The 64,240-nt window shown below is 38.2% G+C and overlaps 3 protein-coding genes and 1 pseudogene across 3 annotated transcripts; 3 read left to right on the top strand and 1 right to left on the bottom strand.

The window, feature by feature from the left end:
• The first annotated feature begins 11,317 nt into the window (after positions 1–11,317).
• LOC117631049 (non-structural maintenance of chromosomes element 1 homolog) lies at positions 11,318–15,558 on the top strand. The gene is made up of 6 exons (XM_034363977.1): positions 11,318–11,813; positions 12,199–12,395; positions 13,733–13,813; positions 14,355–14,594; positions 14,913–14,990; positions 15,065–15,558. The coding sequence occupies exons 1-6, from the start codon at positions 11,699–11,701 to the stop codon at positions 15,302–15,304; spliced, it is 951 nt and encodes a 316-aa protein (XP_034219868.1). The 5' UTR covers positions 11,318–11,698; the 3' UTR covers positions 15,305–15,558.
• A 577-nt stretch (positions 15,559–16,135) lies between these two features.
• On the top strand, positions 16,136–18,965 carry LOC117631048 (probable disease resistance RPP8-like protein 2). Its single transcript, XM_034363976.1, has one exon. The coding sequence runs from the start codon at positions 16,217–16,219 to the stop codon at positions 18,899–18,901; it is 2,685 nt and encodes an 894-aa protein (XP_034219867.1). The 5' UTR covers positions 16,136–16,216; the 3' UTR covers positions 18,902–18,965.
• A 12,945-nt stretch (positions 18,966–31,910) lies between these two features.
• On the top strand, positions 31,911–34,252 carry LOC117630312 (annotated as a pseudogene).
• Positions 34,253–34,686: 434 nt separating this feature from the next.
• Positions 34,687–43,933, bottom strand: LOC117632593 (probable apyrase 6). Its single transcript, XM_034366120.1, has 8 exons — positions 42,795–43,933; positions 42,592–42,704; positions 42,359–42,472; positions 41,434–41,488; positions 40,030–40,188; positions 37,632–37,729; positions 35,468–35,664; positions 34,687–35,101 (listed from the first exon to the last, which is right to left on the bottom strand). The coding sequence occupies exons 1-8, from the start codon at positions 43,342–43,344 to the stop codon at positions 34,831–34,833; spliced, it is 1,557 nt and encodes a 518-aa protein (XP_034222011.1). The 5' UTR covers positions 43,345–43,933; the 3' UTR covers positions 34,687–34,830.
• Between the last annotated feature and the right edge of the window lie 20,307 nt (positions 43,934–64,240).

Genomic DNA, 64,240 nt, shown 5'->3' with positions numbered 1-64,240 from the left:
TTATCAATGCCTAATAGAGAATATAATGATGTTATTGGTGATGAAGTCTTAGGTGATGTGATAATTGAGTGTGAGCCATTTACTAGAGGGATGCCAAATGTTGACACATTTGATGGACTGGTGGGTGAGTTAGGTGGTCAAAATATTCGAGGTGGGTGTGAAGATATATGGATTGAATGATGCTTATGTAATTGGCAGTGTATGACATTAATTTTGTAATATATTGTAATGTGATTTCTTCACTTTCATTATACAGGTTTTGGCCACAAAACAATCAGTGCAAAAAATACTGGTTCAGATTACATCATTATATTCTGCATAAAAAACGACGTCTGTTCAAATAAAACACGACGTTGTTGTGAACCAGTTATTCAGCATATTTACCGACGTCTTAAAGCAACGTAACAATGAAGAACCACGGCGCTATTGTGAAGCAATTATTCAGGATATCACGTCGGGGAAGGATTAAGAACCGCCATGTAATTCAAAATAACACGACTCCAATCCCATAATACCGACGTCTAAAAAACGAGATATATAATCTGAACGTTAAAAAATACGGCGTCATCATACATTTTCCACGTCGCAAGTTCTTTTATAAACGAAGAGGAACGAAATGAATTCCGACGGTAATTCATTATAACCGCCGTCTAATATCAATGAAACGACGTTATTTGTAATACGGCTCTCATCATAATCAACGCCGTCTATATGTTCTGTAATACGGCTCTCATTTATTTGGAACCGGCGTTGTTTAGAAGTTCAACGTCGTCTACATTAATAAGTGCGTCGTGAGTAATGAATACATATAAATACAACGTCGACTATATAAATGCCACCGGCGTTGTTTCGCATTTCAACGTCAACTATAAATACATACGTCGTAAATAATGACACTGACACCTATTTCCACGTCATCTTTTTTAGAAAAATCGAAGTGGAAAATTTATTTCACGACGGTTGTTTGTAAATAAGAGACGTAGTATATTTCAATAACGTCGTCTTCTCATGTATTTAAAGATGTCATATTTTTTCTTGTCGTGAAAATTATATTTAACGGCGTTGTGTTTTAGTTTTCGTCGTTGTATGTCTATCTTGCGGCCTTGTTCTTTTAATATGTGTCATATTTTTCCCTTTTAACGACGGTGATTTGTTTGAGTTGGTCGTCTATTCTCATCCTCGACTATTTTTTAAAATTTTAGCAGACTAAACACGTCTGTTTTTATTTTTTTTCGACGTTGTTTTATTTAACAACGTCTAATATTTATCGTCGTTGTTTGTTTCTGAAAATAGGACGTATAAATTTTGTAATACGACTCTCATATATTTGTAACCGGCGTTGTTTCGTTGTTCAACGTCTACTCTATAAATACATACGTCGTAAATAATGACACTGACAACTATTTCCACGTCATCTTTTATAAAAAAATCGAAGTGGAAAATTTATTTTACGACGGCTGTTTTTATATAGGCGACGTAGTAGGAATCAATAACGTCGTCTTCTAATGTATTTAAAGGCGTCATATTTTTTATTGTCGTGAAAATGATATTTAACGGCGTCTTATTTTAATTTTCGTCGTTGTATGTCTATCTTGCGACCTTGTTCTGTTAATATGTGTCATATTTTTCCTTTTTAACGACGGTTTTTTTAGAGAGTTGGTCGTCTATTCTCATCCTCGACTGCTTTTTTAGATCTTTTTGCAGTACAAAGGCGTCGTTTTGTATTTGTTGATGACGTTGTATATTTTAACAACGACGGTGATTTAGCGTCGTGGTTTATGAGAGAAAAGATGACGGTGGATTCCACGACCATTGAAAAACCGAATACACGACGGTGATTTACCGTCATCTTTTTGCTTTTTTGTAGTAGTGTTTAAATCCTACAATTGGTATCAAAGTCATAGGTCATGAACTTGATATATGTTTCAGGGGTTTAGAGATATATATGGGTTGTAAATTCATTTAAAAATATAATGGTAAAAGTACCTGCCAACGACTTTACCATGATGTAAGGACTATTTAGCTATACAACATCCAGTACTTGCAATATGCAAAACCAAATAGCATCCACCAAAAGGTGCAAATAACCATGACACAAAAAGCCCTAGTAGAATCAAATTCACTGATCACAAAGAAAATTTTCTTTTTTTTCAAAAGCTCTTTTTTTCTTCTTTTTTTTTTTCCCCCAACTTTTCCATAATTTGTTGGGCTTATGATTTTGTTTCAGAAAACCCCCCAAAAAAAAAGGGTTGCTATTGTTTGATATTGTTGGATTGATGGGAAGTTTGTATGTAGGTATTGTATTTGTGGATAGGCTATGATTTTGAATATCAAAGTGTGACACTCGGAGAACTTGGAAGCAAAGATCTCTCCTTTATTTTGTTGTTGAGAGAGAGACGATATTTTTTATTGCTCTATATCAATGTCTTCTACTCTCAGAACTAGGGGTGGGCACAGTTCGGGTTGGACCAGTTTTTGCCCCAAATTAGAACCGATCCAGTACTATTCATCTGGTTTGTTTTGGTTCGGTTTTAATTAAAAAAATTTCAAAAACTGTTCGGTTTGGGTTGAACCAATTTCGGTCCGGTTCGATTTTGAACCGGATTATAAAAATTAATTTTTAATACAATTCTCAACTGAAATATTATTATTATTACTTGAAAATTAACAATTTATTCAATTTCATATAAAAATAAATATTAAAGTTAGAAAAGAGATATATTTTGAAATTGAACTTGGAAAAATATTAGTTTTTTTTTTTTTGTGAAATTACAAATATAGCATTAAATATAAATAAATATTGAAAAAATATATTTTTCAATTTGACCGGTTCGGTTCGGCCCGGTTTGATTTTTGAAGACATGGAACCGGATCCAAAACTGGTCCAAATTGGTCTGGTTCAGTTTTTGATCGGTTGTTGACTTTTTGGTCAACTCGGTATTTTTCGGTTTGGTTCGGTGAGGTTCGGCTCGGATTTTCGGTTAGCCGGTTTAAGTGCCCACCCCTACCTAGAACTGAGAAGGATATTGCAAACTGAGAAAAAAAAGAGAAAAAAAGAAAAGGAAGACATCATGATTTGAAGGAAGAAGTACCTTGTTCATGAAGAGCTCAATGCATGTATGTTCATCTTTAGCAAAAAAAAAAAAAAAAAAAAATTCTCACGTGAAAAGTCTGATAGATGAAGGTGAGATTTGAGATAGGGTTTGGTGTTTATACCTCCCACAAAAAAGTCTCACACAATCCACATATAAAAAAATCCTTCGAAATTAGCAAGTTTTTTAATACCATAAGACTTTTTTGTTACTTGTTTAAAGTCTTGATTGAATATCACTAGATTTGGACACTTTCTTTAAAAAATCCTAATAGTCTTAATGGAATACCACAAGACTTGTTTAGATTATTTAAAAGTCTTATTGAATACGAAAAGAATTGTTTATCACAAAATAGTCTTTTAAAATCCCAATTGAATACACCCCTCTTAAACCATAATATTTAAGTATCTTAAGCATGTGGGCTTGATATCCAACCATTTGGACTTCCTGTTAATTGTTATCGTGGGCCAAACACTTTTTTACACGTAGTAAATTAATCAAATTGATTTCCTCATTCTCATTTGATTTAACTTAACTTATTTGAGGTGTGCGATCCATTAGGTTCTAATTAGTAAGGCAGTGAGAAAACATTAGAACTCTTTCTAATCAACTAGAATTAAAACTCCTTTTAATTCTTCCTTTATATGGATTGATCATTATCAATCCTAGGACTTCCACGAGCCAAGAGTGACATATAGCAATATGTCAAGGCTACCCAAGCTAACCAGAATAGATGAAGAACTATTCAGTTGGAATTGCAATGTAATACGATCCTTCTCTTATCAATGGTTCAAATCGTATTATAAGGGTATGGATTGATTATGTCAAACCCATAATATGATTTATAACCTCATGTGATTCAAAAGAATATGATTAAGAACCACTTTCTAAATCATGCTCAAGTACTTCGGCTGAAGATTCACTAAATCTCATCTCGAAATATTCTACTTCTTTATTGAAGGTAGAGATTCTTTATTGTTCATTCACATGTTATATTATGAATTAAGAGACCCCAATAACACATTAATGTAAATCTTTTACGAATTGCCTTTGTGAACTATCAAAGATCAATAACGCATCACAGGGCAACCATGATACCTCAAGTCCAAGAACTAATTTGCATTATTGAAACTATGAGTTCTCTCATTTGACATGTAGATAAAACTCCATATGAAACTATGGTTGATCACGTTCAATGTACTTAGTCACTATTGAGCACCCACATACCTATTTTAGTGTCACTATACAAATGGTTTGTGACAGGATCCGCTCCGAATTCCTCGGAACCCGAGACGAATCCTGTGGAAATTTCAACATCACACAAAAGCCGGGCTCACTTCAAGTACTATATCCTATTTTCTAAAGTTAAGGAAAAGGGCACCAGATTTTTTGCCGAAATTTCGGCAGAGTCTTCCTTGAAAAATAGACATTTTCCAAAACTTCTCAACTTGTTAAAACACATTTAATATCACCAACCAGTAGCATACACAAGATAACTTCATGCAATTCACATAATCGGCCTCCGGCCTTCAAATAATCCAAAGCAAAACCACCTACAAAGCTCTTAAGTCAAATAATGAAACTAAACCATGCATTTAATGAACTCAAACTAATTTATGCATACCCACCATAATTAATACCAAACCATTTCCCAAAATCCATCACGCGGAATTTAATAAACAAACACAATCGAAAGTAGATTATGGACTCGCCCCAAGTCGTACGACAATCCAATACGGATTTCAAACCTAACTTGACCACAACCACAAACTAACAACACTCACTTAATCCAACGGAAAAATAATTATTTATTCAAGCAAGCCTCATTTTCGATCGAGCCTTAAAATCACCGACAAGGTCGACACCAAACTCATCCAACGACCAAAATAACTTTAGTTCGCGGCTGCGCCCGGGTGGGACCCCAGGCTACCTACGTACCCTTACTGAGAGATCAAGTCATACGTAGTTCTTCTAACAAGAATCCCGATTCCCTTAACGTACAAACAATTAGAGCAATACAAAGTAATAAACTATAGCATTTCCCTTTTTCATTTTTCTTAAAATCACCTCATACCAAACATAATCATAATTCTTTTCATCTCCTTGCTATTTTACTACACGCAGGAAGATCCAACACCACGTGTAGTAAAATAACCATACCCAAGTATACGGATCTTTTATCACACGCTGGATAATCCAACGCCACGTGTGATGAACTAATAACGTAATCATGATGTTTCACATGCCGGAATATTCCAACGCCACGTGTGAGATCCAATTGCCACATTTTCTTCCCATACGCCGGAAAATTTCCAACGCCACATATGGGAAGGTTCTCACACGCCAGAATATTCCAATACCACGTGTGAGACCATATAATCACATATTCTTCCCATACGCCAGAAAATTTCCAATGCCACGTATGGGAAGTGTCTCACACGCCGGAATATTCCAACACCACATGTGAAATCACATAAGCACATATTCTTCCCATACGCGATATCGGATAGATGATCAAACGATCCGATAATACCTAGATTAACATATAATAAAATGGAGTCGATCCAACGGTTTGAACATATAATATGCGATATTCGATAGATGATCAAATGATAACCAAATTCCTATTTGAGCATACCGTCGTGCTCGGGACGACATGAGGATTATTTTAGGACTCAAGGACTGGCCAAGATTTGGCCCACGCGCTGCCACACGCGCTGGCAGCGAGTGAGTGTCCAAACCAATTCCGACGATTGGAAAATCTCCAAACTGCCAGTCAAGACTTATACCTACATTATCAGCACATAGAATGAAGCAACTTTTGTTCTTGGACCTACCTTAAAAGGTCATCGGAACTGGCCGGAATCGGAGGCCGAAACGGGCCAAAACTTCCGTCGCTTATTTAACTACCAAAATGCAAAAATTGATCCTAAATAGCACAACGAGCAGCTAGAACACATCAAAAGGATGAGAAAGCATACATAGATCGCAAGATTTGGTAGTCGGAATCGCCTAAATGAGCACCGAAAAATTTGGGTAAAAATCGCCGCGTTTCTACAATTTTCGGCTATCGTGGTGCCTGTCGGTGTCGGGGATGGAGCGGGATGGAAGGAGGAGGAGCTGGCGGTCCTTTTGGGACCGGTGCCACCCCAAGGAGGAAGCGGTGGCATGGGTAATACTGTTCAGATGAACAGTAACATGGGAGGGGGAGGTCGCGTAGAGAGAGAGGAGAGAGAGAGAAGAAGAAGAAGAAGATTTCTGATATGTTGACCAAAAAGAGAAGGGAAAAACCAAACCAAACCGGTCCGACTGGTTTGGTTCGGCCGGTTTTCGGTCTCATATGCCCAGCTCTAAACGAAATGTGCCCATTTGCTATTGATTTTGGTGAGTGGGTTGCTGAAAAGAAAGAAAACCAAACATATTTCTTTAGGTGTGGCTCCCTAAGTAATTCAAAATATCTTCCAAACAACACATTTTTTCCCTTCATTATCATACTTATTTTATTGTTATTTTATGAATCAACCCAAGCCTCCATGCCGGCTCATGTTTTTGATTGGTAGAACAAAGGTTGGTTAGGAGACCATTTAGCTTATTCTCTGAACATTCTTTGATGGGTGACAATCTGAGAAGGCTACATTAATCCAAATGCTATAAAATTTGGATATGTTGTTCAACACATATGGTAGAACAACATTCATGAAGAACACAACTTCATTTGAGCAATGGGAAGTCATATCAGGTATGATTCAAACTGACTGACCGTCACAAACGCTTTTTTCGAACATCGTTCAGGTTTTGACACTGTGAGAATGCTGATCCAAAAGCTCCCAAATTTGGATATCTTGTAGTAGACGTCTAAATGAACAACTAATATGAAGACTTATATATTTGCAGAAATTTGGGGTTGTCTAGTTTCTTAATATCAGAATTCAGAAGGAGAAACGATTGTTACCTTCTTGAACCCTTCTCTCTAAGCTCCAGCCATCAGTCTACCCCCAAAAAATATTTTTTCCCTTTCTGGAACTCTCTCTCTCCTCTTTGGAGGTTTTTTTCCCTGTAACCAACAAAGCTAAACCCTAAAGTTTGTTTTTAATTGTGTGACCTAATGGGTCATCCCTAATCCTAGTGCTAAAATCCTAGCTGGCCTTTTAAAACATATCGGAGGGCCAACCTGCTCACACTAATTTTCTTGGGCTTTCGTAAATTAAAGTATCTTGGGTCTTTATTCACAAATGTATCATAATTGAACATAAATTATAAGGAGGAAATTGGATTAAACATGTCTGGCCTTACACATATGGCAAAACAACATTCATGAAGAACAAAACTTCATTTGAGCAATGGGAAGTTAGATCAAGCATGATTCAAATTGACAGTCTGAGAATACTATGCTGATCGAAAAGCTTCCAAAATTGGATACCTTGTAGTAGACATCTAAATGAACAACTATTGTGAAGAAAGAAAGTTTATTTGAGTATTAGAAGCTGCTCATTTGGGCAAATTGGGCAACATATTGGGCATGTCATGCTTCAATATTTGATGCCCTGAGAAAGCTACACTTGTCCAAATTCTCTCAATTTGGACATAATGTAGTAGACATTCAAATGAACAATTTTCATGAAGAAAGAAGGTTCATTTGAGCATTTCAAGTTGCTTATTTGACTACCTCTGACAGGACCCGAATCAAATTCCGCTTTGGAATTCGAGTCGAACCATGTGCGTGTCCGACACTTGGCAAATGTCGGGCACAAATGACCTATTTGCCCTTTTTCTTAAAATCTTGACCTTGACTTCTACCGAAATTTCGGCAGAGTCTCCCCTGTAATTTGCTCAATCCCAAAATTTTCACCTGTCAAAATGAGCAAAATATCTACACAACCAATTGCCAGCACTTCAATAAACATGCTAAAAGTTCCATTTTCACTCTAGGGCAATGTATCAGAGCAATTTTGATAGTGTACGGATTACTTAATTATTTTACATACCAACACTTTTGAACCAGAAGACGCAGAAGTCACGATGGCCCGGTGGTGGATGTCTTGTGCACGCTACAGCCTGGGGGCGCAAAACAGTTGAAAGTGTGAGTGGACCGAAAAGAAAGGTTCATAATATCTAAGAATATACTAACCCCCATTGTAAAAATAGTGAAATAAATCTAAATACATATTCTGCATTTAAAACATACTAAACTCAAGGCATTCTATGTAAATCATATTCGAACTCGATAATTCCCGCATAAAAACAATGAAATCAAATACGGTTGAGTAAAACTGAATATCTAAACTAGTTTTGAAACATATTAAAATCAACGCAATTACATATATATAAAAATATATGCTATCGCTTTCAAGAGCAATAAAACTTGCATGAAAGCATTGAAATCCAAATTCGCATAAAAGCACTGAAATCAAACCTGCATAAAAGCAATGTACTCAAAACTTGAATCAAAGCACTGAAATCAATCAAATCTACCACTCGGATGTACCCCTGTAATTCCGTCAATTCCCCTGGCAGGTCTCGGCGACACAAAGTCTATCCGAGCCGCAAACTGGCAGGATACAGGGGACTATAGTCAGCCTGATCCGCTGGCAGGTCTCGATGACACAAAGTCGACTCGAGCCGCTCTGGCTGGATTCAGGGGACCGTAGTCAGCCTGATCCGCAATCCTGGCAGGTCTCGGGGACACGAAGTCAGCCGAGCCGCAAATCCTGGCAGGTCTCGGGACACCAAGTCTGCCGAGCCGCAAATCCTGGCACTCACGGTCCGAGCGTCCCCGAAACTCGTGAGGCAATGTCAAATGCACTGACAGAACTGTAAATAGACTAGATGTCCGTAGACATCGGTCCATCTGAGGGTAATCACCAAAAACGGGTACATGGTGGTTTTAAAATAAAATATTTTTGAAAAACCTGAGAAATAACTGAGTTTTGTTAAATATAAAGCTGTGCTGCTTAATTTATCTGATACAAGTCTCAAACTCTGCTTTCTATCACACTTTAGCATGCTCAACTAAGCAGCATAGGAATAAAGGTATTTTACTGCATAAATCATGCTCGGAAAACATTCCATAAAACTTATTCAAGTTCAAATAATGAAATTCATTCATATAAACTTATTTATATAAAATCAATATAAAATCATTTATATAAACTCATTTATATAAAATTATTTATGGAAGAAAGTCCATTCACTCCTGGTCCGAGCTCGCTAGACCTCCTGACGAACTCTCCTGCGGGCCTGTCTGGTCCCGGATGCCTGGGTAAACCATCATGAATATTTAATTAATAAAACTGCTCGGGATAACCTTTTAAGTAAAACCCTGACCCCAGACTTCTAGAAGTGCGTGCACTAACTTTAAAGTCATTTTCCTGCCCACTTAGGCATTTTAAATATTTAAAATCGTCTGAAAAGACTCGAGACTTTACTAAGCGATAAACTTCCACCTTGGTCGATACGGAACCCTGTGGGGTTCACGACCTCCAATGACCAATCTAAGAGTTCTTTTAAGTTCCTCACCTTTAAGGAACCATATCATGCAAGTTTGGTCTGAAACTGACGATCGGATTGACCACGATCGTGCAATCATACAATTTCCAAACCCTAGCACCAGGGTTCGCGATTTCGGAGTATCCGGGCCTCCGATTCACGATCCGTCGACTCCTACATGATTATGAAATTATCTGGAATAACATATCCGAAATTGAGCGCGATCCAATGGTTCGGTAATATTGAACCCGGAAATCGCACAATATGGAAAATCCGTTCGGGGCTCAAACGGAATCCAAATTGAGATCCGCGAAATCCTACATGCTCGTGACAACATAAGGATCGCAACAAGATACAGTGCCACTGCACCACCCTCACCCACGTGCCCCAGCACGCGCCCGCAGCGATGAGTGTCTAAAGCAATTTTGACTCGCCGGAAAAACTTCAAACCACGGCTCCAAACTCCTACCCTAGGTAAAACACCATATTTGGAGCCACTTTTGTTCTTGGACTTACCCCAAAAAGTGACTGGAAGGGGCAGAAAACAGAGGCCGAAAATCGGCTGAAATTCAAGTTCAAAAATCCGATGGCTACACTACAAATCGATCTAATCCGACCCAATAGGCAGCTAGAACAGCTCGAGATGTTCAAGATCCATACCTGGGTCGACTAAAATGGTGGCCGGAGGAGGGAGATCGGAGGCCTTGAAGTTTCGGTGAGTTCCCGTCCTTCTTTCGCAGTTTTCGGCCAGCACAGGTCGTCGGAGGGCGGGGGATCGGTCGGCAAAGGTAGAGGACTCGACGACTGTTCCAACGCCACCGGTCCCGTGGCCGGTGGTGCCCTGAGGCGGCGCCAGCAAGCTCTAGAAGGCGGCGGCCCGTTTTAGCGCGAGAGAGAGAGCTGGCTGGGTTTTTATAGATCCAACTTCAAAATATTTACGGTTATGCCACTGAGACTCTTTTGACCATAACTCTTTCGTTACAACTCCGATTTGGGCCCACTACGTGTCTATGAACTCGTTTCGCCGTGCTCTACGCAATGGCGCAAGCAGAATTGTCAAATTCCTTCTCGATAAAAAAGTCACCTTTTTCTTAATAAAATATTACGAGGGCAAAATTGTCTTTTCGCAAAATAAAATATTCCTTCATTATGAATTTTTGGTTTGGGATATTACAACTTCGATCTGACTAAAAGTCTGGGCTATCAAATTTAACCATATAATATTGGATGAACCATAATTCCTTCATTCATTCTGAGCATATTTTCAATTTTGGCTCAAACACTTCTTGGAGGAAGCCAAAAATTTAACTTTGAATTTATTGATAGATTGGAACAATTGTTAAAATGATATAGATAATAAAAATACATAACGAGCACTTCTATTGATGTCCAAAAATAGATTCAATTCAATGGGTCTTGTATTCGGCCTCATGAGTCCTTCGAATGTCCTGATAGTGTATTTGTAAGATAAGAAAAGAACAATGAATACATAGGCACTACTATAATACCGATATGAAACTCCCAGATGATATAAATTAAGAATTGTCCTTAAAATACATGTAATCCAAACTGCATAGACAAAATTGATCAAAGTGAAATTATAAGGACGTTAATGGTAAAGTGCGGAGACTAAAAGTCATATTTTACCTCTAAAACTAAGCTGATTTTAAATTTTGAAATCTAGAGTTGTTTTTTGTTTTGTTTTTTGTTTTGTTTTTTGTTGTCAATGAAATCGAGAGTTTCAGTCGTCAGTTATCTTTAAACAATAGCAGAAAACCCAACAATCCGGATTGTCGGGGTGTAAAATTCCGAGCTCTAATATCTGATTTGTTTTTGGTCGGAAAGCTGTAATATCTGATTGGTTCCTAATCTTAAAAATAATTTAGCCCAACCATATTATCCCACGAAATCTCTCCATCTCCCGCCATCTCAAATAGCCCAAAACCCTAAATATTTCCCGCCTTCGAGAAACTCAATTAGCCAAACCCCAAACCCATTTTCCAGGGAAAGTTCACATTTTCTTCAGAGCCAAACACCCATCTTCCTCTGTCTTGTTAGGGTTTCGCGAACCAATTTAGTGCACCACCTCTAGAAAATTAGAATTTGGAAGGGCATTGGAGATGACGGAACTAAACTGGAGACACCAGACGGTCATTCAAGCTCTGCTTTCACGCGGCCCACTCAAGGAGGACCAGTTCCACCGCATCTTCACGGGCCTCACCGGAAAAACCCCAGGTCTTCCTTTCATAATTTCCCTAAAATTCCCTCTTTTCTTTATTAATTTTTGAAATTCAATGGTTCAGTAATTTTAGGGATAAACTGATACTTTCCTTTGGATCGATGTGCTTGTGTCAATACGTTCAAAATTTAAAGAAAAAAAAGAAGATCAATTTTGCTAGAAATGGTATATTTTTGTGTGAAATTCTTCGTGCTGTTAAGGTTAAAGTTTCTGGAAAAATCTAAGAAAACAATCATTTAAAAAAAAAAAAAAAAATTGTGTTTTTAATGTTAGAATTATTCTATAGCAATGATGGTGACTTCTTGGTTGTAGGCAGTGATTAGGAGGATTAACATGAATTATTTGAACACTTAACTTATGACGATATCTTATTTGAAACAGGTAGTGACCGGCAGCGATTTGATGATTTTCTTCTGAAGATAAACAAGGCACTTTCTTATGTTCAGTTTGAGTTGCGGGGATGCAGATTTCAATATGATGGCCAAGTTTATTATGGAGTTGTCAATAATGTCTCTGACGAAGAATCGAAGCTGGGAACAAAATATTCAGTTGCTCAGATTGCTTTCTATAAGGCTATTGTAAGTCTCAAAACTCTTTTAGATTTCCAGCATTTATATAGTTTGAAAGCTTTGATTACTTCTTTTCCATGGTCAATTGATTTTATGAATGGAAGAGATATAGCATTACTTATCAGCTAAACCCTACAAGCATTTTGTCTTGCAGTGGGTTTCAGAAAGTTCAGGGTCCCTTGTCAGCCCTTAACTACCCATTAAGAATGACTAATTGTTAATTTCAGTCAGTCAGAGTTAACATTGTAGCACATTGAGAATGAGGATTAAGACGGCTTTATAGAATGAAATCCAGTTAAAGAAGTAATCAAATATTGCTTGCCATTGATCCTCCAATATATAAACTGCAAAGCTTAGGTTTAGCTTGTCGTAGTTAAACTGACAAACCAATGATCATACAAAGCTCTGTTGAATTCAAGCATTTGTACCACTAGAGGAACTCTTTTGAGTCAATGATTAATGTCTTTAATATGCCAACTTATGGGTTCCTCCTTAATTCCTGTATACCTTATGTTTTTCTTGTCCTCCTGTAATATTCTTTGAAGGCAATCATGCTATTTATCAATTTGCAAATCTCCTTTACAAGAATCTCCATCCTCCAAAAATACCTTGGAAAATGATTTATCAGCTGAATCAATAAATTCTCTGTTCGTTTGTGTTTCTGAAGCAAAATAAAGTCGTGTGACTCTCCTTCATGCGACTGAGAGAGACATCCAAACCATAATACAAACAAAAAGGTTAACAACCTTTTGAATCTCCATGCACTTTTCTTATAGATTGCTGCAGTTGGTTGAAAATGGGGTTCCTCCATAAGCTGTCTCTCTCTCATTCTGACAGACAGAAAGAATTCTGAGCTTATGTTCTTTAGTTTTTATCTAAGTTGTGTGCTTAAAATTGTATGCAAGTATGTTGTTCAAGCAAGCGTATGCACATGTACATGTGTATATGTGAAGAATACTTCCTAGAAAGTTATATAATTCGTCTAAAAAAATGAAAATTCATTTCATTGTGCTGTCCTGTGCTGCTCATAATAGAGGAAAATACAGACATTCAAAAAGCACAAGAGTTTGTTCATTATGGATGAACAAGAAGCTGCTCCAGTCGTATTGTCATATGTGTTGTATAAATGGTTGAACTCCAGTTTAGATGCTTGATGATAAGCCTCCGTCTAAGTATTGGCCCTTATATGAGACTTTTAAGAAAAAGTAGATAAGCTACATATCTACAACTACATGCAGATTTCTTCTGAAGTTGTATATTGACTAGTGTTTCCGTTGTATCATATTCTGTTATTTACATAACTCCATTCAAATTATCTTAGTATGTTAGTTGATATCAAATATCAGATAGAAGCAATCGTGCAAGATGGTGCAGCTCAAGGAACCATATCTAACATTGATGCTCTTAATCTACGATTAGAGAATCAGGTTTGGCAATTTTTGCTTTACAATAAAAGCTCTTTTTCGTGCAATATATAATCTTTTCTTTCCATCAATATTCTGTATACAACCACTGTTATCCAGCGACCTACTGGCATAGTTAAATTTAATAACATTTTCGTCTTCTTTTAAACCTTAGAATGAAACAGATTCATAATTATTTGCCAGCAGACTTACTATGATAAGGTCTTATTTTATTTTCTTCAAACATCAAGCTTTTGTGGTGGCAGAGTTCTCTCGATGATTAACGAGATAAAAGTAAACTTTTTTTATTTATATTTGTTTTGCCTGTTTTCAGAAAACAAAATCAAAAATAAAAACTAGAGTTCTCCAGGCATATGTACGTTGTTAACACTTAAGTGATGTGGGCATGTTATTAATACCCCAGCTTAGCAATTTAAGGAATGGACAGAAATAAATCTGCCTCATCAGATGAGACCAGATACAAAGAACTTTGAGGAAACTCGCAAATGTTATTAAACCTGCTCATGCCTTTGTTTGCTTGATAACTCTTGTGTTCTATCTTTAGGTTCTAATGAGTACAACGTCGCAATCACATGGAGGTCTACCTCATGTCCCTCCTGCATTAAAGAATTTCTCAATATCTATGAAGGAAAAAACTCTTGATGAACTCGTACAGGACCAGTGGCTTAGTGTTACTCCAGATAATTATATTGGACTTGGTGTCAGATCCTTCCTCGATCTACGAAGTTGGTTTCGCAGTAATGATGTTCCAGCGTGTGAAGTGTGCAATGAAGCTGGGGTGAAGGTTGTCTGAATGTTGCTTTGCCTTGCTAGTGTTAATTTTTATTTCCTTCTACATCCCTAAATATTCAAAAGCTTCATCACTTGTTTACTATTGTCAAATTATTCAGCCCACTGCCTTGCTCCTATGCTTTCTTTCTTTTATTATCTTTGTTTTATTTCTTGCTGGAGGATGCCTATATTTAATCATGTGCATTGCTTCTGTGAATGCTTGTAAATTATGGAACCTGAGAATCTTGTACTAAACAAGTTGGCGCCTGTAATTTGCCAATAGTTTTCTGATGCCGTTGTATCTGACAACTTTTGGGGTTATGTTTGACAGGCAGCATTGTGCCAAAAAGAAGGTTGTACAGCTCGAATCCATGAGTACTGTCTTAAGAAATTGTTTTCAGAAAGGAAGGTAATGATCAACTTATTTTTTAGTAAAACTGAAAAGAGTTTTTGGTCTAAGTTAATCTGCTTGATGTATTTCAGGGGGAAAGAGTTTGTCCAAGTTGCGGTACTCAGTGGCAATATACGGTAACCAAAGCAGAAGCTGTAGAAGATGATGAACCAAATTACCCTACTCAAAGCCAGCCACCTGTAGGACCCAAGAAAAAGAGGCCGAGAAGAAATGAAGTTGGTGATGGAGATATATCTGGTTCCTCTCAAGCTTCTTTACCTGGTGGTCCTAATCTAAGAAGATCAACTCGAAGCTCTATCCGTCTTCAATAATTCGATTTCTTGTAGCCTCTTACAAGTAGCATGGAGTATATTGTATATTCTTCTCCAAACAATCTTGCATTTGCTGAAAACGTCATGCAAGTATGAAAGTAGTGTTTTTGTAAGACAATGCCGTAGAAATCTGAAGTGATTGTAGGATTTTTATGAGGGAAGGTTGTAGAATTCTGGTGCATTACCCCATTATATTTTTGTTATGACCAGGAACTTGCTTTTAAAGATGAACATGAAAGATATCTAATTCCGGAGTGGACAGGAGTGAAACTCTGCTGTTTCGATGCGTCAGTGAAATTGTAATTATTATTATTGATTTGATAATGTTCTTGCTGTTAGTTCCTAGCTAAATCCATAGCAGAGTAGTCATTTTTGCCACTGAAGCCAAGCCCTGCTTACTTTTCTTGCCAAGAGAATATTGACAAAGAGATTTATTTGTTCTCTTAACTCTTTCCCGCTCATTTCTTCTAGTTTCTGTCAGTATTAAACAATTTTATTCCTACCGTATATAGAAATAGAACCAAAAATACATTATTTTAGCTAAAATCAAGGGACCCACAAATGAATTGCATGGGCCGCTATTAAGAAAAAAGAAAAGAAAAGAACCCGACCCCAAAATGAACAAGATGCCCGTTTGAACTCTAAATTAGACTTTGGACTGATAAGGGAAGGAAGGGACCTTCCTGGCTGGTAATGGAGGCCCACGCGGAAACAAGGAACCCACCAATGAATTAGAATGTGGAAAATAATTGGAAGTTGACTGGAAGGTTCATTAAAAAAGAAAAAGAAAAAGAAAAGAACAGTGGGACTTGCAGAAGGCTTTAACAAGAGCAGAGCAGACCAACAAGGGGAGCTGTAGTAGCAGAGTTGAGAGAAAAAAGAAAAAAGAAAAACCAATCAAAGAGAGAAAATATGGCAGAGCTTGCTGTTGCAACTGCCGTGGCAAAGCTCACAAACTTGATCATTCAAGAAGCGATTCTGTTGAACGGGGTCACTGAAAAAGTTGAGCAAATCAGAAACGAATTGAGGTGGATGCAAAGCTTTCTCAAGGATGCAGATCATGCAGCAGAACAAGACAGAAACGAAAGATTTCGCAATTGGGTGTCTCAAATCAGAGAAGTAGCCTTCGATGCCGAAGATGTAGTAGAAACTTACCTCAGAGGGGCAGCAGCAGCATCACAAAGTTTATGGAAAAAAATTGTAATGCCAATCCATCTTCACAAAGTCAAGAGGGGGGTTGAAAAAATCCAAACAAGGATTGACCACATTTCTAAGCAAAAGGACAGTTTCGGCATTGCCAGCATGATCGCTTCGTCGCGAGAGGGAGGTGAAGGGAGCATTTCAACAAATGAGAGACTGCGATGGTGGAGACAGCCATTACCCCATATTGAGGAAGATGATTTGATTGATCTTGTACAAGACACTGAGGCCTTGCTAACACAACTATCTAGCATGGAGCCGAGGCGTCGAGTGGTTTCTATTGTAGGTATGGGGGGTCTGGGCAAAACTACTCTTGCAAAAAAATTATACAATCACATTGAACTAAGGCACCAATTTAATTGTAAAGCGTTCGTTTATGTGTCTCAAGAGTATAGAAGAAGAGAGACTCTGCGAAGAATCATCAAAGATGTAAATGTTCCATATATAGGTGATTTGGAGGAAGTTGATGAAGAGGAGATGGTAAAGAAGTTGTACGAATTCTTGAGAGGGAGGAAGTATCTTGTGGTTCTTGATGATGTATGGGAAAAGGAGGTTTGGGATAGTTTGGAAGCTGCATTTCCTACTAGTGGAATGGCAGGAAGTAAGGTGATGCTGACAACCCGAAACAGGGAGGTTGCCTTACATGCAGATGCAAGGAGCACTCCCCATGAGCCGCGAATGCTGACAGAGGATGAAAGCCTGGAATTGTTTCGCAAGAAAGCACTCCCGGGAATGGATCATTTTCCCTCCGACTTGGAGAATCTAGGAAGAGAGATGGTGACGAAATGCGGTGGTCTACCCTTGGCATTGGTGGTGCTTGGGGGATTAGTATCCAGGAAAATGAAGACTAGAGAGGAATGGGAACATGTCCTTCAAAACATCAGTTGGCACCTGATTGATCAAGATCGTGTTTCTGCAATTTTAGCCCTGAGCTATAAAGACTTGCCTTTCTACTTAAAATCATGTTTTCTCCATTTGGGTCTTTTTCCTGAGGATTTCTCCATACCAAAAACGCAATTGATGCGCTTGTGGGTAGCAGAAGGATTCTTACCCCAACAAGGGGAAGATACAGCAGAAGGTGTAGCTGAAAATTGCTTGAACGAGTTGATTAATAGGTGCATGATCCAAGTGGGAACTCTAACCTCACTTGGGAGGGTTAAGACCATCAGCATCCATGATCTTCTTAGAGACTTCTCTCTCTCCGTGTCGAGGGATGAAAATTTTCTAGGAATTTATACTGGTGGTGAAGTTGAATCATCAGTTTCTCCATCAACCAAATCTCGAAGAATTGCCTTACATTCTAACCCTACGCAGCATGGTTTCCTACACTCACCTTTCCTAAATCCATATGCTCCCCATTTACGATCCCTTCATTTTTTCAACCGCTTTGAACATCCAGAACTCTATTTTATTAAAAAGGATTTCAAGTTGCTGAAGGTCTTGGATCTAAAGCATACAATAGGATACACACACACACCTAGTGCTATAGGGATCCTAATTCAGTTGAGGTATCTTGGAGTAAGCCAGATTCTTAAAAATTGCTACATCCCACCATCGATTGGAAACTTGAAGAACCTAGAGACACTGGATTTGGGATCTTCTTATTCACCCATCCCCAATGTAATTTGGAAGATGAAACGTTTGAGGCATTTGCTCCTTTGTGATAAGTCCGAACCAAATTGTGTCAACCTTAGATTGGACACCTTGAGCCATTTACAGACCCTAAAAACTATAAGGGCTGGAAGATGGATAGAAGACGGCGGCTTAGCCAACATGATCAGTCTACGACGACTGGGAATAGAAAGATTATCACAAGAAAGGGTAAACTTGGTGATTTCGATACTAAGGAGAATGTGCTACCTGCAATCATTGTCGCTGGAGGTGATGAACAATGAAACATTCCCAACATCCATGGGCCTCTCTCGTTTCCAACATCTCCACAAGCTGTGTTTGAAGGGGAAAATAGAGAAGTTACCTCATGTATGTGAATTTCCGCCAAACCTCGTCAAGCTAAGTTTGATTGGTTCTGAGCTCCAGAAAGATTCGATAGTTCAACTAGAAAGGTTGCCATACCTGAAGATGCTTGTCTTGGGGAACCAATCATACAAATGGAGGGAACTGGTTTCCTCTTCAGAAGGGTTTCCACAGCTGCAAGTTCTACACCTTGTTTCTTTAATGGAGTTGGAGGAATGGACAGTGGAAGAAAATGCAATGATGAAGCTCAAGCATCTAAAGATAGAAGATTGCCCCAGACTGAAGATTCCAGAAAGATTGAAGTTGTCGAATACTGTTAAGATATTAGAGGTAAAGTACAACCCGTTCAAAAGATGGCGTTCGCCTGAATGGACAAAAGCTTCAAAAAACAGATTAGATTGTTTCAAATGTTTCCAAGATTAATGTAAATTTGTCTTTCTTAACAAGTAGATTGACCTTAATTATAAGGCATAATATTTGTTATCAAGTTTGATTACTCCTTTCTATATAAATACCATGCAGGCTACTCTGTTAGGCTCATATTCATAGTGGTTTTTTGAACAGGCCATTTCTAAGACCCCCTTCAAAGACCATTCATGCCAAAAATCAACCAAATTCGAAATTGATATGAACATTACTCAATTGCTAACTTAGTGACAACCTAAATATTCCTTTACGTTTTTGGCACGAAGATGCTTTCAATTCTGGTGTTTCGGTTCAGGATGCAGGGAACAATACTATGCTAGAAAATGAATATTTATTTTACCGTGTTGATTATACGACATTGAGGTAGGAAGAAATGCTTTAAGAAGTAGACGCAGAGTTGGCAATACAAAGAATACAACAAATTGTAATAATTATTATTAAGATAATATTCTTGTTAGTTTCTTGCCACAATAGTAATCATTTTTGCCATTGATGACTTAAGTAGACGAAGCCAAGCCCTGCAACTTCTCTTAACTCTATTTCCTACTCATTTTCTTCTAGTTTCCGTCTATATTCACGGCTTGGCCCCACTGCTTTTTTCCCTCTCCAATATCGCTTGTGTAAAGGTAAAATAAACAAAAATAAAAATACCACTGAGTTCTACTGTGTTATTAAACAATTTATTCCTTTTCGAATTTTGATTTCCGTATATGGAACAGAACCAAAAATACATTATTTTAGCTAAATCAAGGGACCCTGCATGGGCCACTATCTGCAAAAAAGAAAAGAAAAGAGAAAGGCAAAATGAACATGGGGTATGGAATAAGGTTCTCTCCCTTTTGACTGATGAGGGAAGGGCCGGAGGTGCACGCGGAAGCAAGGAAACCACCCATGAATTACACTTTGGAAAGTAATTGGAAGTTGACTGGAAGGTTCATGGAAAAATAAAAAAAGAAAAGTGGACTGGCATGGAACGCTTTAACAAGACACCAACATCAGAGGGGGGGGAGCTGCAGTAGAAGTTGAGAAAATAAAAACAAAACAAAACAAAAAAAAAAAAATCCAATCAAAGATATAAAAGATGGCGGAGCTTGCGGTTGCAACAGCCGTGGAAGAGCTCACAAACTTGATAATCCAATCAGGAGTCACAGTAGTTGAAAATGATAATGGAGAAATGGTACCAACTAGGTCACTACTGGATGGAGAATGTGTATTGATTACCGCAAATTGAACTCAGTCACAAGAAAGAATCATTTTCTTTTATCATTTCTTGTCCAAATTTTGGAAAGAGTTGCATGGCATATGTATTATTGTTTTTTAGATGGTTATTCCGGATATTATCAAATTGAGATTTCATTGGAAGATCAAGAAAAAACAACTTTTACTAGCCCATTTGGAACTTTCGATTTCAGAAAAATGTCTTTTGGTCTTTGCAATGCACCAGCTAGATTCCAACGTCGCATGATAAGCATTTTTAGTGACATGGTAGAAAAATATTTAGAAGTTTTCATGGATAATATTACTGCGTTTGGTGATTCATTTTTTGATTGTTTATCTAATTTGAAGAATGTTCTTATCAGGTGTAAGGAGAAAAATTGGGTGCTTAACTGGGAGAAATGCCCATTCATGGTCACTTCTGGTATAGTGCTTGGACACATTGTTTCTCACAAAGGAATTGAAGTGGATAAGTCAAAAATTGATTTAATTGCTAATTTGCCTGTTCCTAAAACTGTTAAAGATATTAAATCTTTTTTGGGACATGCAAATTTCGGAGATTCATACAAAATTTTAGTGCAATTGCAAGGCCATTGAATAATCTCTTGGAAAAAGATGCTAAATTTGATTGGACTTATGCATGTCAAGAAGCATTTGAGAAATTAATTAAAATACTAACATCAACCCCCATAATGCAGCCCCTAGATTGGTCCATGCCCTTTGAAATAATGTGTGATGCTAGTGATGGTGCTATTGGGGCAGTGCTAGGCTGAAGAAAAGACAAGAAGCCTATTGTTATCTCCTACGCAAGCAGAACTATGAATAGTGTACAGAAAAATTACACTACAATTGAAAAAGAATTGTTTGTTGTAGTTTTTGCATTGGAAAAGTTTAGATCATACATTTTGGGCTCACAAAATGTTGTTTTTACAGATCAGTCAGCCTTGAAGTATTTGTTGACAAAGAAGAAACCCAAAGCACGATTGATTAGATGAATTTTGCTTCTCCAAGAATTTGATCTTAGAATCAAAGACAAGAAAGGAGTGGAGAATGTTGTTGCATACCCTTGAGGAACCTTCTGCACATTTGCCTATAAAAGACTCATTTCCTGATGAACAATTGTTTGGTATTTCTAAATTACCATGGTTTGCTAATATTGTGAATTTTCTTGCTACATGCCTTATCCCACCTCACAAGAGAAAAAGAAATTTGTGGTTGAGTTGAGAAAATTCTTTTGGGATGACCCGTATCTCACCAGGTAATTTGCAGATGTGTTCATGATGATGAAATATTTAGTGTCATAGCCTTTTGTCATTTTGAGGCTTGTGGAGGTCACTTTTCTTCCAAAAAGACTTCGACCAAAATTCTTCAATGTGATTTTTATTGGCCTAGACTTTTCAAAGATGTGTATGAATTTTGCAAGACTTGTCCAAATTGTCAAAAGCTGGGAAAAGTTACTCGACTTAATATGATGTCTCTTAACCCAATTTTAATCATTGAAATTTTTGACTGTTGGGGCATTGCTTTTATGAAAGGACCCGCTCCGAATTTCCCAAAACCTAAGGCGAATCCTGTGGAAATTCCCGACATCACCCCGATGCTGGGCCCACTTCTAAAGTTATACCCTTTTTCCCAAAATGGAATAAGGGTACGAGACTTTCTGCCGAAATTTCGGCAGAGTCTCTCTTGTAAATTGAACATTTCCCAAAATTACAACATGCATAAAAACACATTTAATATTCCCAACTGACAGCATGCACAATATAATTTCATGCAATTCACATAAACGGCCTTTGGCCTTCCAAATTCTCAACTACCAAGCACGCCAGCAAATCAATTCATGCCTTAAACAAGGCAAACGATAAATTCAAATATAAATTACGACTACTAAATTTCAACATACGAGGTTTTAACCTCCTAACACAATCACATCTATGTCCGCGGCTGCACCTAATAACCTTAGACTGCCTACGTACCCTCACTGAGGGATCAAGCCACACGTAGTTCTTCCCTAACACCCAATTCCACACATAGGTAATACCTTTATTCATTTCTCTATATTTCACATTATCTCCCCATACGCCGGTACTACCAACGCCACGTATGGGGTCTATCAACATGCCGGATAACCTACGCCATGTGCGACCATACCATACTATCACAATATCTCCCCATACGCAGGTACAACCAATGCCATGTATAGGGCCTGTGAACATGCCGGATAACCTACGCCACGTGCGATCATACCATACTATCACAATATCTCCCATACGCCTGTACAACCAATGCCACCTATGGGGCATGTCTCAACGCCGGATAACCTACGCCACGCGAGACCTACACATCATATCACAATATCTCCCTATACGCCGGTACAACCAATGCCACGTATGGGGTCTGTCGACACTCCGAATAACCTACACCATTCATCGACCTCAACATATTATCACATATCTCCCCGTACGCCGATTCAACCAACGCCACGTATGGGGTATGTCTCAACGCCGGATAACCTACGCCATGCGAGACCTGCACATCATATCACAATATCTCCCCATACGCCGGTACAACCAACGCCACGTATGGGGCCTGTCGGCACGCTGGATAACCTACGCCACGTGCGACCATACCATACTATCACAATATCTCCCCATACGCCGGTACAACCAACTCCACGTATGGGGCCTATCAACACGCCGAATAACCTATGCCACGTGCGACCATATCATACTATCACAATATCTCCCCATACGCCAATACAACCAACGCCACGTATGGGGCCTGTCTCAACACCGGATAACCTACGCCACGCAAGACCTGCACATCATATTACAATATCTCCCCATACGCCGGTACAACCAACGTCACGTATGGGGTCTGTCGACACGTCGGATAACCTACGCCACGTGCGACCTCAACATATTATCACATATCTCCCTATACGCCGGTACAACCAACCTCACGTATGGGGTCTGTCTCAACACCAGATAACCTATGCCACTGGAGACCTGCACATCATATCACAATATCTCCCCATATGCCGGTACAACCAACACCACGTATGGGGTCTGTCGACAGACCGGATAACCTACGCCACGCGCAACCTCAACATATTATCACAAGATCTCCCCATACGCCGGTACAACCAACGCCACGTATGGGGTCTGTCCGCACGCCGGATAACCTACGCCACCTGGGACCTAACTTTCACAGGGTGGTACGTGTAGTGTAACCAAAATCCAGGGATGTGCCTAAGGTAGTGCGTATAGCGTTTCAAACTAACATTCTAGATTCTCTTTTATACCTTTACAAACATATATAAATATATATATATTAATTCTAATGTTGTGTAAGCCTCAACAATAGTCTAGCACCCGATAATCCCCCCGGGAAGGTGAGATTACTCCGGGAGACTGACGATCAACCAAGGGTCAAACTACCCTAACCTGGTCAAATGGGCCTACGGGGCCCAGGACCTCCAAATTCTGATCCGAAAGTTCCTATGGGTTCTACAAGGTATAGGACACTCGTCTTGCAAGTTTGGTCCAGATCGGACAGTCGGATAGCTCACGATCGCACGATCTGACGGTTATTATAAAACATAAACTTTAAATTATTAAATCGGAACATCCGGGGCTCCGATTCACGATCCGTGAATTCCTACACGTTCCTAGAAATACCTAGATTAACATATATTAAATTTGAGACCATCCAACGGTCCTAACCTATCGAACCCGGATAACGCGCAATAGGCGATATCCGTTCGATAGTCAAACGACGTCTGAATTGAGATCAGCGAAATCCTACGCACTCGTGACAACCCAAGGATCTCATCGAGACATAGTGCAACTTCACTATCCTCGCCCACGCGCCTCCACACACGTCGGCAGCGCTGGGTGCCCAAAGCAATTACGCATCGCCGGAAAATCTCAAAACCACGGCTCCAAACTCCTACCCTAGGTATAACGCCCTATTTGGAGCCACTTTTGTTCTTGGACCTACCCCAAAAACTGACCGAAAGTGGCCGGAATTGAGATCCCAAAATCGGCCGAATTTCAATTCGTAAATCGAATTACCTATGCTAAGAATCGATCCAATCCTACCCAACAGGCAGCTAGAGCATGAAAAGTAGGTGAGAAACCATACCTCGCTCGTAGGAATCGGTGGCCGGAGGAGGGAGATCGACCGCTGAGAAGTTCTGACGATACCCGCCGCTTCTTCTCCATTTTCAGGCGAAACCACGGCGGCTGGAGGTGGGAGCCGGCTGGAGTTGGAATAGGACGACTGCCCGATCATTTTGGTACCAGGCCCATCGTCATCGGTGGCCGGAGGAGCGCACGACCGTCCAAAATGTGGCCGGCTGTCGTAGTGCGAGAGAGAGAGAGAGAGAGAGAGAGAGAAATCTGATTTTTTATAAAAATCCCATTTCGAAATAATTACGGTTGTGCCACTAGGTTTCTTTTGACCATATCTTTCTCGTTACAACTCCGATTTGAGCCCACTACGTGTCTACGAACTCATCTCAATACGACCTATCCAAAAATACTAGTCACTGCCCCAAAATCTCTCTGGCTAAGAAAATGACCAAAATGCCCTTATCTCAAGGGTAAATTTGTAATTTCCCTGAAATAATTTAAATAACTTAAATAAGGGGTTTAATTTGGAGTCGGGGTGTTACATTTTGTGGGTCCTTTTCCCCCATCCTTTGCTTACTTATATATTGTTGCTGTGGATTATGTTTCAAAATGGATTGAGGCCATACCATGTTGGAAAAATGATCATAAGACTGTTTTGAAAATTTTAAAAGAAAATGTATTGTCCAGGTTTGGTACTTCTAGAGCGATCATTAGTGATGGAGGATCACGTTTTTGCAACCCGACCATGTGAAGCTTTGATGAAAAAATATGGGATAACCCATAAGATTTTCACTCCATACCACCCATAGACAAGTGGCCAAGCCGAACTTGCAAATAGGGAAACAAGCAAATTTTGGAAAAGATTGTGAATCCAACCACGAAGGATTGGTCATTGAGAGTAACTGATGCTTTGTGGGCATACCGTACTGCATACAAATCACCTTTTAGTATGTCCCCATATAAGCAAGTTTATGGTAAACCTTGTCATTTCAATTAGAACGTAAAGAATATTGGGCTATCAAATTGTTTAACTTTAGCCTTGGAGATGCAGGTACCTTGAGAAAACTCCAATTGAATGAACTTGAGGAAGTCAAGAATGATGCATACGAGAACTCACAAATTTACAAAGAACGTATTAAAGTTTTTCATGATAAAAATATTTTGAGGAAAAATTTTGAGCCTTCTCAACTTGTTCTTTTGAATAATTCCAGACTTGATTTGTTTACTCGAAAATTAAGAACTAAATGGACAGGGCTTTTCATTGTTAAAAGAGTTTTCCCATATGGGACTGTTGAGGTTGAGGATCCCAAGAATTGAAATATTTTTGAGGTTAATGACCAACGATTTAAATCTTACTTGGGGAGATATGTTCTAGAAGATGAGATAGTTTCTTTGAACAATCCTGTTTACCAGGATTGATTGGACTTCCCTTAGTCCATCTGTTGTATATTATTATTTTAGAAATTTATGTTCACTTAAAAAAAAATTATATATATTCAAAGTTTCTATTTTTAAGTACACTAACAAGTTGCATGCTTTCACTTTGGATGTCAATTCGCAGGTAACGCTACCCTCTTCTTTTTCTTATGCTTATAGTCTTTGGTTGGGAGTAGAGAAGATATGTTTATTATATTATTTTCTTGTTGCAACATGTAGTTTTCCTTTTGGTTTTTTTATTTATTATTTATTATTGTTTATTTTAGTCATTTATTTTGAAAAAAAAAAACTGAAAAGCGTGAAGAAAAAAAACATTTATGAGGTTAATGTACTGTGTTGTTTTTTTTTCATAGTCTGTCTATGAGAAAAGTGCATTGCACTTATGGCATGTTTACTAATCTGTAATTGGATTAGGAGGAATTGAATTGAGGAGGAGTTGGATTGAGGAGAATTAAATTTTGAATTTCTATTGAAGTTGTTTACTAAACCATATAGATTGAGGGGAGTTAGATTCCGAATTCCTATTGAACTTTACTAAACTATACGGAATTGAGGTAGGAGCGGTACTAATTAGTAAAATGTCCTCGTTGTTGGGTTAAAGTAGATGACATATTTGAAAATTTAAAAATTGTGTGAGGATATAATGGGTAAAAAAGATGATATCATAATGGGTTAGTTCTCCAAGAATTAGAATACCACCTCCCACACAAGAATTGAATTCCTCCAAAATCAGGAATTCAATTCCTAATTTTGCCTGGGCCCTACTTACTTTTCAATTCCTTGATGTGTAGTAAACGCATGAATCCTCCATATGTGGAATTCAATTCCTGATGAGAATCCAAATTCCTGATTAATAAACACCCCATTAGATTTATTTGTTATTCATGAATGATTTTAAGATTGAGAACATATGAAAGATATGATAATTATCCCACTTTTGTGTCTTTTTCATTTATTTCTAGATAGTGGATGATTCATGAGTTATACTTTGACAATTTACACAAGCACACTAACACTTTTTGTGGGGTATAAAGTTAAAAACCAATGTGTTTAATCTTTTATTTTTGGTAAACTGGGACGACTTTGCTTTTGACTCATCTTGGTTTTAAAAAAAAAAAAGTTCGTGAAATAATAGTGTTCCATTCAAGCTTCTACTTAGTAACCAGGCCTCTTGCCTAATTAGCAGTAAGTGTTCGCGTCAAACGGTGACATTCTGGGTGTGAATAATTTTGTGTGGCTAGTATAGTTTCGTAGCCCTTTTAACATGAGTTAGTATGCTCTTAGGGGTATCTCTACACCTAGTGCCTTAAAGCCTTTTTGGTTTGAGAGTCACTGGCCTAATACTCACTATATGGGTTAATTAGAAAGTTTAATGGAGCTAGGCATTGCACAGCCCACATTTTGAAGGGAAAAAAAATAGTATTAAAAAAAAAAACCTTGGTTTGTTTCTTACAAGGGAGTTTGACAACTCTTGAGATCAAAAGGTTGGTGTGATTGGAATTTAGCTAATGCCACTCAATTGTGTTGGTTCACTTTACACTAAAAGAAATATGTGAAAAGTTTACTGGCTAATTATAAACGATTTGGACTTCATGGTGAGATTAACTTGAAATGTTAAATAAGTGTTCTCTCTTTTAATGTTGTTCATGAATTGAAAATTCGGACTTTGTGTTTTTGTCCTTTTTGTTAGTGACAAGTGTTGAAATAATTTTTCAAAGCTTATTTTATTTCATGTTTCTGAATACTTGTGCTAGCCTGATACTTCATGTTTGTGGGTGTCACCCCTGGAAATCCTCACGAAACTATAACTCGTCCTTTAGGGTTAACCTAAGGGTTTAAAGACTTGTTGCATATGCTAAATGCAATCGTTTCCCTTAAAAGTGACTTAGTTGTTTTTATTTATTTTATTTTTCATTTTTGCTTAAATTTGAGTTTCTTTTAGTCGCTTGGATTGCTAGGGAATAGCAATAAGTTGGTTGGGAGTTGCGATGAGAGTCTCAAATTGCATATTTTTAATATTATTTTGGAGACTTTATGATATAAATTTGGCCTATTAAAGATAATTTCACTTGATGTTACATTTCATACTCACCAATTGGATTTATGAATTTTCTGTATTTAATTTGGTGAACTTATTAGGTGAATTTATCTTTTGTAGGAAGTTGGAAAGCCAAAAGATGATAATATATATTTGTCCAAGTTCAAGCCAGGTGTGAAGAGAATTGCTGTAAGAACCCAAAACAAAATATCAAAAAGAAAGAAAATATCTAAAAAGGTAAGGAAAATATCTTTTAGCGAAATGACCAAATTGCCCTCGCATATTTTAATGGGGGAAAATTTGACTTTTTAATCGGAAAGAATTTGGGAATTTCGCCTACGCCATTGCGTAGAGCGCGGCGAAAGGAGTTCGTAGACACGGAGTAGACCCGAATCGGAGCCGTAACGAGAAGTTATGGTCTAAAAAACGCGAGGGGCAAAATGGTAATTTGGTCAAAAAGTCAGATATTTATATCACTCTCTCTCCTCTCCCCCGTCAGCTCTCTCTCTCCTCCCGCAGCTGCCCTCGCCCGCGACCTTCCTCCCTTCCCGACGTCGCACCGGCCGCCTCGCTTGGAGTTGATCTCCGAGACCGGTGCCAAACAAACCAGCACACGACGGCCGACGTTTCCTTACCCACCTCCGCCGCTGCCGTGGTCGGAATCGGCCGGAATCTGCCATGGAAGTCGACGGTTCGTCCGAATGCCATCCGAACTTCCAGCCGCTCGATCTCCTCCGTTTCTCAACCAAATCAGTCGAGTGAGGTATGGATTTTCATCTATTTTTCGTGCTCTATCTGCTGGTTGGCTGGGTTTAGATCAATTCGATCTCTAGATCACTCGATTTTCGACTTGAAGTTTGGCCGAAACTTTGGCCGCTCGAAACTAGCATTTCCAGTCACTTTTTGGGGGTAGTCCAAGAACAAAAGTGACTCCAAATGGGGTGTTTTACCTAGGGTAGGAGTTTGGAGTCTCGGTTCCACGATTTTTCGGCACACCCGAATCGCTTTAGACACCCGATCTGCCCTGCGCGTGTGGCGGCGCGTGGGCCAGGGTGGTGGTACGGCTCTGGCCAGTTTTGAGGTCCTCGTGTCGCCACGAGCGCGTGAGATTTCGCGGATCTCGATTCGGAGTCCGTTTGAGCCCCGAACGGATTTTCCATATCGCGCGATCCGTGGGTACAGTATCGTGTAGTTGTTGGATCGCGCTGAATTTTGGATATGTCGGTCTACGTGATTTCAGGATCGCGTAGGATTCGACGGAATGCGAATCGGAGTCCCGGATACTCCGGAATCGCGAACCCTGGGGCTAGGGTTAGGGTTTTAAGCGATAACGCGATTTTGGCCAATCCGACCGTCCGATTCGGACCAATTTCGCAGAACTTGGTTCCCGCCCCATGAGAAACCCTCCGGGAAGCTCAGATTGGCCATTAGAGACCGTGGACCCATGGGGTCCCGGATCGGCCGATCGGGCAGCTCATCGCTTATCAAGGTTCTGGGTCTCTTGAGGCCAGCCTAACTAATTAAAAAGCTGAGGCGGGCATAGGAATAACTGGAATAAGTTTTGTATTTCTAGGAGCCGGGGGCAGGATGTTTAGTTGAATTTCGTTTTATTCAGCAGTTTATTAATTTAATTTTTCGGGGTAATCAGGTATCAGGAGCCCGACCGAATTTTAAAAGGAGACCTCCGAGGGATCGAAGTAGCTCGGACCATCTGTGAGTGGACCTTCTTTCATAATTCAGATTTCATAAATGAATTGATGTGCTTTTATATGAATTGATGTGCTTTTATATAAAATAGATTTTATAAATGATTTTATATAAATGAGTTTTATAAATGAGTTTATTTGAGTAAGTTTCTTCATTCAGTCTTTGAGTAAGTTTTAATACGATTTTGAATATGATCAGTACAGTAATAATTCTATAAGTCGGTGCTGCTTATTTACCAGTTACAGAAACAGAGTTTGAGTTTTGAATCAGTTGAGACCGCAGCACGACTTGAGTTTTTTAGTTGTGATTCAGATTTTTCTAAAGGACTTTATTTTTAAACCACCTCGTACCCGTTTTTCTTTATGGTGATTACCCAGAGTCGGACCGATGTCTACGGACATCCAGTCTGATTATAGTTCAGTCAGTGCACTTGACTTGCCTCACGAGTTTCGGGGACGCTCGGACCGTGAGTGCCAGGATTTGCGGCTCGGCAGATTTGGTATCCCGAGACCTGCCAGGATTGCGGCTCGGCTGACTCTGTGTCCCCGAGACCTGCCAGGATTGCGGATCAGGCTGACTACGGTCCCCTGTATCCTGCCAGAGCGACTCGAGTTGACTTGGTGTCACCGAGGAATCTGCCGGCGGGACAGGCTGATCATAGTCCCCTGATTTCGCCAGTTTGCGGCTCGGGTAGCCTGTGTGACGCCCGAGACCTGCCAGGGAATTGACGGAAATGACAGGGGTACAAACTGGTGGTATTTCAAAGGATTTTGAGTTTCTTTTATTTAACTATGGTTTTCAGTTATTTTAAGTCAGTTTTTCTGATTTTTCAAGTATAGATACCTTTATATTCGTTCAGTTATGAAAGATCTGAGTACAGAGTTTTTATACGCGTTGGATTTCAGTACTTTTATGAAAGCTTTGAATTCAGTGGTTTGTATGAAACTTTCAAGTTTGAATATGACTGATATAGAATGCCTTGAATTGACTACGCGTGATATAATAAGTAAGTATTCAGTTTTATTTAGCTAAATTTATTTTACCATGGGGGATATTATGTTTATGAGAATTGTTTTGAAGAACATTATTGTTGCTTTGGTCCACTCACATTTTCAACCTGTTTTTCGCCCCAGGCCGTAGAAGTACGCGGGATCCACCACCGGGCCAATCATAGTTTCTGCGCCAAGGTAAAGTTTTGCAGAAGATCCTTGCAACCTTGAAAACCCTAGAAAATGCTCTGATATCATGTTGAACATAAGGAATTGAGGTTGGAATCTGTTTGTTGACTTAGTCTGGCTGTTGGTAGGGTTTCTGAGATTATTTGACAGGTGAAAATTTTGGGATAAATCAAAAATACAGGGGAGGTTCTGCCGAATTTTCGGCAGAAATCTAAGGAAATTTAAAGAGAAATTGAAGTCAGAAGGGTAAGAAGGTCATTTGTGCCCGACATTTGTCAGGTGTCGGACACGCACAGGACTTGGCTCGAATTCCAAAGTGGAAATTGGGTCGGGTCCTGTCAATTGCTGGCATATCAAAAACGTTGAAGCTAAGGATCCTATTTCATGTCATTCATAGCCATGTAACGCCCACTACCTCACCATTATTTCTTTTCCACTAGCTCTCCACCATCAACACATGTTTAATCCAATTAATCTCTCACTTAAACCCTTCATTACCCACCATGAATGTATTAGCTTTCCACTCACCTCATTGACAACTATAAATCACCCATCAACTTATTTGGCAAGGAGACCACTAAGACAAATTTCTTTATCCATTTCATTCAAAATTTAGTTATGTTTTTCTTTGTAATAAGTTGCCAGAACTCTAGCTAAGGCTAAAGGGAATGTCCCTTGAGTAAGTTTGTGCATTGTTCTTTAATTCAATATACGGTATGAATTGCTGACTTCTTTTATTTTTGGTTGTTCAATATGTTCATATCTTTTTATTTTGATTGATATTAAGTCCTGCTATCTTTTCATGAGTTCAATTATATTTTTCTCATTGTTAAGAATTGACTTAGTATGCTTTTAAATTAAAAGATTAGATATTAAGCAATTCTATTTTTTGAACAATCATTAATAAAAAATAAGATTGAAAAATTAAATTGATTTTAATTTCTTTATCTTTTGGTCAAAGTTTCTCAATGATAATTTTAATCGAGTTATAATTTGGATTAAAGAGCATGAAACATATTTTGCTTTAGGAATTGAACCTTGATGCCTTAGCATTTCCATTATTGATATTCATTTTTAAACTCAATCTCTACAACACTCAAATCAAATTACTTTTCCATTTTGCTTGTCACTTTTATTTTGGTACGTTTAATTATTTCTTTGTCTGCAGACATTTGCCTATATGCTCTTTGAGGATACGATACTTGGACTTCCAAGATTATTACTATGTGTGACTACTTGCACTTGGGTAGACGCAACAAGCAGCGACATCACAAAGTTTATGGGAAAAAGTTGTAATGCCAATCCATGATCACAAAGTCAAGAGGAAAATTGAAAATATCCAATCCACGATCGACCACATTTCTAAGCAAAAGGACAGTTTTGGCATTGCCAGCATCGCTTCACCGAAGGGAGGTCAAGGTATCATTTCTATGAATGAGAGGCTGCGATGGTGGAGGCGGCCATTAACCCATACTGAGGAAGATGATTTGGTTGATCTTGTAGAAGACACTGAGGCATTGCTAACACAGCTATCTAGGACCGAGGTGCCGAGTGGTTTCTATTGTACGTATGGGTGGTTTGGGCAAAACTACTCTTGCGAAAAATTTGTACAATCACATTGATCTAAGGGACCAATTTGATTGTAAGGCGTTCGTTTATGTATCTCAAGAGTACAGAAGAAGACTCTGCGAAGAATCATCAAAGATGTAAATGCTCAAAATATAGGTGATTTGGAGGAAGTAGAGGAAGAGATGGTAAAGCAGCTGTACGAATTCTTGAGAGGGAGGAAGTATCTTGTGGTTCTTGATGATGTATGGGAAATGGAAGTTTGGGATAGTTTGGAAGCTGCATTTCCTACCAGTGGAATGACAGGAAGTAAGGTGATGCTGACAACCCGAAACAGGGAGGTTGCCTTACATGCAGATGCAAGGAGCACTCCCCATGAGCTGCGAATGCTGACAGAGGATGAAAGCCTGGAATTGTTTCGCAAGAAAGCACTCCCGGGAATGGATCATTTTCCCTCGACTTGAAGAATCTGGGAAGAGAGATGGTGACGAAATGCGGAGGTCTACCCTTGGCAGTGGTGGTGCTTGGAGGATTACTATCCAGGAAAATGAAGACTAGAGAGGAATGGGAACATGTCCTTCAAAACCTCAGTTGGCACCTGATTGATCAAGATCGTATTTCTGCAATTTTAGCCCTGAGCTATAAAGACTTGCCTTTCTACTTAAAATCACGTTTTCTTCATTTGGGTCTTTTCCCTAAGGATTTCTCCGTACCAAAAACGCAATTGATGCGCTTGTGGGTAGCAGAAGGATTCTTACCCCCAACAAGGGGAAGATAAAGCAGAAGGTGTTACTGAAAATTGCGCGAACGAGTTGATTAATAGGTGCATGATCCAAGTGGGAACTCTAACCTCACTTGGGAGGGTTAAGACCATCTGCATCCATGATCTTCTTAGAGACTTCTCTCTCTCTCTCTGTGTATCGAGGGAAGAAAATTTTATTGGAATTTATACTGTTTGTGAAGTTGAATCATCAGTTTCCCCATCAACCAAATCTCGAAGAATTGCCTTACATTCTAACCCTACGCGACATGGTTTCCTACACTCAAACCTTTCCTAAATCCATATGCTCCCCATTTACGATCCCTTCATTTTTTCAATGACTTTCAAAATCCAAATTACTATTTTATTGAAAAGGATTTCAAGTTGCTGAAGGTCTTATATCTAAAGCATACAATGGGATCCACGCACACACCTAGTGCTATAGGGATCCTAATTCAGTTGAGGTATCTTGGAGTGAGCCAGATTCTTAAAAATTGCTACATCCCATCATCGATTGGAAACTTGAAGCACCTAGAGACACTGGATTTGGGATCTTCTATTCACCCATCCCCAAAGTAATTTGGAAGATGAAACGTTTGGGGCATTTGCTCCTTTGTGATAAGTCCCAACCAAATCGTGTCAAGCTTAGATTGGACACCTTGAGCCATTTACAGACCCTAAAAACTACATGGGCTGGAAGATGGATAGAAGACGGTGGCTTAGCCAACATGATCAGTCTACGACGACTGGGAATAGAAAGATTATCACAAGAAAGGATAAACTTGGTGATTTCAATCCTAAAGAGAATGTGCTACCTGCAATCATTGTCGCTGGAGGTGATGAACAATGAAACATTACCAACATCCATGGGCCTCTCATTTCCAACATCTCCACAAGCTGTGTTTGAAGGGGAAAATAGAGAAGTTACCTGATGTATGTGAATTACAGCCAAACCTCGTCAAGCTAAGTTTGATTGGTTCTGAGCTCCAGAAAGATTCGATAGTTCAACTAGAAAGGTTGCCATACCTGAAGATGCTTGTCTTGGGGAACCAATCATACAACTGGAGGGAACTCGTTTGCTCTTCAGAAGGGTTTCCACAGCTGCAAGTTCTACACCTTGTTTCTTTAATTGGAGGAATGGGCAGTGGAAGACAATGCAATGATGAAGCTCAAGCATCTAAAGATAGAAAGTTACCTAAAACTGAAAAAGATTCCAGAAAGATTGAAGTTGTTTACTACTACTCTAGAGAAATTAGAGATTGTTGCAATGGACACAGGTTTCGAACAGCAGATTTGATTGAATCAATATAAAGCCTCAACCAAATGTTTCCAACATTAATGTAAGTTTGTTTTTTATTAAGTAAATCAACTTTAATTATAAGGCACAACATTTGTTTTTAAGTTTGATTACTCCGTTCTAATTTATTGAGAAATTTTTATATACACTACTATATAAATACCATACAGGCTACTTTGTTAGGCTCGCATTCATAGTGGTTTTATGAACCGTCTCTAAGACCCCCTACAAAGACCATTCATGCCAGAAATCAACCAAATCGGACATCAAAATAAACATTAATCAATTGCAAACTTTGTGACAACCTAAACTGTTCCTTTACATCTTTGGCACAGTATGAAAATGAAGATGCGTTGAATCCAGATTTTGGTTCAGTATGCACGAAACAATACCACGCTACAAAATGGATATTTTATTTTCCCATGTTGATTATAAGGAAGAAATACTCTTAAGAAGTAGACACAGAGTTGGTAAGGTGCTCTCATTAATTGTTGAATACAATTGCTTCAAAAAATACAGATTTCAGATTCCTATTGAATGAACTTTTAAAAAACAAATTAAAAAAGAAATAAAACAAAATAAAGATGTATAATTACCTAGGTACACGGGTGATGATATACCGTCCCTTCTCTAAATCGTATATAGTCTTTAATTGTGGTTTCCGCGATTGCAATACAAAGAATACAGCGAATAGAGCAATTAAAAGAAACGCAAAGAAAGAGAGGTAAGTGACTGACTCATTTCCAACAATCTGGCCCATATTGTCAAGTTCCCATTCAAGGGGCTCCAGCATTGTTTCAACGAGGAAGGCACCAAGTGTCCAATCAAGGAGGATGTTTCCAGTCTTGTTGGCAAATCCAACCCTGAAAAGAGTAATAACATTAACTTGATCGTATACAAAAAGGTTTCCATCTTACAACAAATATCGGTTCAAGGGAAGCTAGATCACGATATTAAGTGTTGTATAGGGTTGAAAGAAAGATGCAATAAGGACAGCTCCACAAAATGCAGTAAAATGAAGTTTGAAGACATGCAGAGTGCATACAAAGCCTTCTACATTGCAGAAATGCATTCTTTGTTATTACGCATGCATCAATACCAAAAATATCAGTTTTATAGCTCATAGGATTTCTGGCAGCTTTTTAATTAACTCACCTTATCCAATAGATACATAAAGAATATAGATGAAGATTACCAGTTACTACCAAGCCTGCAAGTGTACAACATACCTTTTCTCATTCATGGGGATTCCTAGACTGTCATGCAACAGTGCCACCATATATGCAGATGAGAAACAATATTTCAATAAATCTGAGTCAACGATGCTGTGATGTTGATTTTTCTGTTTATCCCAATCATCTTCACAGTAACGTTGACCTGCTGCCTCCAATTCAAACAAAGAAGCCGTGGGAACCAGCCCAAAAAGCTGTACACGGTTGAAAACAGGCAAAAGTACCAAATTAATGACTGAAACAAATAAGAAATAAGGCAAAAGGTATTCAGGTTAAACAAAAAGTAGCCTAGAACTAAAACGTGAAAATTTGTAATTATCTTTGGCATGTCCTTACACTCCCTTTATAGTAGATTCAAGCGAAATTGAGTTTACAACACCCTTCGAACTTAAATATATCCTTCAAATTTTTTGCAAATAGACACTTTATAAAAGGCATTCCCTTATGGCACATGCTCCTATAAATTGTCAATTCATTTATAGTGACATTCAGTGATCAGGGTAAGCTAAGTTGCAAATGTACTTAGGCTGAAGTGAACCATTGATATATTCTAATGATTGCACATTCATACCTAGGTGGATACGAATTTCTAATTTCTGGGCAATACTTAAGAAGGTGAGTGCTATCACGTCACTACTTTCCTAGAACCTAGAACAGCACTCAAGCACATGTTAGAAAACCAAATTTGTTGGAAATCCCTAATATTTTATAGTTCTTAGTGTATTTTATTTCTAAACTTGTATAGAATGTTTGAGGCCTTGATTGCTTGATAAGCCCCCTAGAGATTAAGACAAACTTTTTGGTATTTTGTGTTGGAATAAAACTTCTTGACAACTTTAGACAATCAAGAAAGCTGTGCAGCTTTTCCAGTGGAGTTCAGAAATCAATGGACCAGATATTTCTGGCAGTAGGAAACGGGAATATATGATTATGCAATAAAGGCCTCGAATCCAAATTCAAGTAAATCGGTTTTGCTAGCAAGTTTAGAACTCATGGAAATGATTAACTTACATAAGAGAACAGGTCTCAAGGGCATTGTAAACCTTACAAGTGCCTATTATTCTGATCATATTCTGAAGCACTGCTCATAAACTTTAAAAGTTTTGTTGGTTTATTTTTTCTTCCTACACCTACTTTGAGTCAATTGACTAACTCCTGAGCAAGTGCAGTCCCTTTGTGCCATACCATGTAATTAATGAGATAAATCCCTCGATTCCCAGGGTTGCACACAATGAGCTATGCTGCTTGCAAAGGCCACACTTAGACCCGAGTAAATTGGACTTGTTCTTAAAACAGTGAGCTTGTGTAGGCTTTGCTTAGCGGAGGGTGCCTTGCAAGCCTATGTATAATACAAAAAAGTAAAAACCTTCTTAAGTTAACAGTATAATTTATAAATATGTACTTTAAAATTCATTCATTTTTCTTTTTCAAGTTTCAGACTCGAGCTCGAGCTCAGCCGGTTTTATAGCTTCTGAATTTGTAATGAACCAGGTTTAAACCTGAAGGTTGAGCTCAACTTAGCAAGCATAGCTTAAATGAACCGTAGCCCAGCTTGATGTGGCCTGCTTGCATACCTACATAAAGCAGCAACAGAGAATTTGAAGACAGGCGCAAACTCAGGCCAGTGCTTCCTAAACCATCTTGAACCTAAACCAAAGAAGCACTCACCTGTCTGGTTGAATATGAGCCCAATGTTGACTGACAACACTTTAGTGTGTGTAGTTGCAGTTTGAACTATTATACCCTTATAGGTTAGTAAGGTTTGCAATTGGGTCCAAAATTACATTTCTGTCAAATAAATTGACAGAAATGAGATGCGTTGGTCATACATGAGAGGATAAAAGTGCGATTTGACAATGGGTTTTATCTCTCTCCCCCATTTTAAACATTTAAAAAAAATACCTTCAATCCCTAAAATACATTTCAGAAAGTTTCAATTTCTAAAATGACAATCCTAATGCCCCTTCTAAATGATTTTACTTTAGAAAGGGAATTAGGAAATAATCTCATTATACTTCTTAATGAAATTATGGTGTAAAATACAAAGTAGTTTATTGTGACCAGTAACAATTAATAGCCTAATTATAATTTGTAACAAACCTGAAACTCATGCCAGCTAAACTTTAACAAAGAAAATGAAATAACCTGTTTATTTACCAACCTCAGAAGTAAATAAGAAGTTCTTGGTAGAAACTGGTTTGCCTCGTAACTCAAAAGGAAAGGATGAGACAATTTTGCAAGGTGCGTGCATGCATTTGTCTGCATTTTTAAATAACAGCTATTAATGAATCTTTTTTTTATACAAGTGACCTAGAATCTCATAAACCAATGAGTTATAACTTCACAATTTATCTAACAGATATCTTCTCAAAAAGAATGCTTCTATAAACAAGATAATTTATAGGAGAGTAAAATTGGTAAAATAGCATAAAATCAAAGTGTATTTCCATGGATGTATAGGTAGATATTATTTATAAAATTTATTAATAAGCAGGCAGTGTGATTTTTTTTTAAAGCTTGATTAGTCATGCTGTCAATTGACGATACAGTTACATAATCATTTACTATGTCATTTCCAACTGAACTCTGCATCAATCACAAATGGCTTTCAACATGCAAGTTGACCTTGTAATTCTCTTTACTTTTATTCTAGCTATATGGTGAATAGGTCAGTTATCTAATGAGATCTTAGAGCATCCACAATGGACTCCCTAAACAACCTCCTTAGATAAAATTTAGGAAGGAAGTGAGAAAACCCACCTCCAACCATGCTCCCTATCCAACTCCTAAAATTGGGAGACCTCTAGGAGCTCCTAAATCTGAGGAGAGAGAAAGGACTCCTAGTGGCTCCCTATAATTAAATGCTTCTTTACTTTAATGCTATTTTAAGTATTTATTTAATGCCAATTATTTATTATTATTATTTTATATGAAGAGAGAGCATTTATGCTAAATTAAAAACAAAAAAATAAATCATTTATGATTCCCTAAACTAGGGAGCATGGTTGGAGTTGAAATTTTTTTAAGGAGCTCCTAAAATAGCTTTCTAATGTTTTTAGCTAAATTTTAACTAAAAAAATAAGGAGCATGATTGTGGATGCTCTTAGTTCTCAAAAGTTGGATCAAATATGGATGCACAATAGGTGAAATGTTTCTCAGGAAATCTCTCACCCCTTCACATGTGAACTAATAGGAAAAGACGAAGAAAGAACCTGACTTAAAGACCTTAGGAAAGAGCGCTTCATGGATAGATTTAGCGATCCAAGGGAAAAATGCTATTTTTCATCCTTTCTCTACTAATTGACAACCCCTTTACTGACTGCACCTCACTTGCTCTATCCACTTAACTTCATCCATCCATTGGCACCACTTAACTTACTTCATCCATCCACTGCCAATGTACTTTTAAAAGGTGAAAGAGGGTCACCTGCCTCAATCTTAAGGGCAATACCTGTGAGATAACCTTGTACAAACTTGAAACAAATCTGTTGGTTTGAAGTCCACAACATTTACTGCATCTCATTTATTGGGATAAGGCAAGTGTGGGTGATGCAAAATAATGAATTAGGGTTGTTCTAATTTCGTTTCCTATTTTATTTTGTTATTTTCCTGTTTTGGTTACTTTCCTGTTTGTAGTAGGATTAAGATTACTTTCCTATTTCTAGTAGGGTAACTTAGGATCACTTTCCTATTATAAATATGTGGTTGGTAATTCAATAGAGACGACTTCATGGATGAATGAAATTATCTGTTCTTGTGTTCTCTCTTGTTTCTCTGCCTTCTAAACCCTAATATCTCTTTTCTCTTCTAGATCTCTCTTCAGTCTATCTATTTCTCTCTGATCAGCTCTTCTATCATTATAATTCTGTTTCTAATCCTCAGTTTTCTTCTCCTAATCTTTTTGTTCGGTATTTCTATTATCTTGAATCCTAACTCCTCTTCTTTTCTAAATCCCTTTCTAATTTCTAAATTTCTTGTTACTTGTTCTAAATTGGTAAGTTTCACCAGTTATGCTGCATTTATTACTTCATAGTATGAAACTCCTCAAAGACTGATGTTTTGCACATGTGCGGGGGTGTGCTTTAATTCAAAATTATCCCAGCACAAAACCATAAAATAGCATCGAGGATTTTCTTGCCCCTTACAAAAACTTCCAAGAACAGAGCTCTTTCCTAGATCCATTGTTATGGCGCTTAAAATTCAATTTGGTCTTCCATCTTACTCCCTTCTAGGGAGACACATTATAACCAAAAGTTCTATTGTTGCCACTAATGACATATGCAATAGTGACACTGAGAAATAGGCTAATTAGTAGTTCTTTTTTCAGGAAAGGGCAACTTTATTGCTAATATACAATAAAACAACTTTTTATAGACAGGTTATTTTATGGTTATATAAGGGGCAGCTAACACGAAAAGATATAAAGAAATAATTCCACTTAACTGTCCAACTGAAGCACGAAGTCAACTAAAAATTGGTACCAGCACAAGATAATTGAATTTCAAATGAAAAGGAAGATCAGAAACTCATGACACTGAAGGAGCAAAAGATGATGCTACCTTGCCTTCTCTTTAATAATGCCAAAGCTTCAGATTTGCAAGAAGAAAAGTTTCCACCCATTGAGGACACCAGAAGTTGTGTATCACTTGCATTCACTGTCAGCTTATATCCTCTAGGAATACAAGGGTTACCAAGACTTCTCTCCTTAGAATTCGAAACTGCATTACAAGTGATTTTTTTGCCACAATCAGAAGCAGATTCAAAAAAAAAAAAAGGCTGAACGTGCAACAAATTTATACTTGAGGCTTAATGTTAACACGCCCATATATGCAACAGATTAAACCACTAAAATGCTGCATGCTAAGATTTGTTTCATATCCAGATATAGTTCCAAATATAGTTTTGTATAGTATTGCGTGTTTGAATACCAAACTATTAACTATCTGAAACAAACAACAATGCATAAGTAGGTATAGCCATGAAGAGCAACAATGGTCCAAGAACAACAAAGCCATGTATGCAAGGTAGTCAAACCTACTAAGGAATATGGATACGAGACGACATCAACATGCTGGTTAGAGAGTTCTCAAACTTTAAGAATATGGATACGATAATAATCATAGTTCTGTAAAGTCTTAACAAATTTTTTTTAGCATTGCTAATCTAATAATGGTCAATCTATGACCTAAAATTCCGTTGTTTTTTTCTCCCAAGTAACAACTGTGTTCATTCATTTTCATGCTTCATTGGTTATATTCGAGCATCAAGAGCACTTTATCATGCTAAGGTTCAGTCTAATGTGCTAAAGTGTCTTTATATTTTTTAGTCCGTCTTTATGTGAGTTGTGCATTTAATTTTCGATTCTCATTTATCAAAATCTCAAAGTTTCAGACCCATAACTTTATATACTATCACGAAATATGAATTAAAAAAATCCAGGAAAATGCAATTGAGATATATGTTTCCGCCTTTTGACTCACCCAGGCATTCCGGAACCCTCAATGAGCTCAAGCAATTAAAACTAGTTATATTATAGTGCTTGAAACCTCTGACTACTTTATAATGATTGTATTGAGCTTTAAAATAATGAAAATATTAGAATGTGCCACTGATGCCTTAGTAACACTAAACTAAAGTTAATCTTCATCCCTTTCCTTTTTCTTCTTTTATTTTTATTTTTTATATAATAAGAAACTTGATTTTTTATTAGAAATTAAACAGTACAACAAAAGTGCACAACAAGTCCACTTCTAAAAGAAAACTAAATGTGCAAACTGCATCAGCACCTCAATGATGTGAATGGAACCAAAAAGGCACAAATCAATGGTGTGAATGGAGCCAAAGTCCAGATGCAACTGAAGGTTGTGCAATATATATTTCAATGTATAATTATAGTAGTTCAAAGCCACGAAATCAACTTTTATCCCATGGTTCCGAAAAAGAGAAAGGTCAACAAATCTTACAAGGTGTCAATTCTCTAGACTTCTGCAGCTCATACAGTGATTCCCAAGCTGCATCCTGTACAAAAAAAAACACAAAACAAAAGAAAAAAAGAATTTGTCACAATATTTGGTTGAGGATCTTCCACTGTATCATCAAAACATTTCGAACGTGGTCAAGTAGCCTAAAGTTTAAGCTAATTCATAAAGCACTAGAAAAATTAAATACAAGTGGTACTTTAACTGTGAAAATCATTGATATTAAGAAGAAATTAAAGTTAGAATCCATTAGCCATCGATACGTACTTATGGTGAAAAAAATTAATAATACATACAAGTAATCCGATTAAATTGAGTCCAAACTAAAGATTTTATATCCACAAGCAATTTCATTTCTGTATGCTGCAGACAAGGGTATGTTAATTAATAGATAAAAGTGACCAATGAAGGAGAATCTTTATAAGAAATACCACGTTTCCAAGTGCTGCGCTCACACAAACTTGTACTAGCACATGTGCTAGTTACTAATTAAACACAGATTTAGATTAAGAACACAAGCTCTATAAATTTACAAACAGCATAGAGTGAGCTAATTACGTAGATATCAGAGGTTGTTAATTAATAGAACCACATAACCAATGAATTAATATCTAGTTAGTCATACACATGCCAATTTATAACATACACAGAGTTTCCAATTTATAACTATGTTATCCTATCGAATTCCAATATATACACATATGTAGTTGCTCAAACACATTTGAATTGGCACATGTACTGGTCAGACATAGGTATAGATTAAGCATACAGAGTGTATAAAATCACAATATCCAGGCAACACAGTTGTCCATGTTTGGAGTTTCCTCCACAATCTTTCATGACCAACCAACTCCATCAACAGTCTTATAATTCAAAAATAAATTTACAAACGGAATTCAGATGCAAACACCTGGCCAAATAGCGGCAAGCCTTGACTGTAAAGGTGGTAAGTAACTCCAAACAATTTGATAATTCGAGACGGAGAAGAATTCACTCCTAGTGATTCTTTTGCAGCATAAGTGACCTGCAAGTGATTTGCATTTTCAAGCATTATTATTAACACAAAAAAACACAGCTAGAAATGCTATTGTTTGTTTAGAACGATAAACTAAAGCCAGTAGTAGTTGGTAAATGAAAATAAACCTGCAAAGAAGTCCCACCAAGTTCAACAATCCCAGTAGTTTCCTGGGGCTCACTCTGCAATGTTCCAAGAGCATAGTTGGCACTCACCCAAGCATAAACACCTTGTTCCTCACCTGCGCGGCAAAATCGCAAATTCCAATTCACAATGTGACCAATTCACTCAAGCAAACCCTAACTACTGTACAGGACATGAAGATTTTAACCTGGAATGACCCGGGCCCACTCGTCCTTGAACCAAAACCCCGACGACCTCAGCACCTTCCTACACGATTCCAGAAGCTTCTCAGCGACCTCAGGCCCCAACGCATCCAGCTCGGCGCCGGCAAAGAAGAGGAGCTTGGTGTTGCCTCGCTCCTTCTTGGGCACCTGCAGCTTGGCGAAGCGGAGGAGAGGGACGAGGGACCCGCCGGCGCGATCGGGGTTGTCGGCGAAGGCGGAGAGGCCATGGGGGGAGGAGGTGGAGCTGGAGGGCGCGGTGCCGTCGAGAAAGTGGAAGACGCGGAGGCGGACGGCGGCGGGGCGCGCGGAGACGACGACGCCGAAGAGGGTGGATTCGGAATGGGCGAATTTGGGGGAGAGGTGGAGCTTGTGGGCGGTGGAGAGGAGGTAGAAGAGGAAGGGAAGGGTGAGGAGAGAGAGGGAGGGGATGAGGCATTTGGAGGGAAGGCGGTTGACGTTGCGGGAGGAGGAGCTGCCACTGGGAGGCGGTGGTCTCTTTGATTGGATTTGGAGTTGGAGGGTTGACAAATCCATTGGAGTTGGTGGCTTTGGCTACATTTGGTTTGGTTTTGGTTGGGAGATTTGAGATTTGGGCACTGAGCACTGGCCACTGGGCAGGCAGGGAAGCATGCAAATTCCAACGGAACTGCAGATTGTTCCCCAAAAAAATTGTATCGGGTTTCTGCAACACCTTTCTTTTTTTAGTTTAAAATTTGGATTATTTTTGGACATACCCCTCAAAGTGCATTTGACTCTAACTTTGCCCCCTAAACCTCATTTTGTCTCACTTTACCCCATTGTTCACTCATACTTGTCTCACTTTACCTCATTTTTGACAAAATATTAATGGATAGTTGGGAAGACACAGAGAGAGAGAGAATTGGAGAGGGAGGAAGATGAGGGAGAGAGAGGGGCAGAGTGTGGATCGGGGAGGAGGGCTAAGGTTTGGGTAACATGGGTAGTTAGTTAGGGAGACAAACAGAGATAGAGAATTGGAGAGGGAGGAAGATGAGGGGGAGAGTGAGAGAGACAGTGTGTGGGTCGGGGAGGAGGGCTAAGGTTTGGGTCGTGGTGGGTTGAGAGAGAGAGAGAGAGAAGGATGGGGGCAGATGGAGGGGGAAGGGAAGAGCAGGGTACTACTACTGATGTGGTTTTTTTTAGAGATATTTAGTGATATACCCATTTCTAGCACTAATATTATAAATAAACCCTACACAATTGAATTCCTATAAACAAACCCAAAAAAAACCCAAAAAATGATAGCTAGCCTTATTGAATTTTATATTGATTATTAAATTACTTTGATGCCCTATTGAGTGCTTTGGGTATTTTTATGAGATTTTGGGGTTGGGCTTGTTTTAAGAAATTGATGGCAGTTTTGTAATTTATAAAAAGTTAAAAGCTTTTTTGTTATGTTGTAAATGGGCTTTGGGTGTGTTTCTAAAGTCCATTTTATATAGGGTATTTTTATAATTTGGGCCCCCATATTGGGTATAATAGTGAATCTCCCTTTTTTTTAATCTTCTTTTTATAAAAAAAAAAAAATTTAATTTATGGATTTTAAGTTACTGAATTTAGGTTTTAACCACAAAAAAACTTTCACTTATAAAAAAAGCTAAAGCTTTTAATAAAAACAAAAAAACCTATCAACTTTCAAATAAAAAACATGCAAATGTAAAGGATTACTTAGGAAATCCAAAAATAAATAAGGGCAATTTTGTCCATTTTAGCTTTTTTAAAAATTTTTGTCTCTCCTTTGGCCTTTTCCAAAGTCTCCCAACTCAAATACACTTTCAATGATAAGCTTTAAATTTTCATTTTTTTTTTCTTTTATGAAGTAGAAAGGATAAACCCCAAGAATTTTTTTTAAAATAACTCAGTACACCCTACTACCAAATTATTTATGACATGTTTACTAATGTGTAATTGGATGAGAAGGAATTGAATTGAGGATGAGTTGATGGAGAGGAGTTATATTCTGAATTCCTATTGAAGTTGTTTAATAAACTATATGAAATTGGGGTAGGAGTGGTGGTAATCACTAAAATGTCATCGTTATTGGGTTAAAGTATATGACAAATTTGGAATTTTAAAATTGTGTGAGGATATAATAGGTAAAAAAGATGAATTCATAATGGGTTAGTTCTCCAGGAATTAGAATACCACCTCCCATCGAATAATTGAATTCCCCCAAAATTAGGAATTCAATCCTATGAATTCCTAATTTTGTGTGGATCCTACTTACATTTTAATTCCTTAATGTGAAGTAAACGCACGAATCCTTCATATGTGGAATTTAATGCCTGATGAGAATTCCAATTCCTAATTAGTAAACACACCATTATTGAATTACTCATTTACCTTTATATAAAATGACCAAAAAAGATATATTGAATTGTGAGATAAATTTAATTTTAATAAGTACACTTGACTCACCATATTCAACTTTGTTCAAACGTAAGTGAAAAACTCTACTTCCAAAAACCTTAACTCCAAACAATTTGTTTCATCGTTATTTAGTAATTTATTAATGCAAACAAATCTTATGGATGCTTCAGACATGTCGAGGGAGTCATCAAAAGAGGTATTAACTTTGGTTTTTTTTTAAATTTAGGTTGAAAATCTAACCAACCCTATTGGCACATAAAATTACTCATTATAGTGGAGGCAATTACACAAGTAGCAACAATCTCTATTTTAAATGTATAATCATATTTACAAACTTTATAATTGCTATTTGCTCCTAAACATAATAGAACCGTGAAAGCATTAATGTCCCAAGGTTATCCAATGGATGTTGCGGCACTCGGGCAATAACTATCAACTTATGTAAATTTCATGGCATTTGCATCCGGGTCTCGTGTACAAATCGCTAGCCTCCCAGACTTGCTAAGCATGTAGGGAATACCTGCAGTAGCATATAGTACTATAAGCTGCCCATACTCCTTTTGAAAATCAACATATGTTTGAGATATAATCATTAGATGAAAAAACATCAAAACCTCAATCTAACCTAATTCATAACCCAAATACTACCCAATGCCAAGACTACAAAGTAAAATTGAGTATAATATTTGACAACTTGGAAAGAATTAAAAAAAAATCAGTTACATCAGTGACTTTAGTGGACAAGCAACAAGTTCGGCAATAAGGTGGGTTTGGTGGTCTGATGGTTTAGTGGTCCCATAGTGTTCGGCAGCCAGCACTCAAATGCGTTTGGTGTTGTGTGATAGTACATTAAGATGTACCAGTGATATTTTTGGTAGTTAAATAGAGTGTACTTATTTAATTTTATATTTTGATTTAAATATTATGGAGTACTTAGATCATAGGGTATACTCAGTTAATTTTAGGGTTCATTTAATAACACCCATCAGAAAGAACAACTAAAGAAAGAGAAGTTGCCTCTAGCAAGTCACCTTCTTTGGGATTGTTGAAGCCAACTGTGGGAGCAAATATTTGCCCTCTAATCATCAGAAGGTACTTGGACATAAACAAGTTTAAAAGGACAAAATTACCTTCAAATAGGAAAAAAAGATCGGTACATAATCAACCATTAATTAGGTGCAGGTAATGTTGAGTCACATAGTTGACAAAGGACGCATCCTCTAATATGGTTCAAAAAAAGGCTTATGCACTAGGGGTGGTGATAGGATTTTTAGTACCTGTGCAAACAGGGTTAAAATCACATAAAAGACTTGCAAGAATACAAGGCTATTGTAGTATAGATGCTCATGCAAGGTCGTTTTCCTCAAGGACTAATTAGCAATTTAAGTAAAAACAAATTCCAAATGACTACTTAAAATAAAAGGTCAAGAAAGATGATTATGAATTTGGTTGATTCTAAAAACAAATATTAAATAAGAACAAATATGATTGAAGGAAAGATTTTTTTTGAATATCAATTTATAAAAGCACTAGGGTTTCACCATCACCTAGCAATCCTATGAACTTTTACCAATTACTTATGATTTGCACATGCCACTTTGAAGGTTAGGTTTTCCTAATGTATATTCTACTTGGAACCTCCAACACAGAACGTATATCCAACATGCAACCCTTCCGGACGTTCGGATCAAATCTGAACATGAAAGACTCATTAAGTTTTATGAAAACCCTTTGAAAAACCATGCAACCCTTAAGACGTGGTGTTCATCTTAAGTGAAATTACAATTATTAATCACGAGAAGCTAGCATCAATTTCAGGGAACCTTCCGACCAAAATTGCATCCAATTACTTTTCTAAAGATCCTAATGGTGATCAGGCATTAAGGCAATTAGATAGTTTAAAACAGTGATTAACAATTCACATAGGCATGCACTCATCATAAGCAATTAAATAAAAATCACATATTCATGCTAAGGTTCAAGGCTTCACCCTAGCAAAAGAAATTTAGTTACGCATACTCATAATTGAAATCCAAGAAAATATCATTAAGAAGAAAAGAACGAAAACACCTGAAAGTTGTGAAAACCCAAAACCCTAGCAATTTCTCTCCACAATGCAAAGTTCAAAAGTGAAAAAGAAGTCCTCTAATTCCTTGTGAGAAAGAGCTTAAATACCCCTTAAAACCTAGCTGCCAATGTACAGCTTTTCCATCCCCACAAGGAAACTAATTAAAATAAAATAAAACTAGGAAATAAAGTCCAAATTGGAATAGGAGAATCTGCCCAAAATCTGCCCAGCCACGTTTTTGCCACAAATCTCCTCCAAATCTGGCCCAAGATAGTTTGTTTTAAAGATAAAAATGTTCTGAACACTTCTCTAGAAGGCCACGAACCCATCCGAGGTCATCTTGTGCTCCAAAAACGCAATAAAAGCCCAACACGTCACTATTCCAGCACCGTGCACTGCTCCTTTATTTTATTGCCAGAAAATAACCGCTTGGAAGAAAACTCTGAAATTTTGATACGATCAAGCTAAGTGACTCAAGAACGTCCTCCAACTGGAATTACTCCAAAATTCCTCCATTTGATTATGTTTTGCTCCAGAGAGAGTCGAAAGTCCTATATTGGAAATATAATTCAAAGTATCAAAATTCTTCCAAAATATTAACCAAAATATACTAAGAATGAGGTTAAATATATAATATAAAATATGTCCATCAGGTGGGCACAATTTGATTTAGCCCAGTTCTCTCCTAAACCCGAAACAAAAACCGACACTATTTATCTAATCCAATTCGGTTTGATTTTTGACTAAAATGACATAGAGAACCAAACCAATCTGGACCTACCTGGTTGTGGTTCAGTTATATTGGTTCTTGGTTTTTTTCCTTCTGCAACTATAAACACCTTTCTCTAGCCGCAACAACAACACCACCATGAATCACATTAGAATAAACCAACAAACTTAATAACAAATTAAGAACACTAACCTAGATTAGAAGAAGAAGACATGAAGGTCTGCTAGAACCGTCTTCTATTCTTTGCAATACTAAATGCTAATATCTCAATAGGGCAGATAATATCTTAGCATGTAATTGTAAGAATATGGACTAGTCCTTTTATATTGATAACAAAACCCTAACCTTCCTATTATATTTTAGGGATTGCTAATTTATGCCATAATTCATGGATATCTTAAAATATAAGAAGGCCCATATAGCTTTATACATACTGGACTCTAATACATACGGTCCAACAAGCTATGTGAAATATATGTATTATAATTAATACTCAATTTTCTTCCAACATTCTCCCACTGAGTATAATTACAATACATATCATAGCTTGTCAGTCCAGTAGTAAAAGTGATCACTGAATCCTAAAGTAATAAGCTTCCTTCTCAAGCAAATGTCTATGTCAAATCATAGTGCAGAACCTAAGGACACACAAGACAAGTTAATTTAGTCTTGGTTTCCAGAAATTACATACACAAGACTTAACATCACAATGTTGCAGATATTATGACATAATGAGTGTGAACCACAAGGTTTTCAACTCCCACATATTAGTCTTATCAATAAGTTCTGAGAATTTCTAAATGCCTCAAGGAAGCCAATATTCTCAGAATAACAATAGTGTTTCAATCATCTTAGCTAGAGAGATTAAAATGAATAAGACAGTATAAACAAAAGTTGTATTCTATATGGATTCTTAATAGAAATCAAATACTGTATCAAAATCATTGCCAAAACAAAAGGACAATGCAGTACCTTATTCAAAAGTCACTAAAAATGAAAAAAAATACATAAATTTTTGACTTACTCCCACAGATAAAGAGAATCAAAATTTTCGTGAACTCCCATTTTTGCCACATGTATTTTGAACACTCTCACTGATAATGGCTTCGTAAGAGGATCAGCCACCATGGATTCAGTACCAATGTGTATTACATCGATCACTTGTTCCTTAACCTTGTCTCTAACTAGCAAATATTTGATCTCCATCAATCGAGAAGTTGGAGTTCTCTTGTTGTTTCTAGAGAAGAAAATAGCAGTCACAATATATCTTCAATGGCCCTGCAATAGAGTCCATAATCCTGACATTTGTAATGAAATTCTTAATCCAAGCTGCCTGTTTAGTAGCTTCAAAACAGCCTATGAACTCTGCTTCCATAGTTAATGTAGCTACAATAGTTTGTTTGGCACTTTTCCATGAAACAGCACCACCAACAAGAACAAAAACATAACCTGTTGTAGATTTTCTGTCATCTGTGCAACCAGCCAAATCTGAATATGTATAGGCTACTATCTCAAGCTTTTCCACCTTGCTATATATCAGCATATGTGACTTAGTCCCTTGCAAATACCTCAACACCTTCTTGGCAGCCACCCAGTGAGGTTCTCCAGGATTTGCTTGAAATCTTCCAAGCACACTCACAACAAAAGCTAAATCAGGTCTTGTGCACACCTGTGCATACATTATGCTTCCGACCAATGAAGCATAAGGTCTGAGTTTCATTTGCTCATTCTCTAATTCATTTGCAGGAGATTGACTTTTATTCAACTTGTCACCCTTTCCTATATGAAGTTCTACTTTTGAGCATTTCTCCATTGTAAATCGTTTAAGTACCTTTTCAATATAGGATTTCTGAGATAGCCCTAAAAAACATCTTGATCTGTCTCTCAGAATTTCTATACCTAAAACAAAATGAGCTTCTCCCATATCTTTCATGTCAAAACTTTTAGAAAGCATTTCTTTGGTACTTTTAAGCAATTGAAAATCTGAGCTTGCAAGCAAAATATCATCTACATAAAGTACAAGAAAAATGAATTTGGAACCACTCACTTTTAAGTAGATGCACTCATCAAACTTGTTTTCTGCAAAGCCAAAAGTAGTGATGACTTTGTCGAATTTGAGGTACCATTGCCTTGATTCCTGCTTTAAACATAGATTGACTTATTTAATCTGCAAACCATGCTTTCCATCCCCATTTCAACAAATCCTGGAGGTTGTTACATAAAAATTTCCTCATGTAAGTCACCATTGAGGAAAGCAGTCCTCACATCCATCTGGTGGACCTCTAAGTTGAAGTGTGCTGTGAGAGCCATAATTATTCTAAAGGAATCCTTGGAGGAAACTGGAGAAAAGGTTTCTGTGTACTCAAAACCTTCTCTTTCTGTGAAACCTTTTGCCACGAGTCTAGCTTTCAGCCTCTCAATTTGCCCCTTAGAGTCTTTCTTGGTTTTGTAAACCCATTTGCATCCAATGGGTTTAGCATTTGAACTTGGTTGCACAAGTGTCCAAACATGGTTTTTGTCCATAGATTTTAACTTTTCCTTCATAGCTTCATTCCACAAAACTGCTTGGTCACTTCGCATGGCCTAAGCATAAGTAAGGGGATCTTCATCAAGGTCAATTCCAGAATCTGACTCTTGCAAATAGACAACATAGTCTTCAGGTATAGCAGTTTTGCGTGACCTTTGGGATCTTCTCACAGGTTCTGGTTCATTAGGTTGAATGACATGATCAACTTGTTCTTCATTTCTTGGTGTTGTGTCAACTCCTGTTTCTGGCTGATTCATTATGGTGTCTACATTTGGATCAAGAATATGTGGAGATAGCTGCTGAACAGGCATCAAATCAGTCTTATTTCGTACATTACCAATCTGTGAAGGTGTTGAAACACTTGTAGCATCTTGAAATTGAAGTGGTATTTGTAGATCAGTGGTGCTAGGCTGCATATTCAATGGTGACATGTGATCGGATTCTTCAAATGTATAGGTGTCATTTGAGGTATAAAGAACATCTGAATTTTCAATAAACTTAGCTATATTGGTCTCTGCAATCCGAGTGTGAAGATTAGGACAGTAAAATCTGTACCCCTTTGATTTTTCTGGATATCCAACAAAAAAACAGCTTGTTGTCCTTGGATCAAGTTTTCTTTCTTCTGGATTGTAAATTCTTGCCTCTGCCTTGCAACCCCAGACATGGAAATGGCCAAAACTTGGTTGTCTTCCAGTCCACAACTCAAATGGAGTCTTGTTTACTACATTGGAGGGAACTCTGTTGGAAATATAGTTCGAGGTTTTCAAGGCTTCTCCCCACAAGAACATCGGCAAACCTGCTGCAGACATCATGCACCTAACCATATTCTTCAATGTCCTATTCTTCCTTTCAGCAACTCCATTCTGCTGAGGGGTTGCAGGTGTGGTATATTGAGCAACTATACCACACTGCTCCAAAAATTGGGCAAAAGGACCCTTTTGTTGTCCTGCCTCTGTGTACCTGCCAAAGAATTCACCTCCTCTATCCGATCTTACTATTTTAATTGTTTTGTCTAATTGATTTTCTACCTCTAACTTATAGACTTCAATGTCTTTGTTGGAAATGGGCCACAAACATCTGTATGTATAATTTCTAAAAGATTTTGACTCCTTTTTTAACCACTTTCTTGATTTTTGTCAATTTTTCCATATAGCAAGTAACACAATTTTGTAAATTTGTAAAATTCAATTTTGGCAGCATATTATGATTTATCATTTGAGGAAATTCTATCCTTTGATATGTGCCCTAATCTTCTATGCCAAAGCACAGAGGAGTGATCATTAATGAGCATTCTCTTAGAAGTAGAATTTTCAACAAAATATGATTCATCAAAATAGGAACAATCAAGTTTCCATAAATCACAATTTGGAAAAGCACTACCAAGCAAATCATCAACTTTATTTTTATGAAACAGTCTGATGCTAATATCATCTCCATGAAAAAAAAAACCATCTTTAACAAGTTTGGAAACAGAAATGAGGCTCTTTCTCATCGAAGGTACATAGAGAACATTTTTCAGTTCTAAAATAAAACCAGTTGATAATCTCAGCTTGACAGACCCTATGGACTCAACTGCTACTTGGGTTCCATTTCCAACAAAGACTTTGTAGATTTCATTACTTGGAATTCTCTCCCTTATGAATGCCTGCAAACAGTTTGTAATATGAATTGAACACCCAGTGTCAAACCACCAAGAATTAGGAGGCACCAAAATTAAATTGGACTCCACACAAACAAAAACAGAAATAATTTGGGTACCTTTCTTGACTAGCCAGGCCTTAAATCCCTCACAATCTTTTCTCAGATGACCAGGACGTTTGCAAAAATGGCACTTAGCAATCTCAGTTTTGATTGTCTTAAGTTTGTTTGAAGTGTGAGGAGGTGGATTTGCTCTAGCAGGCACATTAGAAACATTTTTGTTAGTTTTGGGACCCTTAACATGTTTTTGTCCCCAAGCTTTCTTACCATCCGATTTGCAATTTCTGCTTTGTTGTTGTTCCTTCCTTCTTCTCGGGCACATATGGCAATGAGCTCATCAATGGACCACTTCTCCTTTTGTGTGAAATAGTTGGCCTTGATATTCTCATACTTCTCAGGCCGGGAATTGAGAGCAAAGTGCACCAACATGTTGTCATCAAGTTTCATGTTCAAATTCCCTAACTTTGCTGCCACATCTGACATCTTGACAATATGCTCTCGTATATTCCTAGTACTATTGAACTTCATGTTGGTTAAGGCAATCTCAGCTTTTTCTGACTCCTTAAATTTCATCTTAATTGCTTCGAGGAATTTCTTAGCCTTATCAGAAACTGGAATCCCCCCTCTCACAACCGAGGTCATGGACTTCCTCATGACATTTAATGCCCATCCTATTTGATTTTTCCCATTTCTCATGCTTAGTCCTCTACGCTGTTGTGCTAGCTTCAGTAAGTGCAACAGGTTCATCCTCTCGAATTGTCACATCCCGGGATCAACTCCGCCGTAGCACGATATTGTCCGCTTTGGGCCCCCTCTCTGCCCTTACGATTTTGTTTCTGGGAACTCACGAGCAACTTCCCAGTGGGTCACCCATTCTGGGATTGCTCTAGCCCCCAACTCGTTTAACTTCGGAGTTCCTACGACTCCGAAGCCAGGGAGCTCCCAAAAGGCCTCGTGCTAGATGGATGTGGGTGTGCACATATAAGGCACATCACCCCCAATCCGTTGGTTGATGTTGGATCTTACAATCCACCCCCCTCAAGGGCCCGACGTCCACGTCGGCACACTCGCACCACACGGTAGAGTGGCTCTGATACCAAATTGTCACATCCCGGGATCAACTCCGCCGTAGCACGATATTGTCCGCTTTGGGCCCCCCCTCTCTGGCCCGCACGGTTTTGTTTCTGGGAGCTCACGACCAACTTCCCAGTGGGTCACTCATCCTGGGATTGGTCTGGCCCCCAACTCGCTTAACTTCGGAGTTTCTACGACTCCGAAGCTAGTGAGCTCCCAAAAGGCCTCGTGCTAGATGGATGCGGGTGTGCACATATAAGGCACATCACCCCCTCTCTGTTGGTTGATGTGAGATCTTACAATCCACCCCATCAAGGGCCCGACGTTCCCGTCGGCACACTCACACCACACAGCAGAGTGGCTCTGATACCAAGCTGACAGGACCCGCTCCAGAATTCTCAAAAATCGGAGCGAATCCCGTCTCGTTACCGACATCTCCCCAATGCCGGGCCCACTTACTAAGAATCGAGACTTTCTACCAAAAATTTTGGCAGAGTCTCCCCTGTAAATTGAACCTTGCCTTGGTGGAATTTGCATATAACAACAGTTATCATTTGAGCATTGAGATGGCTCCGTATGAGGCTATTGTAAGATCCCACATCAACCAACGGATAGGGGGTGATGTGCCTTATATGTACACACCCGCATCCATCTAGCACGAGGCCTTTTGGGAGCTCACTGGCTTCGGAGTCGTAGGAACTCCGAAGTTAAGCAAGTTGGGGGGTAGAGCAATCCTAGGATGGGTGACTCACTGGGAAGTTGCTCGTGAGTTCCCAGAAACAAAACCGTGAGGGCAGAGAGGGGGCCCAAAGCGGACAATATCGTGCTATGGCGGAGTTGATCCCGGGATGTGACAATTTGGTATCAGAGCCACTATGCCGTGTGGTGCGAGTGTGCCGACGGGGACGTCGGGCCCTTGAGGGGGGTGAATTGTAAGATCCCACATCAACCAACGGAGAGGGGGTGACTAGTTTATGCTGTAACTTGAAAATGCATAGGCTCAATAAGTTTCAGCTTTGGCCAAGAAACAACCATATACATCAAATTGCATAGCCAAAACATAAAATACTTGCAATGATATATTAACAACGCCTTTAGGCAAGAAGAAATATAAGACACAAGTATCACATGAATTGCAACACACTAATTCATAGTTGGATCAAGCAGTAATAACACCTTTAGGCAAGATTAGTACAACTCATCATAACTCATGAATTACTTTTCTGGTTTGTTCAGAATAATCTCTTGTAGAATAAGTGTAAACCATCCAATTTGTTAAGGACATTCCAATTCATTCTCACAAGGATTCCACCAAATAATCAAGTCCCTTTTTTTTTTTTTTTTGGGGACATGATTCTGTACTGTTTTCTAATATAGAAAATTGAATATCAGACCAATTGAATTTATCAAAATATCCAATTTGTGCATTCTGATATCATCTCAAAACTAGTGCTTTAACTAGTGAACAAAATGAACTTTATTGCCAAAATTCAATGTTTGAAGATGATCTTACAGGATTTAACCAACCATCAACAAAACCAACATCATTGATAAGGCAATTAATCTTGATTTTATTCACATAGACAACAGATCTGGTTTGCATAAAATACTCATTTAAAGGAAAAACTCATACCTTGATTTGGCTCATGATTTTCAATTAGCATATTTTGGGTTTCAGAGAAACTCATAGATGAAATCAATTCAGCGGAAGCGATTAGGTTCAGACAATTGAATATCAAAATGGAAAAAGAGAAAGCCTACATCTCAATAGTTCTTGATGGAATAGAAAAAGCCCCAAGGTGAAAAGCACAGGTAATAAATAAATAAAAAGGTCCTTTTATTTATTTGTTATAATTTAATATTATTATTCAATTGAAACATGGTTTGTTGAGTAGGCTCTAATACCACATATTAAATATTTCATGAAATGAAATCAATAGAACAACACCATGAATCACATTAGAATAAACCAATAAACTTAATAACAAATTAAGAACACTAGCCTGGATTAGAAGAAGAAGACATGAAGGTCTGTTGGAACTGTCTTCTATTCTTTGCAATACTAAATGCTAATATCTCAATAGGGCAGATAATGTAAGAACCCAAAACAAAATATCTAAAAAGAAAGAAAATATCTAAAAAGTAAGGAAAATATCTTTTAGTAAAAAGACCATTTTGCCCTTGCATTATTAATAGGGGAAAATTTGACTTTTTGATCGAGAAAGAATTTGGAAATTCCGCTTGTGCCATTGCGTAGAGCACGGTGAAAGGAGTCCGTAGACACGGAGTGGGCCCGAATCGGAGTTGTAACGAAAAAGTTATGGTCAAAAGAGTCTCAGTGGCATAACCGTAAATATTTCGAAGTTGCATCTATATAAACCCAGAATCTGCGCGAAACGGGCCACCGACTTCCAGAAGGTGCTGGCGCCGCCTCCGAGCTCCAATGGCCACGGGACCGGTGGCGTTGGAACCGCCATCGAGTCCCCTACCTTCTCCAACCGACCTCAACCCTGGGGCCGCCCTGAACTGGCCGGAAAATCGTGTTTTCCGACGGAGGTTCGTTCGAAGCTACCTAAACTTCCAGCTCGAAGTTCTCCTTCGTTTCTCCACCAAATCGATCGAGTAAGGTATGGTTTCTCAGCTATTTTTCGTGTTCTAGCTAATGGGTATATGGGTCTCGATCGATTTTAGCTCTAAGGGGTTCGATTTTGAACTTGAAAATTCGGCCGAACTTCGGCCCTTCGAAACTACTGTTTCCGGTCACTTTTTGGGGGTGGTCCAAGAACAAAAGTGACTCCAAATGGGGTGTTTTACCTAGGGTAGGAGTTTGGAGTCTTGGTTCCGAGATTCTTCGGCCACCCGAAATCGCTTTGGACACCCGATCTGTCCCGCGCGTGTGGCGGCGCGTGGCCCAGGGTGGTGGCACGGCTCTGGCCAGTTTTGAGGTCCTCGTGTCGTCACGAGCGCGTGGGATTTCGCGGATCTCGATTCGGAGTCCGTTTGAGCCCGAACGGATTTTCCATATAGCGCGATCCGTGGGTGCAGTGTCGTGTAATCGTTGGATCGCGCTGAATTTTGGATATGTCGGCCTACGTGATTTCAGGATCGCGTAGGATTCGACGGATCGCGAATCGGAGTCCCGGATACTCCGGAATCGCGAACCCTGGGGCTAGGGTTTGGATTTTCAGCGATAACGCGATTTTGGCTAATCCGACCGTCCGTTTCGGACCAAAATCGCAGAACATGGTTCCTTCTCTGTAAGGAACCTTCAGAGGAGCCCAGATCGGCCATCGGAGATAGTGGACCAACGGGGTCCCGGATCGGCCGAACTGGCAGCTTACCGCTTATTGAGGGTTCGGGTCTATTAAAGCCGGTTTAACTGTCCAAAAAGCTAAGGTGGGCATAGGAGTAACCTGAAACGAGTGCGCGTATTTCTAGGAGTCGGGGGCAGGGTGTTTAGTTGAAATTCTTTTTATTCAGCAGTTTACTAACTTAATCTTTCGGGATAATCAGGCACCAGGAGCCCGACAGAATTATAAAAGAGATCTTCGAGGGATCGAAGTAGCTCGGACCATCTGTGAGTGGACCTTCTTTCATAAAACAGATTTCATGAATGATTGATGTGCTTTTATATAAATAAATTTTATAAATGAGTTTATATTGATTTTATATAAATAAGTTTTTAGAAATGAATTTATTTGAATAAGTTTCTTTATTTGATCTTGAGTAGGGGTGGCAATTTCGGACACGACCCGATACACGACTCGAAACCCGCACGAGAAATTAGCGGGTTCAACCCGCACGATAAAAAAACAGGTCAATTTCGGGTCAACCCGTTCTGACCCGTTTAATAAACGGGAGGGTTTCGGGTCAACCCGCTAACCCGCTATAATACCTATCTAACCCGTTTATTAAACGGGTCGTGTCACGGGTTGTGTCAACCCGTGTACAACCCGCTAACCCACTAAAAAATAAAGACAAATGGAGATTTCAAAACACACACAAGGGGTTTCGAACTCCTACCATCTTCATTTCTTTCAAACACCTTATCCACCATGCTACAAACAATTTTGTGATTTTATAGTATACCTTTTGATATTTATCATGTTTCTTTTTCTTTTGTGTTTTCCTTTCTTTTCGGTCTCTCTTCTCCTCTTCTTTTTTTTTTTTCCCTTTTTTTTCGTTCTTTCTTCTTTCTCCCTTTTTTTCTTCTTCTCTCTTTTCCTTTCCTCTTCTCTCCTTTTTTTTTCTTCTTTCTTTTCTTTCTCTTTAGTTTTCTCTCATCTTTCTTTTCTCTTTCTTTCTTTCCTTCAATCTTCTCTCCTCTCTCTCTCTCTCTCTCTCTCTCTCTCTCTATTTTTCTTTCTTTCTTTTCCTTCTCTCTTCTCTCATCTCTCTATCTTTTTTTTTTCTTTCTTTTCCTTATATTTTCTCTACTCTCTCTTGTTTTTTTTAATTTAAATTTTTTCGGTTGTGGGTTTTGTAACATGCATGTTATTATTTATGAACCCGTTACACGACTCGAAACCCGCAGATAAAAGACGACCCGAACCCGACACGACACGTTTATTAAATGGGTTGGGTTCGGGTTGAGCATTCTTGACACGTTTATTATTCCGACACGACACGAACCCGACACGACACGACCCATTGCCAGCCCTAATCTTGAGTAAGTTTTATTACGGTTCTGAACTTGATCAGTACAGTAACAGTTTTATAAATATGTGCTGCTTATTTAAAAGTCATAGAAACAGAGTTTGAGGTTGAAATCAGATGAGACAGTAGCACAATTTGAGATTTCAGTTTTAATCGGATTTTCTAAAGGAATCTATTTTAAACCCACCTTGTACCCATTTTCTTTATGGTGATTACCCAGAGTCGGACCGATGTCTACGGACATCCAGTCTGATTATAGTTCAGTCAGTGCATTGACTTTGCCTCACGAGTTACGGGGACGCTCGGACCGTGAGTGCCAGGATTTGCGGCTCGGCAGACTTGGTGTCCGAGACCTGCCAGGATTGTGGCTCGGCTGACTCTGTGTCCCCGAGACCTGCCAGGATTGCGGATCAGGCTGACTACGGTCCCCTGTATCCTGCTAGAGCGACTCGAGCTGACTTGGTGTCATTGAGGAATCTGCCGACGGGACAGGCTGATCATAGTCCCCTGATTTCGCCAGTTTGCGGCTCGGGTGGACTGCGTGGCGCCCGAGACCTGCCAGGGAATTGACGGATATAACAGGGGTACAATTAGGTGGCAGTTTTAAAGATTTTAAAGCTTTTACTGCAGATATTGTTTACTCATTTTTTTTAGTAAATTCAGTCGAACGAAGTTTTAAAGGATTTTGAGCTTTCTTTTATTCAAGGATGATTTTCAGCCATTTTATATTGGTCTTTTAGTAATTGCACATGTGTATTTTTGGTATTTTTATTCAGTATACCAGTTCTTTGATTCTTCCAGGCAGTAATATCTTTATATCAGATCGATTATGTAAGTTTCTTCATTAGTATACAAATTCATGCTTATAGAATCTTTTATATGGAGATATAGTTAAATTTTCGATGTATATATATCCCTAGTTATTTCAAAATGGGGGAATTATATTTTAGCTGGATTTTAAGAATCTCACTTTTTGTCCACTCACAGTTTAAAACTTGTTTTTCGCCCCCAGGTTGTAGAAGTGCATAGGATCCACCACCGGGCCACTCTTAACCTCCACGCTTCAAAGTCAGGTAAAGTTGTAGAAATTTTTCCTGAAAACCCGTGAACTTTAGAAAATTGCTCTGATATCGAGTTTATTGGAAAATTTGAATCTGGCAAATTTTGGTTTATCCTATTCTGGCAGTTGGGTGGAAATATTTGAGATTGTTTACAGGTGGAATTTTGGGACTGGTCAAAATACAGGGGGGACTCTGCCGAATTTTCGGCAGAAGTCTAAGGAAATTTTAAAGAGAAATTGAAGAAAGAGGGCAAAAAGGTCATTTGTGCCCGACATTCGCCAGGTGTCGGACACGCACAGGACTTGGCTCGAAATTCAAAGTGGAAATTGGGTCGGGTCATGTCAGATAATATCTTAGCATGTAATTGTACGAATAAGGACTAGTACTTTTATATTGATAACAAAACCCTAACCTTCCTATTATATTTTAGGGATTGCTAATTTATGCCATAATTCATGGATATCTTACAATATAAGAAGGCCCATATAGCTTTATACATATTGGACTCTAATACATACGGTCCAACAAGCTATGTGAAATATATGTATTATAATTAATACTCAATTTTCTTCCAACAGATACAACTACAAACATATCCAAGAATGACGAAACCTTTGCGACAATAACATATCCAGTACAAAACGATGCAAAAAGATCCAAGTATTTCATGCTTACCTGCATAGGAGAGAGAAAAAGAGGAATGTAGAAATAATAAAACATTAGAAAAAGGAAGAAGATGAGTGAAAGAGAATACATAGAGAGAAAAGGAAGGGGCATAAGAAAAAAAAGAAAAAAAAGAAAAAGGAAGGGGAAAAAAGTTTGTGTTTCAAGTGTTTTTCATTGTTTATGTGTGCTTTTGATATTGTGAGTGAATCTAAAGAAGAAAATGGGTGGGTGGGAATATTAGTACCACATAAACGGACTTGAGCAATTGCGTATGAAATCTAGTTTATTCAAAGGCCTCAATTTCAGAAGTTTGCATGTATGGTTGGTCCTCCCTACCCATAAAATCAACTATTGGCTTGGCTTTACTACACACCACATAAACGGTCACATTACAAAGTTATATCTTTATTAAAGTAATCAAACATCTTGCACCAATGTCTCTTTCCTTTTGGGTTTTGATCTGACATGCTCAACCCTACTTTTAACTAAAGGGTAATAAAGCAAACTTGGAAAGTGGGAGACACATGAACAACTTCTTGGGAAGTGAGAAAAATCATAGGCTTCTTAGTGGCAAGGAAAAATAAAAAAATTTCATGCTGGTCTGGTTTTTGAGAATGTCAAACTGGAACTAGAAGTGGTCAAAATTGGTCCACCTTGATTTTTTCCTCGATTTTTACTTTTTAGTCAACTTGTTTTTTTTTTTTTTTTTTTTTTGCCCAGTTTGGTTCGGCTGAATGATTCTTCGGTTCAAATGCACACCCAATCATAAGTCCAAAAGCACTTAAAGCTTAACAAGCCAAAACAATGCTTAATAAAGAAAGTCCATCAAGAACCATCACTAGTCAGCAAGATTTTAATAAGTGAGGCTCAATTACAGAACTTGATATCCATCACAACAGTAATGGACCAAAGATCACATATATCCAAATCCAGTAATTATCCTATGTTCCTAAGTCAAATGGCTAATTGACTTGACGTGCGGGCTAATAGGTCTTAACATACCCACTTAACAAACAACACGTAACGTCTCACGACAATTAAACCACCAAGACATAGCCCTATATAAGCTAACAATCATCTCTTAGAGAAGGTAATTGTTTCTTGAACTAAGAACCTTGTTTTGCTTAAACCTCTTTGCAAAGACTGATTTTGGCATCAAAGGCTCTTTGGCTCAACCACATTGATGTGACAAATACTTTAATCATTTTTTCTTCTTGATTTTAGGGTGCAAACAACTATTGAGGCGATCGAAAAATTTATATCCCATAAATTGGTGTTATCATTGAGAATCTGTTACATACTCGTAGTAGTTTCTACCACAAGCAAGAAATAAACTCAAGATCTTTAAAAAAATTATCACAACAATTCATTGCCCTTACATGTTTGGGTAGATTTTGAACGTCGATGGTCGAGAAGCAATCAACGAGTGTAGTAGCACCTAAAGGAATGAGGGAACTTAACAGAGCCTCGCCTCCTAACTTACACCTCTGAACTCTATCACCTTAGGTTCATAAATGATCTCCTCGAACAGAATGCAACTTCATTACAAGAATTTTAATATCTTTATGGTAGAAAAACGTGTACATACACAGAGGGCTCCTAATGAAGAGAAGTACTGTATGTCCTAAGGTAGGAGACTTGGGAAGAAGCCAGCATGCTTAGAAGACGAGCCTAACATGGGTCATCATGTTCACAGAAGACGAGGGAAGGAACTAGCGCACTCAATGGATATACTTCGTTAAGTAAACATGCATCTAATGCATAGGAAATAAACTCTAGCCACAACTTATACAACAAAAACATTCTAAATGGCGGATTCATTTTGTTTATACTAGTTGAGCTAAATATTTTTCATTTTAAACCAAGTATCTTAGCCTAGTCTCTTTAAACACAAATAGAAAATGGAAAAGGAAATAGATCTTTACCCTTGATGACCTTTTCTTGATTTCTCAAGAATGAACACCTTTGTTGGAAAGGCCTTTTGTTTCTCTTGATTTTGACTCATTCACCTTAAGACTCCAAGATTGGAGTCCTCTACCTCACCACACCAAAGGCTCCTAGAGATGAAGAGAAGGCAATCAAGAAATATGGATGCTAGTCTACTTCTTGATTGGACCAATTTTTGGTTTATGGAAGATGAGATACAAAGATGATCACTCATCAACCAAAGTAGGAAACCAAAAACCTTAGCTAGGTTTTCTCCAACACTTAGCTTATATAGGACAACACAAAAGGCAAGGGGAGAGCTTCCCCTTAGTTTCCTAAATTTGGGTGGATATTTGGGGCTCCATTTGGTCCATTGGTCATGTCATCTTATGCCACTTATTAGTTGGGCCCAATAGCCTTTTGAGCTATTTTGTCCCTTTTCCTTTTAAATCATATTTAAAAGCCCAATCCAATATTATTTGTCAATATTAATTTCATAATTATTCTTTTAATTATAATTTAACTATTAAATTATAATTATAGTAACCCGATCGAACTATATGACTTTGATCAATTGCTCCGGTCAACATGCTGCCTTTCGACTGTTGACTTTGACATTTGATTATCAACCATTGACTTGTGTCTCATCATTTCATTTCTCCTGATTTATACTTCTAATCATATTCTTTGGATGCGCAGATCCGTAGGTTTCCTTTAGCAAGGTAGTGGGTTGACTCAACTCCTCAGAGATGATTTACGAAGTAAATTCCACAATTTAATTCTTCCTATTAATGAAGGTTAATCGAAACCTTTTAGGACATCCACAAACCATGGTTGTCGCCTAACAGCAACTCACAGTTATCCGAGCTAAATGAGACATTGTGAAAAAACCTATTCAAATTAGAATGACCATGCAATTGAATCCTGCTCTTATGTCAATACTCCTTATTCACATTATTAGATCATGGAATCCGATTGTCAATATCTTAATGTGAATCATTCTTTCTATGTGATTATCTTGGTAAGATTTGAAGACTTCTTCTTTCAAGTCTTATCCACTACTCTACGCAGAGATTTGACCAATCATATCTTGGAGTATTCTATCTCCTTTATTGAAAATAGAGATTTCTTGTTGTACATTCATTAGCTTCCATGACTCTATTGAGAATCCTAATGAGCACCTTTAAGCTATGCCTAATTCAGCATGACTGTATAGTGCCTTCAAAGATTAACAACATAGCCACAAAACATCTATGATGCCTCAGGTCTTTACAGAATATTGATGCCCAATCAATATTCCTATGACTAGGAACATATTCAGGATTCAGGGATGATAAGAAGTCTCCATGTATGCAATCTCATTACATAGTTCTCATATCCACTTGTGTATTCCTTGGACTATGGTTGTTCTACATATTGAAAGATAACATATGATGATTTAATGTATAAAACAACCTTTCTTGCGCATTGATAACATAATATGTGTTTTATCAAAGATGTCCTTAACTCTAACTACTACATGATTAGTTGACTTTAAATGCATATTTCTAACACTTCGCAGGAATTATCCCGCATCTTGATCTTTGGGAATACTCAAACTAGTTCGTGGATTTAGAACCTTTTAATAGGGAAGAACTCATGCGACCAACACCGATCGTCTCCAGCATAGGCGTGGAAACCTAACGAAGTGACCATTCAACTGCTAAAAGAGGTTCTTCTTGTGTGAGTTGCCACAATAAAGGAGACAGAAGAGCAACAAAGGCCAAGCACACTCTCCCAAAAGGCAACTTACCCCCCCAAATGGAAGCCTCTTTCAAAAGTAGTTAATAGGAGCCAAGCAAAGGTCTATCTACATATTCGAAGGAAGAACCTAACACCACTCGTGCAAAGTATAGGTGAAGTGGTTTAGACGAGTGTGAAGTCAGAAAAACGATAGATGACCGCCACAAAGGGGTGAAAATCTCTGCAACATCAAAGGAAGACAAGTTGCAGAGGGACAGGTAGTTGATGTCCTCTTCACCCTTTACCAATAAGATTCAAAAGGTAAAGCAACCGAAGAGGTATACCTTATATAAGCAGCCTAACTTCAAAGCCCATTTACCTTGTATATTCCAAGCCCAACCCTACCTCACCTTTTTCATCTCCCAATCTTCATTATTTTCCTTCAGCCGCCTCCTTCTCACTTATCTCTTATCTCCACTCTCTTATTCTCTCTTCCTTCAGTAGCTTCATCTTATTTTCTTACCCAACCTCTTCTGCCTTGTACGTATAGATATATCATAAGAAAACTCTCAGAAGTGACGATCTCCGATAACATATATTAATTTACATCTTGCTTTTAATTATTCTTGTCTTGCTGCCTTGTATGTAAGAACCCAAAACAAAATATCTAAAAAGGAAGAAAATATCTAAAAAGTAAGGAAAATATCTTCTTGCAAAAAGACAATTTTGCCCTCGCATTATTTAATGGGGGAAAATTTGACTTTTTGATCGAGAAAGAATTTGGGAATTTCGCTTGCGCCATTGCGTAGAGCGCGGTGAAAGGAGTTCGTAGACACGGAGTAGACCCGAATCGGAGCCGTAACGAAGAAGTTATGGTCTAAAAACTGCGAAGGGTAAAATGGTAATTTGGCCAA

The sequence above is a fragment of the Prunus dulcis genome, chromosome 6 (genome assembly GCF_902201215.1).
Source record: "Prunus dulcis chromosome 6, ALMONDv2, whole genome shotgun sequence".
NCBI classification, from domain to species: Eukaryota; Viridiplantae; Streptophyta; class Magnoliopsida; order Rosales; family Rosaceae; genus Prunus; species Prunus dulcis.
The sequence above is the reverse complement of the archived record's forward strand: the minus strand, read 5'-3'. Positions and strand labels throughout refer to the sequence as shown.

Coding starts and splice junctions, on each gene's coding strand:
- LOC117631049 (XM_034363977.1), top strand. CDS start 11,699: ATGACGGAACTAAACTGGAGACACCAGACGGTCATTCAAGCTCTGCTT. Junction 11,814..12,198: donor CCTCACCGGAAAAACCCCAG/GTCTTCCTTTCA, acceptor TATTTGAAACAG/GTAGTGACCGGCAGCGATTT. Junction 14,595..14,912: donor GCAATGAAGCTGGGGTGAAG/GTTGTCTGAATG, acceptor TATGTTTGACAG/GCAGCATTGTGCCAAAAAGA.
- LOC117631048 (XM_034363976.1), top strand. CDS start 16,217: ATGGCAGAGCTTGCTGTTGCAACTGCCGTGGCAAAGCTCACAAACTTG.
- LOC117632593 (XM_034366120.1), bottom strand. CDS start 43,344: ATGGATTTGTCAACCCTCCAACTCCAAATCCAATCAAAGAGACCACCG. Junction 42,705..42,794: donor GTGGGCCCGGGTCATTCCAG/GTTAAAATCTTC, acceptor TTTGCCGCGCAG/GTGAGGAACAAGGTGTTTAT. Junction 40,189..41,433: donor GTCTAGAGAATTGACACCTT/GTAAGATTTGTT, acceptor CTTGTAATGCAG/TTTCGAATTCTAAGGAGAGA.